Source organism: Adiantum capillus-veneris, chromosome 22 (genome assembly GCF_014529385.1).
Source record: "Adiantum capillus-veneris isolate H3 chromosome 22, ASM1452938v2, whole genome shotgun sequence".
Classification (NCBI taxonomy): domain Eukaryota; kingdom Viridiplantae; phylum Streptophyta; class Polypodiopsida; order Polypodiales; family Pteridaceae; genus Adiantum; species Adiantum capillus-veneris.
The window spans coordinates 135,917,558-135,989,646 of record NC_140952.1 but is presented as its reverse complement, the minus strand read 5'-3'; the positions used below and the strand labels follow the sequence as shown (position 1 = coordinate 135,989,646).

The 72,089-nt window shown below is 41.0% G+C and overlaps 4 pseudogenes; all 4 read left to right on the top strand.

Moving 5' to 3' along the window:
• The first annotated feature begins 5,575 nt into the window (after positions 1–5,575).
• Positions 5,576–5,693, top strand: LOC147430283 (5S ribosomal RNA; annotated as a pseudogene).
• A 35,892-nt stretch (positions 5,694–41,585) lies between these two features.
• On the top strand, positions 41,586–42,958 carry LOC147430282 (25S ribosomal RNA; annotated as a pseudogene).
• Position 42,959: 1 nt separating this feature from the next.
• Positions 42,960–43,957, top strand: LOC147430281 (25S ribosomal RNA; annotated as a pseudogene; the record flags this gene model as incomplete).
• A 19,277-nt stretch (positions 43,958–63,234) lies between these two features.
• LOC147430280 (25S ribosomal RNA) lies at positions 63,235–64,738 on the top strand (annotated as a pseudogene).
• Positions 64,739–72,089: the final 7,351 nt, after the last annotated feature.

Below are 72,089 nucleotides of genomic sequence, written 5' to 3'. Positions count from 1 at the left end.
TGTGAGTTGATGCTTTTTCCACCTTCGGGAGTAGAGGTTTCCATGTAGTGCAAGTGAATGAAAGTAGAAGGAGGAGAATCTTGTTTCATGCTGTAATGGAGGTGAGAGAAGGGAGAGGAGCTGACTTGGTGTGGAACTATGTGGTGGGCAAGGGGAAGAGATGGGGGAGAAGTTTGCTTGGTGCTACAATGGAGATGGGAGAAAGCTAGTAGAGAAATAATGCTGGACTATAGAGGGTGCATGTGGTTGTTGCAGCCATGGAGAGCTTGGAAAAGGGTTTGTAGAGAGAGAAAATCACTTTTTAGCTATAGAATAGGTTTGGAAAGACTTTCGAGGGTGGAAAATGATGTTTTGAATTTTTTTGAAAAAATTTAATTTTTTGGAATTTTTTAGTGCACGTTTTTTACTTTTGGAAGTCAAAAATACTTTTTTGACCATGAAAAAGGTTAGGGGATCTTTTAAGGAGGGAAAACTTGAAATTTGAAATTTTTTGAAAATTTAAAATTTTTAGTGTATTTTTAAATCCGGGCCAAAAAGTGGGAGAAAAAACGTTAAAGTGGTCCCCCCCCTCCCTTTCCCCTAGTCACCTCCCTTACCTTCTCACTAGGTAAGAGGCCATTAAGAGGTGTGAGGCTACCTTGTCCCCCTACTTTTTTGAGGGTATAGAGTGTGTCCACCACCCTCTTCCTATTGGCTGTCCTCTAATTAACCTTAATCCCAAAGGGCCCCTAGAGGGTTCATATTTTTGCTAATGTATACTCAAGATTCAAAAAGTCAGTATAAACTTTAGTTTTTACCCAGTTATTTGTCAGTTTAGTGATCGAAATCTCTTGGGCCTTTACAAAAGTTGTTTGTACACATACAATGAGTCAATGGTATGAACCTTGGCCAATTTAGAGCAGAAAGTTAATAATCGTGATTATTAACTTCAGGCTTGAAATGAGGACTTTTTGCAATTTTTTCAAGGATAGTCTTTATATGATGTATTTTAAGCCTATGAATCAAGTCAAAACTTAATTTGGCGTAAAATGTCAAGAAAAAATAAATAATATGAGTTTTGGCCAACTCTTGAAATTTTTTACCTCGAAGTGTCTTTGAGCTTACCCACTGGTTTATACAACTAATATGCTTACTCTCCAGTCGGATTGAGTGGATTCGAGTCTTTTCAAACTATTTCTAGCCGTAGACCTAAAATTCTGTAACTTCTAATAACAACTCTTACTTGATTTTTCAGAGAGAGCAATGTTCTAAAATCCACCTCGGATCCTACTTACCCTACTCCTAGATTCTCATGCAATTGGGTTGTGAAAAGTGTCCACAAACACTCCTTTTCTTGTGTTTTCTTATGTTTTTCAGAGCCTTGATCTTAAGACTTGTCTCATCTACCAATCATTCTCCAAATCCTAATTTAAATCTACAATCCTACAGTCCTAAAGGTACTTAGTAAGTACGATTACTTCCAAGCTACCTCTACACATCAAAAGACAACAATCTTAAGCTATGTGGTTTCTAAAAGAAAGTTTTGAACTCTAAGCGATCCTAGAGGAAGTTAAAGGACAGCTACACAAGACGCTCGTGTTTTCCCTAGTTTAGGTCTCTTCGATCCCTGGCAGCGGTGCCAAATGTGGGACGCATGTCTAACCTCACCATCAATCTTATTGTAGTATTAGCGAGAACCACGATTAATTTGTCAAACCATGGGACGAAGCTAACTCGAATAGTGCATAGAGGCTACAAGAGGTTGTCAATCTCTCGAAAAACAACTAACAAATCGCATCTAACTCAAGCTACACTCGACTGACTGAAATCACCAAAAGCCAATCGCTCATCGGCAAGCAAATCACATCCGTTATAGCATCAAATGACATCCAAACGTAACGAAACTTCTAGGACAAGTTTACAAGACCTAAGCACACATGCTTATGGTCTCAAACCCCACTTTAGGTCAAGTTTCAAAATTGCAATTATTAACAGCTGTGGATTTTTGACCTAATCGTTTTCATCCCAGAATTCATATAAATGCTTAGCAATGATGCCCCAATACCCCGTCTATGCTTAGTTTTTTATTTAAAAGTGTAAATGCCTAGTTATAATAAAATTAGGCCGCGGTTCGAGGCCGTCGGCGATGTCAAAAACTACGAAATACATGTATGGCTTACGTCAATGCGTAGAGCTCTTACCTACGGTTGCAATGCAACAAACACAACCACAATGTGACAATCGGAGAGGGAGTAGGAAGCGCGAGAAGGAGAGAAGTGAGCATTGTTGGCTCATGCTGTGTATTTCTTATCCAAAACTTATAAAAATCTTACAAAAATTGGCTTTTATGCCTTAGCCAAGGTTTTTGGGTGGTCAAAACTAATAATCTGGAGTTCTACCAAAGCTGGGTGATGACTGACTGATACAATCTGGAAGCTTGTAGCCCCAGCTCATTAATTACAGAGTCTATCCGAGAAAATAGGAGTTACAATATTCTCGATTTATCAAAATAATAAATGTTTTACAAAGAGAACTCCGAAAAATAGTGTCCGTGTTAGCTTGCTACTAACAAGATTAAGGATATGTAAAAAAAATAAAAAGACTAACAAAACACGCTTCAAATAAAAATTTTGTTAGCTACTACCTAACGAAAAAGTATGCTCTTAAAAAAGGCTTTCAAAGTATGGCATGTAGCTTCATAAGGTGGTCTCAAATCTCTCTCAAAGCAACATACAGACATGACAAACATAGTGACACCAACCATGTACTCACACATTGTTACCACCCAAAAACTTGTGACAAAGAAGTACATAATCTGTAGATCATAGTAACAAAATCAAATGTGTGGATCTTCTCAAGACACAAACCTCTCCCTCTTAGCTTGGCACAGGTCCACATACTATGGAAGAAAGACACCGCTCATAGAGTACATCGTTTAACTCTTAACACATGCAATGTCTCAGGTCCTCTGCACTCACCTCCCCAAACCACGACACCATGCAAACACATCTAGGACATACTCGCAATGCTCCGTGAATGTTTCCAACAACCACCTAACCATGTCACCAACATAGAAATAAACACCATGACTCTTGCAAATGGAAACAATGTGTCAAAGTTAATACAAGAACCATTCAAATCAACATCATACAAGATTTGTGACTTACAAAAAAAACATTGGTTCTCTTCGCACCACCTCTAACAATTTCAGCATCAATATCTGTGGGAAAAAACACAATTATCGAATATATAACTACGGTATGCTGGAAACAACCTCTCTGAAATCTTGTCCCACTCTCTTTGTTGTAGCTCAACACAGCTTGACCAACACAATGCAAAAGACACATTGTAAGATCAAGCATCTATTTGGATACGCAAATTGTAAATATGATATTACTAATTTAAATTGATTTCCAGAAAATAAATGAAAAAAAGATTCACCTAAAACATCAGTGACCTTACTGTCTCTCTAGTGACAAGATTTTTATATTCCTTGGAGTCACACATAAACATCCAAGTACGATGAAGCACAAGTCCCACTCTTGATGCATTTGCAAGGAATTCCCCTGTGGGCTCACCTAAGTACATGGGGATCAAGAATCCCTCATCGGCCAAATCTCACAAGTGAGATCCATACAGCCCCTTACCAAACCTGACGAGAATGTATTTCACTTGGGAATAGTCATGCCCTCTAAAAAAAATAAAATGTCAATAGAACAAGTTACTTTCTCATTACCCTTTAAAATCACATAATTTTACTTACCCCACGGGATAAGACCAAGGGCATCCACCAATAAGCCCATAGGAAAATTTACAAATATCAATCGAGCTACCTCTCAACATAGCACTCCATCTTTGCTATAAAGATGCGTCTTTGGAGTGGCAATAAACTTGTTGATACTATTTAAAAAACATTCCATAGTCATATATTGAAAAACAAACTAAATTTAATGTTTCATGGTCATTGAATTTACCTAATTAGAGCAAATCTATCAATCTGGGTCACATCAACAAGTAGAGCATCAACGAAAGTCTGGTACTAGAATCTTGCAACCATTATTTATAGTGGTAACTTTCTAACAATCTTTACATGCAAGAAACTTTAAATTCAAATCCATTTGAGACAATTCACCAACAGAACGAGTCATAGGTCGTCTCTCCCAACTCTGTCGGGATAGAGAGGACTCTGCAACAAAGGATGTAGTGGGTGCTACAGAGTTGTGTATAGTTGTTCTCTTCATACTCCTGCTTCACATCTTTCTAATGTTGTGTTTGTCTCTGATGATTTTACTGCTAATTTTCATGATGTTTATGCAAGTGTCCATTCTGCCATTAAGCATTCATAGGGACTTTACACTAAGAATGCTAATAAGCACCGCAAGACACACTAATTTAAGGAAGGTGATTATGTTATGCTTCGCATTGAAAAACGAAGGATCAAAAGTGTTGATACTAATGTTTTTGTTAAACTTGCTCCTCGTTTTTATGGTCCATTCAAAATTTCTGATATGATCAATGATGTTTCATTTTGTTTAGACTTATTTTCACATTGACACATTCACAATGCATTCCACATTAGCTTTTAAGACCTTTAAAGGAACCCTACCTACACATCACATTTATGAGGATCCACCTTCACTTGTGGACCAAGAATAACAACTCATCCATGCACAAATAGTTGATCACAAGACCACCACCATGCATACTGGCCTGGTTTATAACCGCTATCTTTTGACTTTCAAAGGCCATCCTAGAGAGGATGTCAAATGGATGCCTGAAAAGTTTTTCCGCACCTTCTCAGAGTTTCTCCACAGTTTCCATCGCTCATAGTCCAGTTCATTCTCTATTGAGCAACTGAGGACAGCTCCTATCCTTGGTGGGAGGGATGTTACGAGAATGGGCACCCTCCTGTTGTATGTGGTGAACTGCAATTGGGATAGTTAGCTTAATGGTTTATTATGTGATGTCTATTTGATTTTATTAATAGTGAGTTTATGATGATTTGTAGATTGAAATTTTGGGAGCTGAAAAGGAGGCGCGAACAAATAATAATCCTCTCGATCATTTTACCTTTGGATAGTATTTTAGACTTTTTATTCAATAAGCCACTATGGCTGCTTATAAATAGCTCTAGTGGGAACTCACCCTTAGGAGACATGCAATAAGTGATGTGTTCCACTTAAGTACTAAAGTGGACTAGTTGTAAAAGAGGGGCCTCCAATTTTGGCACCCAAAAATCAAATAATAAATTAAATACCACACTCCACAAGAAGGGGTGTTGTGGAGTTTGGAGCTATGATTTTAGGCCATTCACTTACAAGAGTCTCTTCTCTTCTCTTTCATGCTATGCTAAATCATGTTGTGTACTCTTTAATTATGTCTACATCTCTTACAATATCTTACACTTTGTCCTTGTTAAATCTATTATCTTTGTGTGTGTATGTGTGTATTTGGATTTGGGAGAGAAGGTGACATGCTGATGGTGATGTCTGTGAGGAATTTTTGAATTGTCCAAGCAATCGATTGCCCTAGTCTCCCAACGGGAGGGGGGGGAGGGATATATAGATTAACTAGCAGTGTTCTTCATGTACAAACTTGGTGCATCATACCAGTGCTAATACACGAGATCCCATCAAAACTCTGTAGTTAAGCGCACTTGGACCAGAATAGTACTCGGATGGGTGACCTCTTAAGAAGTCCTAGTGTTGCACCCTTTTGTAATAATAGTCTTTTGCATTCCTTGTCAAGTGGATATATTGTAAGTGACTCCACGTGAGGGATCATAGTTGCCATGCACACTCTTGCACTAACTCACGGATATGACAAGGACTCAAGAAGCGAGTTCCATGCAAAGGGCCCATGTTGATAGTAATTCATGTGTGTGGATGCTAAAAAAATTTCAAGCTAGGCAAGCTCATGCCATAACAATACTGGGATAGGTGACTATCGTGGGAAGTCCTGATGCCAAGAGTAAACATTCATGTTTTTATAACCACCGTCTTTCATTTTGTCATGCTTGCACATTGAGCCAATGTGCTCTCTAGGCGACTTACTTTGTTGCCCAGATCTTGTTCTCTATTCTTTCTCAGTGTGCATAAATTTTATCTCTTAGTCATTTTGTGGCCTCTCTCTAATTGAATTTTTCTCTCTAGGCAATATTCTCTATTTCTTATCTTCAAGCTACTTTTCTCTCTCTAGATTTATTTCTCTTTAGGTCACATGCAAATTTCTCTCTCCTCCCAGTTTTATCTCTCCATACTACTATCTCTCTAGGCCAAATTTTATATTTCTTATCTTCAAGCTAACGTCCTCTCTCTAGGTGATTTATTTCTCTCTCTAAATTTCATTCTCAAACTTCTCTCTCCTCCCAATTTTGTCCCTCCATACTATTTTCTCTCTCAAGGTTCTCTCTCTAGGCTAGTTTCAAGTATTTCTTATCTTCAAGCTACTTTTCTCCCCGTACATTTATTTCTCTCTCTAGATAGCGTGCTCAAAGTTCTCTCTTCTCCAAACTATTCTCTCTCTCTCTCTCTCTAGGCCAATTTATGTATTTCTTATCCTAAAGCTAATTTTCTCTCTCTATATTTGTTTCTCTCCCTAGATTGCATACTCAAACTTCTCTCTCCTCCCAATTCTGTCCCTCCATACTACTTTCTCTCTCTAGAATAATTTTTCTCTTGAGGCCAATTTTTGTATTTCTTATCTTCAAGTTACTTTTCTCTCTCTAGATTTATTTCTCTTTCTAAACTAAGTCTCAAATTTCTCTCTCCTCCTAATTTGTCCCTCTATACTACTTTCTCTCTCTAGAATAATTTCTCTCTACGGCTTATCTTCAAGCTACTTTTCTCTCTCTAGAAGCATTCTCAAACTTCTCTCTTCTCCTGCTTTTGTTCCTCCATACTACTTTCTCTCTCTAGAATAGTTTCTCTCTCTAGGCCAATTTCTCTATTTCTTATCTTCAAGCTACTTTCTCTCTCTAGACCACATTCTCAAGCTTCTTTCTCCTCTCGCTTTTCTCTCCATACTACTCTCTCTAGATTACCGCCCCTTCTGGGGTCACACACACAGAGGAATCTCAAATCTCGAGCGAGATTTGCCGAGAAATCCCTAAACCAAGCAAGAGTGGCCAAGGCACACTATACGAACCAAAAACCAAACAGGATTTTTAAGGTGATTTCAAGCACAAAAAAAAAAAAAACTAAAACAAGACTACACCTAATTTTAATGGTAAAACGACCACAAATTTTTGACAGAAAAAACCCCTTGAACAAGGGTTTGGTAGAATGTTTCTATTGATGGGCCATAAAAATTGGAACTCATACAATGGCATGTTGATATTCCTCTTCTTAAAACTAATTGCCCCAGATATTAAAAGCCCAACCTAATCTCTTGTCGCACCATCATTTTTGGTGTTGCGGCTTGAGTAGGTTTTTCCCAACCCAATTAAGCATACATTGTAAAGAATCGTGGTGTTTGTTGGACTAAGCGAGGCAGGGGAGGGAGAGCACACGCTCCTGCGAGGCAAGAGTTCAGAACTTTTGTTGGAAATGCGTAGAGACAGCAAAAGGAGACCTTTGGACTCCGGAGAGGTGCAATTGCTAAATCGCCCTTCTCTCTCTCTCTCTCAAACTCTCTTAAATAACAAGCCTTGAGTTCAACTCTCCTCGTCGGCTAGATCTTTAAGGTCTCTTGGGATAGTTTCCTACGATGTTAATACTCTCTTCTTCTCGGGTGTGTGTGTTAGCCCATGCTTCAAAAAGCATTGGAGCATGAGGTCGTGGGTTCCAGTCTAAGATCCTCAACCACGCCCCCATTTTTTGGGTAGGCCTGCCTACCTTGAGATGCCCGCCAGACTGCTTTGTCGTCGATCCCCTTACCCGCCCCCTGTGTCACTTAGTGTCGTGGGTTTCGCTGTCTCTTCTCTCCGTCTCTCCCTCACACACACACAAAGCCTTTAGCAGCTTCTGCCACCCTAGCCTCTCTCTCCTCTTCAAAGCGTGCAGTCGTTCCCCTAGACTGGCATATATATATTCACTCAGCCACGACTTTGTCTGCACTCTCTTCGATGTCAGCGCCTTCTCTTCATTAACCATGCACAAAAACATGGTTTCTCATGCGCAGCCTGACGAGCCCTTCGCTACTTTAGTTCGGAATCAAAACTCTACTTTTCCTGCGCATTTTGCAAATGGGTCTACATTATTAAAAGGTATTCCTAATGGCTTCAAAAAAATGAAAAGGCTATAACACTCAAAGATTCTTAATAAGCAAGCTTTTAAAGGTAATAAAAGAAATTGTGATATCCTAAAATTTCAACATCATAACATGCCGCTCACACTTGTGCTGCTTTGAAATTCACAAATGGTAGTTGAAGTTAAGAGTAAAAGGAAAAAACTCCTTGTTTTTTGAGAAAAATAGTATAAAAATGTAAGAGAATAACCATTTGTAAAACTAATAAAAAAGGATCTATAGATCATTTTTTCCGAAGATTGCTTTGATATTGAGGTCCAATGCACGGGAAAAACCTATGTTTAGTGTAATTCTACCAACAAATTTTAAGTTTTACCTCTAAAATATGGAGGTGAGAAAACCTATAGAATGTAAATAAATTTAATGTAGAAACTTTCAAAATTTGTAAAAATGGAAAGACTTTCAAAAGTTATACAAATTTCATGGAGATGCTCGTTCATCTTCAAATAGCTACAACCATATTAGCGCAAATCTATGTGCAAGGCTTGATTATACACTAGATGCAGATGGCATGAGTGAGATCAATGCAAATTTATGTGAAAAGTGGCTCACATATTTGATAACAATATGTAGTAGAGAAAAGTGGCTCATATATGCCTAAAGATATACATGGGCACCATCGTCATGTGCATCCATGACTCTCTTACAATGACTCCAACTTGTGCAATACTTGGCGTCATCTATTTTCAATTGCGCGCATGTCTTCTACTTGCCCAACCTCTATCCATGACCAGCTCTGCAACCTTGAGTCGCAAACTCGTGAGAGTTGAACCCTCTATTGTGCTAGAAATGCTGATAGCAGTGGGCGGATTGGACTTCTTTTGCACGTTTCCTACGCCAACTTGGTCTTCATTTCAGCCGACGGCTTGGCTAATTGCCAAGGTGGAATTTTCCAGATGCTCTTGGAAGTTGATCAAGACCACCATCGTGGGGAGTGTTGTAGAAGAGTTTGTGAGAAGGCCATACAACAATTGGGATCTCTCTCTCTCTCTCTCTCTCTCTCTCTCTCTCTCTCTCTCTCTCTCTCTCTCTCTCTCTCTCTCGTGCACCCTGCCGTGTGTGAGAAGGACGCGTGTGTCTCAAAAGTTGCTGCGTAATCAACAACCAATTATGTGTACTCTACCACAGACCAAGATCGACCTTCCAGGTACTCATGAAAGACCTTCCAGCTTCTTCATAACTCTCCAAAGTTTCAATTTCTCTTTTGCATTCCAATCAACCTAAACTATTACAATAAATATTACATTTTCCAAGATTGGAGAGCCCTACTATGGGTTGCCATTAAAAGAAGTTAAAGAACGTCTTCAATGCAAGTACCTGCAGATTTGCAGCATCGCAGGGCTGCCTCGACAAGCGCTTGTGCCCTCTTAGCAGAGCTATCCCACTGTTGGGCCTGCCTTGCTTATTACCGTTTCCGATGTTTAGGCAAATGGCCGCCCTTATTTTCCTATTGTGAATGCAAATGTAACCTCTGGATCAGACGAGCATGCAGTTTTATTTTCGTTAAACAGCTCGCCTGGCTCTCCTATGTCCGCGCTCTCTTTAGAAGACCTATCAGGTAAATGGGAACGCAGAGGACTGTGTATACGTCGCATTGCTTCAGCTTTTGAGAATCTCTCTCTCTCTATCTCTCTCTCTCTCTCTCTCTCTCTCTCTCAATAAAAAAAACCCTCTGAAAGAGCGCACGCCGGTGCGCCCTCTTTCAGAGGGTGTTTTTTTTAACTGAGAGAGAGAGAGAGAGAGAGAGAGAGAGAGAGAGAGAGAGAGAGAAGATCGTTCATTCCAGTGTTCACAGAAAACTGGCCTTTAGTGTATTTTTAAGGACAAACACGAAAATTCCAGTGTTCACAGAAAACTGGCCTTTAGTGTATTTTTAAGGACAAACTGGCCTTTAGTGTATTTTTAAGGACAAACACGGAATGCTCTGCCGGCCTTTAGTGTATTTTTTAAGGACAAACACGAAAATTCCCGACGAGTTTTGAGGGTTGCCTTGAAGGAAACCGGCTAAATTTTGAGGATTTTAGTGTAAAATAAAAAAAACCGACTAAATTTCTCTAAAAACCGGTATATTTTCAAAGCTTTCCTTTTTTTCCATTGGTTCTTAAAAACGTTTTTGGTGAACACTGGTTCATTCTTACCTCATCAAACTTTCAAATACTTTTTTACTAAGAGAGAGAGAGAGAGGAGAAGTGAGCATTCCATGTTTGTCTGCAGATCGTTTCGAAATGCTTGCCTCATCAAATTTTCAAATAGGTTATCAACAAAGCTAGACGAGGAGTGTGAGTGAATCCAAAGGCTCATCAGACCATGACTTGCACTAGTGGCAAATTGCAATATTCCCCAAATATGCCTTTCCCTCGACATTGAGTTGTCTGCCACTAATCCCCTCACACACTGTGGTAAAAGTGCAAGCAGCTAGCTGCACTCATGAAGACGTTGGCTTAATTACTTGAGGAATTATAACCATCATAAGCTTTTATGCCTTGATGTCCACTTTGACGTTTACTCGTTTCAGTTTTTTGGCCTCCGTCGTCTGCATCGCCACAACAACCTGATAGCATCAACAGAAAAATGTGCTGACAAGTGGGGACTCAAGTACTTGAGCACTAACATTGTCTCGTACAAATGCCTTCTTAAGAGGAGGATCACATAAGATATGCAATTTCTCAGTACTACTGTAGAGCTTGTGAACCTTGATGTAGTCCCATACTCGCTTGAGGGCATCATGCCTTGTGGTCTTCGAGGTTTGCAAGATGGGAGCCGGGATGGAGGAGACCCTATTGACGATCTGAGCGCCACCTTTGGGCTCAGGCTTGGGCTCAGGCTTGGGGTCAGGCTTGGGAGTGGTTTTGAGTTCAGTCTTGGGCACTTTCTTGCTCATCTATTCATCAATTCATGCAAAACACAAGAGTAGGCATACAGTAGACAAGGGTGCCTACTTTCTCCTTTGCCCTATGCTATCTCATATGATGCCTTGGATTGGCTTGTGAAAGATGTTATTCAATAGGACAAACTCACTAAGAAAATGTGCCTCCAAAAGTGTGTTGATCATACCAATGAAGTTTTTGCCAATGATAGTGATATTGTTTCTCATTTGTGTGTGTGTGTGTGTGTGTGTGTGTGTGTGTGTGTGTGTGTGTGTGTGTGTGAGAGAGAGAGAGAGAGAGAGAGAGAGAGAGAGATCTAAGAATCTTCTCTCACTTAGCATTGTTCTTTCTGATGGATACCACCTTATGTGGATACCTCCACAGGGACAACCAATTAGGCCACAAAAATGGTGTGCAATCAAGGGTAAATAGACCAATCATGAAACCCACGAGTGCTACTTCATACCAAAGTATGATGGGAATGTTCAGTACGTGCCCATGAGGCCCCAGGGACAACCCATTTACAGATATCAGCATAATATGGCCCAAGCTCAAAGACCACCAATGGGAGTGGAAAGACCTCAACCTGTGTTGGAACAACAACCTCTATATCCAGGACATAATGCAGTTCCTGTAAAGTACATGCACTCGGGAAAAGTCATAGATGAACAAGCATTAGTGCGTGTTACACCCTATGCAGAGCCTAGTCCATCTACAGTAATGGTAGAGGGAGATTGGTATAGTCCACATCCACCACCAATGGAGGAAACCATGACTTATGCTCCACCAGAGCTCACACCAATGTATTATGTAGCTAATCAAGGTGTCAGACCTCCCATGGGAAGACCCATGATGAAGCCCAGAACAGGAAACTATCATAATTGTGGTGTTGATGACCATTGGAAGAGCAGACACAAGCTCAAAATAAAATGAGTTTGTTGCAAACAAATTAGTATGCAAAGTCACTGAAGTGACCTTCCCTCTTGTTGAAACTATCATTCCAAATTTAAAGAAGGATCTAGTACCACCTTTTAGGGCATGACTGGCTTTGACTTTATAGATTGGAGCCGAATTTGCCTCTTAAAATTGGTGGCCGCATGAATATTTCACATGACCAAAGATGTAAAGCATATTCCGACGATGATGTGCTTATTGTGTGGTGGATTTTATGACCTTCCTAACATCTTCCATATTTTTTCAAACAATGATTCAAAATGGAAAGGAGCATCATCTTCAATCTTTATGAAAGAAGTTGTTCGATTGAAGCTTGAAGTTGTCACATTGTATGGTAAAAAGATCCTCAATATTTTATTTGTTTCCAACTAACTTAATTCAATTATGATGATGTCTTTCTAGAAAATTTTAGACATAGAACTTTATTAATTTTGATTGTTGTTTTTGTAAACTGATTAAAAAAGGCATATATTGGTCAATAAAAGAAAAACATTTTATTGTAACAAAAATAATTTCATATACAATGGTGTTTGTCGGACATGTGTCGTGTAAAAAGGGTGCCCTTGTATGAAGATCACAACATTGTAGTATGGGCAGGGCAAGACGACATGGAAGGGACGATTGTTGTATAAATGAACTAATGAGGTACAATAAATTGCTATCAAATTGATGTGGCTAAGATGAGGAAGGATGCACGTGGTGTCAGAGGAGATTACAATTAGATAAATAGAGATTGAGCCAGAACATAATATTTTCAAATATTATGCTACTTTTTTTAAAAGTAAACTTTGATCTTTTGGAATCTAGGAGGTAGTCTATTCATTGAAAACTCTTTTTGTTGTAGTGCATCAATATATAACAAAAATATATATTTTGTTGATGATTTACTATATTGTGTACAAACACTTGCTCGGGTTTGTCTTTGCTCGGAAAAACTCGCTCGGTGCGTGGTAAGACTCACTCACACACACACACACACACACACACACCTGTTGTCCTAACACATGATGTGACGTGCGCTCGTACCTTCTCCACATTACACGCCCTCGTACCCTTGTCCCCTTCATCGTGCGATGTGTCCCATGCACCCACACTCGGACAACCCTCCCCTATGATGATGCTTTGTGGAGAAGACACCACGTACGCCCGTACCACTCCCACACCATGTGGCCCACCACACCCCCTCCCTTTCCACCATACGACATGACATGCCGCCACCCGATATGACACACCCATGGCAGCCCCTCTCTCTTCGCACAACAAGCGCCCTCTTATACCATGCAACTCGATGTGACTCCCTGTCTAAGGTGACATGCCCCCCCCTCCCAAAAAAACACGCCACGTGCCATAAAAAAGGGTTTTCTATGCAAGGGGTGTGGTGCTTGGGTGGTATGCCGGCCCGTGCTGATTTAATGAACCTATAAGGGTAGTGATGTTCACATGAGGGGGGTGGGAGTGAACTGTGGAGTTGCATGCAAGGCGAGGTGGGGCGAGCAACCCCCACACAGCGTGGTGGCAATGTGGAAATGAGACTCCTCTCTGTCGAGCGGGTGCGGCACTCCTTCCCTCGAGGGGTTTTGTGGCCTTGGGCCGTTTTTGGGTCTCGTGGGGTCAGCGTGCGCATGGTTGTTGCAGCGCCTAGTAGGTGATGGGTTGTGTCTGGAGCGGGTGCCTCGATTTCGATGAGCTACCGTTTGGGACGCAACATGATCAAGGAAGTCGGGTATCGTGGCACATCACAAAAATCTGACTTGTATCGATATGGAAGGTGTTGTACTTGTAGTGCTCGGTGTGAGCCGATGGAGCTATTGGATGTGTAGACGACTGCCTGTGGCCTTGACGTCGACCCAACCTTTGGACATTGCATCCTGTCGAAGGCATCGTGGCGCATCGTGCCCGAGGGGGTTGGCGTGGCCACACTTGTATGGCAAGGAGTCACATTGTCGGTACCCCCGGAGCAAGCATTCCCTATTTTTTTTCAGTTGCAGGCGCACCCATTGGCCTCATCCTTCATGATAGTTTCCATGACTTGGTGTCGTTTTGCTGACCCTTGGCAGTTGTTGAGGACATCTTGCAGCCTTGAGGGCTGTGCCACCCTTTGGGGGTGTTCGGCCCGGGATGCCGCACGATGGCCCTAGTGTCTGTCTTGGTCCAGCCATTCTATCCCTCAACAGGATGTCTTTGCATTGCGCATGGAGGTGTCCTTCCCTCTTGGGCCGCTCGTCCCTTTCGTGTTTGGGTGTTGAACCAACGGATGTGCGTTCCATCCCACATGCTCCGCGTCGAATAGTGCGGAGTCAAAACACATGGCCTATCTCGGGCTGCTCGTGTGACCGAGGATTGCTACCTGGTTGATCCCACCAATAGTCATATGCTTGTCTCAAAGATTAAGCCATGCATGTGTCAATATAAACTCTCTTGTATAGTGGAACTGCGAATGGCTCATTAAATCAATTATAGTTTTCTATGGTACCGAAACTGCGAATGGCTCATTAAATCAATTATAGTTTCTTTAATGGAGCTACCTTGCTACTCAGATAACAGTAGTAATCCTAGAGCTAATACGCGCACAAGCTTTCAACTTATGGAAGGGACACATTTATTAGAAAAAAGACCGATGTAGATTACCTAGTGACGAAGGAAATTTGGAATGGCGGCCTCTACACCAAAACAAACTCCATTGCGCCACAAGGGAAATGAGATGAGGGCACCACCTAGTCTTGGAAGCGTGGACTAGGATCGCTACACAAAGAGAGAGAGAGAGAGAGAGAGAGAGAGAGAGAGAGAGAGAGCACTATGAATGAAGCATTAACCGTGGTGTGTGCACAAGGAATGGATGACTTCAAACACTCCCAACACAAATAGCATATAGATTACCAAACAATCACTCAAGGATTAGCCAAGATCACATCAACCACTCTCACATGCATATAAAACATTTCTCTTAATTAACATAAGTAAGAGGAGGAGAGGTTACTAGCATGAAACAATTTGCACTCTAGGATGTGCAAGAATAGAGTGAATGAATGAGCTTATGGGCTCATGGTGAGTGATACAAAGGCTCAATGGGCTGAGGGAGGCTTGCAATTACAAAGGGGAAGGCCTCTTTATATAGGAAAGAGAGTGATTAGGAGTGAGGTTAAGATACAAGTGTAATTTGTACAAATGAAGCTTGATTAGGGACATTCAACCAATGAAGAAGCTCCTTCCAAGTGATTTGTTGACCAATTAGCTCCATCATCACTTGTGTTGTCTTCACTCCTTCCTGCATAGCTTGAGTCCAAGAGCTTCCTTATTTTAAAATGTAAAGAATCTACATAAAATCAATACATATCTAGTAATAATAGAAAGGGGTTGAATGAGAACTTATGAATTACAACAAGATTAAGCATGACTTGAGAGGTGATTAGAAGAGGAACTTTGATGGGTTTTTGAGCTTGAGAGAGAGGAGGAAGGAGAGGAGGGTGAGAAGACTAATGGCTGATTTTAAAGAAGGTCTCAATGTGGAAAAGGAAGGGTGTGTGTGTGTAAAGATAGGGGGGTGGTCTCCACCACAGTTGAAAAAACTGGCGTCCACCATTTTGGCCATATCTCCTAGACCGTAGATGCAAAAATTATAAAAAAAATATGGCCAGAATCTTCAGCTCGTCAGTTACAACTTTGATGAAGACAACTTTTCTTGGATCGGAGTGGAGGTATTTTTTAAAAATTCAGCAAAATCATGTGCCTGGTTTCTTCCTTTACCAAGTCTTCCACTTGGGTCCCATTTGTTTGAATCATCATATGGCTCCAAAACCATGATGATACGAGCCACTCATGACCCTTGCATCATGGGTGCATGGCTCCACAACCACATCATATCTTTTCTTTTCACATTTACATATTTTCCCTTCCCTTTACCACTAGGTTCTCCCTCTACCTTTCACCTCCGGTGAACTAGTCAAGAAAAAATCATTTTTTTTTAATTTTTCCAAGAGGTTGTTCTCACTCTTTCTTTTATTGTAAACCTCTAGAAGCAAGGAAAACCAACAAAATATGATAACCAAAAATTTGTGATAGGCTCGGATCACTAGCAACGCGGTGAATCATGATAACTTCCCAAATCGCACGGCCCTTGCGTTGGCAATGCTTCATTCAAATTTTTACGCTATCAACTTTCAACGGTAGGATAGAGGCCTACCATGGTGGTGACGGGTGACGAAAAATTAGGGCTCGATTTCAGAGAAAGAGTCGGAGAAACGGTCACAACATCCAAAGAAGATAGTAGGCGAGCAAATTACCCAATCACAACACAAGCATGTAGTGACAATAAATAACAATACAGGGCTTTTCTAAGTCTAGTAATTAGAATGAGAACAATCTAAATCCCTTAAAGAGGATCCATTGGAGGGCAACGCTGGTGCCTGGAGGCGTGATAATTCCAATCCAATCATGTATGTTTAGGTTGTTACAATTAAAAAGATTGTAGTTGGATCTCAGGGAGGGGCAAGCGGTCCACCTCTTTTGGTGTGCATTGGTTGCTCCGCCTTTCTGTCTGAGATGCGCTCTTGGCCTTAACTAGCTAGGATGCGGATTTGGCAATGTTACTCTAAAAAAATTGGAGTGATTAATGCAAGCCTATGCTCTGAATACATTAACATGGGATAACATGATAGGACTTTGGTCCTATTGTGTTGGTCTTTGGGATAGGAGTAATGATTAAAAAGGAAAGTTGGGGGCGATGGTATTTCATTTTCAAAGGTGAAATCCTCAGATTTATGAAAGACGAACAACTGCAAAATCATTTTCCAAGGATGTTCTCATTAATCAAGAGCAAAAGTTGGGGGCTTGAAGAGACGATCAAATAGTGTCCTAGTCTCAACCATAAACGACGTTGACTAAGGAATGGTAGATGCCACTTAAATGACTCTGGTTTAGGGTCCCTAAGCCCTATGTGTGAAAGCCGCTATCAAGAAATCATATAAAGATCCTTAAATTTTTTTGTGAAGAACGGAAATGAGCTCCTAAGGGGGAAAATGAAGAAGTACTTCACCCACCTCAAGAAAATAGTTGGGAAGGGACAAGGAACAATTGTCAACCAACCTTTGAACGCAAATGGTGAACTAGTGCCAGATCCTCTAAAGCAAATTACAAGTATGGGAGGGTCACTACTCGAACGTGTTTGCAGGTGAAAACAAGACCAAAAAGGATCTGCTTGCTTGGTATGAAAAACACATCCACCTCTGGCCTGGTATGCCGGAGATTTGTGACCCGTTGAACTAGTACGCGGTGTAAGATGCTTGTCTGTGGTTGAAGAGGCACAGGGGAACATGCGGGGATGGGTTACCGCTTGATTTTTTCAAACTGCTTGTAAAAGATAAGGGACTTCAAACGAATCCAAGTAAGCCACAAGCGGAAATGGGCAAGGCTTACTTGTACATGATCAAGGAGATTTATGATATTAGAGATATCTCAAACGATGCTAGCAAATGCAATGATTTGGTCAATATTGCGGGATCACCTTGATCTCGGTGGCCATAAAAATTTTCATTATGATTGTGATTAGGTGGATTACTAAGATACTAGAAAAGAGGAACTTTTTCAACCCCGTCCAAGTAGGATTTTGCACTAGAGAGGAATGCATAGGGCCACAATTGCATGCCTGAAGAAGATTGAGAAACTTTGTGATAAGGAAGAAAAAGTGACCTATGCAGCATACATTGATTTCAAGAAGGCATACAATACAGTACTGCACGAGGTGTTTTTCCTGAAGCTCATTGCGGCTAGCTTGCAAAATCAAGTGCTTAGATTTTTCCAAGAGCTCTATAGGTCCACATATGTTAAAATCCAACATATGTATTAGCCATTGGATTTAATACTGATGCAGTAGGGAGTCCACCAAGGTAGCCCAACATCGTTATGTCTATTTAACATTTATATCAACAATATATTAGACGTGGATGAGGAAGCATGGGGCCTATAAATACCTAACTTCCTCCAAAGGATTAAGGGACTCCTTTTTGCTAATCGCCTAGTTTTGCTTGCTGACACACCTAAAAGCCTATAGACGAGCCTTAACAAGGTAAGTGAATGGGCCAAGACCTAGAATATGAAGTTTGGAATTGAGAAATGCATGGTCATGGTGTTCCACGGGGCCCTGCAAGAACTCTCCATGAGGATCTTTCTTCTAGGGGATGAGATGGTTTCACTTGGTGAGACGTACAAGTACCTTGGTATCAATGTAGACTCTACCTTCTCCATTGAATGTATCGTTAAGGAACAAGTGGAAAAATGTAGAAAGAGCCTATTTCCATGCCAACATCTACTCTCTAACCGTGGCATTCCCATCTGGTCTTGACAAATTGTATTTAAGGCGTGCGTGTACCCAGTGATTCGTTATGGCACGGAGATGGTGGGGGCCTACGAGCAACATGTGCTCCATTCTTTGCAGTGAAATGTTGATTGGAAAAGAGTGAGGTTGACCTTCGTGGGGACGATGACCCTCCATCAAGAATTTAGCATCCCTCCCATACCTACCTTTTGTGGGGGACAACGATCTAGAGCTTTTGACAAGTACCACTTGGTTTCATCCAGCTTGATAGGCTCCTTGGTAAACAAGAAGCCTAAGAACTAACCATTCAAGAAATGGACTAGGATGACCCGAGCTAGGATTTGGATGAATAAGTATATCCTTGTAGTTAACTTTGATTTAGTCATCAGAAGATTTTGGAGGTCATTTGGAGGGCCTTTTAAGAAATTCTATTTCTCTCTCTAGAAAATCTTCTTAAAATGACTTTGCACTTATTGAGTACGGCTAAAAGGACAACTTGATACTTTGAAAAGTAAACCTAACTTTTTGGAAATTTTTGAAAACGGACACCTTTTCATTAAATGTGATTGTCATTTTCACGAGGTCGGTGCCGCTCATTCAATACGGCTTTCTACATCGTTCAAATTTAAAAAAAAATACAAAATTGTCGAATAATGTCAAAATTTCAAGATTTGGATACCGCCAATGTGTTTGGAATGCCCAATTACCTAAAAGTCGATTGTCTACTTGTCCTCTTCTGACACCCGGAGAGGGAGAAAATGTCAAAAAACCTCTAAAAGGGGTTGTAGCAGAATGGTGCACGAGGGGCACTCTAAATTTTTGTGAAATGACCTCTGCGCGTCGTTTTGCTACTTCTCCCTTTTATTGGTTTATATATATATATATAACAAACTATATATACTTTAAACTATATATATATATATACTTCTTAATATATATATATATATATGTAGAGAATAAGAAGTATATATATATATAGATATATAACAAACTATATATACTTTAAACTATATATATATATACTTCTTAATATATATATATATGTAGAGAATAAGAAGTATATATATATATATATATATATTATAAAGGGATTTTAGCTGAATGGCACGTTCATGTGAAATGACCTCTGCGCGTCGTTAAGCTACTTCTCTATTTTATGGGTTTATATATATATATAGATATAGATATAGATATATACACATACTTCTTACTCTCTCTGTAACATTTAATGGCCGAATAACTTATGAGTAGCGGAAATTAGCATGAACATAGTGGGCATTTCATTAGAATAGATTCCTAATGAGAATTACAAGAGTGCTTGGGTGGAGAGAGCAACAAAAAGCATAACACCTAGTTAGATAGCATCGACAATACTTTCAAAAGAGAGAGAAATTAAGCTATTGACAATAGTTGAGGACCGGATTTTCATGGAGCCGGTCCCCCCTCCAAAAGGCTTCGTATTATGGTTTCTCCCATCAAGAGAGACATTGTACAATACAATTCTTTGTGTTCCTTCAAGACTAGCTAGTGCAATGAAGATGGAAACTTCATGCACTAAGCAAAACACTTAACAAACACAACTTGAATTATCCCCGTTCTCAGACCCCCGTTCTTTGACCCAAGACCTCACACACCTTCGAAGATGGTGAGAGCTAGCAGGGTATGAGAGTAGATTGAGAGGAAGCAGGAGTATCTTACGAGAAAGATGTACATCTCCTCACATAATCACTCATATGTAGCATAGCTTAGCTTGGTAGAGGAGATGAGCATGCATTGAAGCTTGGCTCTTGGTTGGATTTGCATCCACATGCCAAGAGAGTGTTCATGTAGGCTTCTATCTCACAAGCTTGGAGTAGGTGATGAGTTCTCCATTAAAGCTTGGGAAGAGATAGTCTTCTCTTTCTTCACACATGAGCTGGTGTGAGTGTGTGTGTGATGATGCCTTGCAAAAATCAGCCCCCTCTCTCTCTTGGGCGAGCCCTCTTGCTAATTGCTCTTGCTGAAGCCTCATTGGCCCTCCCCAAGTCAAGCCAATTACAATTAAGCAGCATAAGTGATAGCCTTCTGACATGTGTCCCCCTTTCCCCTTTTGTGAGAGCTTTAGGTAATTAAATAATTAAACTAAACTCTCATTGGACCCCTTTGCCTCCTGGCCAATAGGAATCGGGCAAGCCATGGGGCTCCTGAATGCTCATTGGACCCCTTGGGAGACTGCCCAATAGTCTTCTAGGAGACTAAATTCTCATTCGTTTCTTTTATTAAATGTTTTTAAATTAATTAAACTAGATTTACTCTAGCTTAATTCTCATTGGTCCACTTCAAGGGTCATCGGCCAATAGAAATTGGGCACACCTTGTCGGCATCTGCTGACATGTGTCCCTCATTCCCTTTGTGTAAAGCGAGCCTGTGTGTGTGTGTGTGTGTGTGGCTTTCTCTCTCATCCCCTACCTTTAGGGCTCGCCCCCTCCCATGTAGGGATGTGCAGAGACTTTTAGGGCACACACAAAGCATCCAATTTTCCCTAGGGTTGACCTTTGGACACAACCTTTGAATTTTGAAACCTTAGCATTTTTGAAGTCTTAATGGGCTGAGCCTTAGGGTCTTTTTAGCCCATTGTTGCACATGGCTCTTTTGCAGATGCCCCTCCTTTGGATCCCTATTTTCCCTCCTTTGGATCCTTATTTTCCCTCCTTTGGATCCCTACTTTCCCTCCTTTGGATCCCTACTGTGGCCGGTCTGCTAGCTTAACCAATATTCTAGCTTTTTCTCCCCTGGCCTTCCCCACATTAAATGATTAGTTTAATATGAGAAAATCATTTAGGAGAATTAGATATTGATTATTATGACATTAGCTCTCTCTTGAAATCATAGTCGTCCTCGACTATGGTGTAGAGAAGATAAAGAATATTCATGAGTCCTTTCCTTAGCGGGTAGAGGATCCCTATGTTACCCTACGACATCATTCCACAATGGATGACTAGCATATTTGGCGCTTGAGAGCCTGAGGATGCCGCAAGCATGTCTGCACATTAGTCCTATCATTCTTCCATAGTAGAGTGACAAGCTCTACTTGGTGTTTGGGAGACGTCGTCTCCGCAAACTTGATCTAAGCATGCATACTACTTCAATTTTGTGCACAATAAAAAAAAAAGAGTCTTATAAGACAAAAAAACTTTGTTCATTTTTAACATTTTGTACATTTGCTTACTCTTGGGAAACATTGTAAGCATTGACAAGGTTTAGGTTATCCTTTAATTGTATGCCTTGCATCCATCTAGCATCTTCAAAAGGATAATTCTTAAACTTAATAAGATATCCTCGGATAGTCTTACCGCCTCTTAATACCTTGTCTTCATGTCGGAGAATGGACTCGGGCTGCAGCACCTCCTCTTGGTCCTCGATCTTCGGTGGGTCTTCAATAGTTGGTTCTTGAGGTGGCTCTCCTTTGTAAGGCTTTAATAGGCTCACATGGAAAGCATTGTATATGAGCCAATGATTGGGCAACTTGAGTTGATAGGCCATGTCATTGATTGGCCTAAGAATCTGGAAGGGACCATAGTACCTTTTTGCTAGTTTAGCATAGTACTTTTGGTGGCCCGTAGGATTCTTGCCCGTCGTGTGCCTTAATTAAGCCTTGGGAAACTTTAACAAGACCCAATCGTTTTCTTTAAAGGCTTGGGCTCTTCTGTGCTTGTGAGCAGCAACCTTTTGCCTTTGCTGTGAGATAGAGATAGCATCCTTAATCTTTTGAAAAGATTCTTGTAGGTCTCGGCTATACTCATCTGCACCGCGAAGATCTTTCCATGTACCTTAAGTAGCAAGGGACTTTTTGATCTTCCCTCAATTACCTCGAAAGGTGCTTTTCCTGTGGAAGTATGTACAGTGTTATTGTAAGCATACTCTACTAAGGGTAAGTACTTCTCCCATTGGGATCTTTGATCTACTTCCGTTACATAGGCTTTTAGTAGATCGAGAATGGTTAGGTTAGCTATTTCACTTTGGCCATCAGTTTGTGGATGATAGTCCGAAGAGAAGTTTAGCCTTGCTCCTAAATTCTCAAAGAGACCCTTCCAGAAATTACTAGTCATTCTAGGATCTCTATCCGACACTATGGACATGGGCAAGCCATGGTACTTGAAAATTTGTGAAATAAAGAGGGTTGCCATTTGATGGGCTTTGATAGTCTTTTTGATAGGTATAAAATGAGCTTGTTTACTAAACCTGTCTACTATCGTCCATATTCCTGTATTCCCATGGATAGACTTAGGCAATCCAAAGATAAAATCCATGGATATGCTCTCCCATGGTGAATTAGGGATTGGCAAGGGTTGAAGCAATCCAAGTTGCTTCCCTCTATCAAATTATGTCTTTTGGCATACCACACATTTGGAAACATACTCTTGTATGTTCACTTTCATGGTAGGCCAATAGAAATATGTTTCAATTCCTTTTAAGGTAGACTGAATCCCTCTATGCCCCGCATAAGGTGGAGCATGAGATTCATACATTACTTTCTCACGTAGTGAGTTAGTAACGCATAGTCTATTGCCATAGAGAAGATAACCATCTTGTAAAGTAAATGGTTCTTCTTTCTTCCCTAATGCAAGGGCTAAAATCACATCTCTAAAATCGGGATCAATAGCATACTCATCTATCATTGAAGATAGATCATTGTGAGTTGCTATGGAAACCGCATTCACTCTCGGCCGTCTTGAGAGTGCATCAGGTACTTGATTATGCTTGCCAGCAATGTGGGCAATATGAAAATGAAATTGCGAAAGGAAATTTGACCACCTCATTTGTTTGTCGGAGAGCTTGGTCTGTGTCATGAAGTACTTAAGACTTTGGTGATCCGTTCGCAGAATGAAAGGAGTCCCCAATAAATAGTGCTTCCATGAGTCTAAGGCATGTAGAACTGCAAGGAGTTCCTTTTTCGTATATGCCTAGAGCTTGGTCAAGAGGGTCGAGCCTTCGACTTTCATAGCCTATGGCGTGCCCTTCTTGGAGCAAAACAGCTCCAAGCCAATCACCACAAGCATCGCATTGGACCTCAAGTGGTTTTGAGAGATCCGGTAGTGTAAGCACAGGTTGAGAGATAAGCTTTTCTTTAAGATTTTGGAAAGCATTGTTCTCCTTAGGAGACCATGTATACCTAACGCTTTTCTTTGTTAGGTCATGTAATGGTCCCGCAATTTGTGAGAACTTTTCTATCAAGTGTCTATAGTATGCACACATACCTATGAAGCTTCTTAGTTCATGAAGATTCCTTGGTTTAGGCCATGCTTTTATTACCTCTAGCTTGGATGGATCCATTTGGATGCCATCTTGAGAGATAATGTGACCTAAATACTGAATCTCTTGCAAGAAAAATTCACTTTTCTTTCGATTAACATAAAGTTTATTCTCTCTTAAAACTTGAAATATTACCTGGAGGTGTTGCTTGTGTTCCTCCAATGAATTAGAGTAGATAATAATATCATCAAAGAACACTCCAGTGAAGGTTCGATGAGGCCTGAACAGCTTCTCCATCAAGCGGTTGAATGTGGCTGGTGCATTGGTCAAGCCAAAAGGCATGATAATGTATTCGTGAAGACCAAATGTAGTACGAAATGCGGTCTTTACAATGTCTTGATCAACTATCCTTATTTGATGATAGCCACTTTTTAGGTCAACCCTACTGAAGTAGGTCGATCCTTGTAACTTATCAAATACGTCTTCTACCCGTGGAACGGGAAACCTATTCTTGATAGTGATCCTATTTAGTGCTCTATAGCCGACACACATACGATATGTGCCGTCTTTCTTTTGCACTAATAGCACAGGTGAGCAAAATGGAGATGAGCTTGGCCTACTAACCATACCCTTCTCAACTAACTCATGCACTTGCCGCATAATCTCCTCTTGTTGAGCTTGAGAAACTCTATAAGGAGGTTTATTAGGCAGTGAACTTCCTGGAAGAAGTTCAATTGCATGGTCATCATTACCTCGTTTAGGAGGTAGCTCACAAGGGATGTCATCAATAAAAACATCTTGAAACCCCTTGAGAAAATTGGATAACTCTGATTCCTTTTGGTTGCTTTTATTTTCTTTTGCTAAAGCATTAGGTTCATTTTGAGAGTCTTTAACAAAAATCATGTACACGGAAATAGAGCTCTTTATTGACTTGTTGAAAGCTGGTGTATGTACAATGGGGATGGTGTTATCCATTTCCTTAGCATCTATATACATGTCTTTTTCCCTGAACTTAAAGGAGATTCTGCTTTCAGGAAATTTAACATCGGCAGCCAGGCGGTCAAACCTTGGTGCCCCTAGGATTACATCCTCATGCTTGAGAGGAGAGATAAAGAAGTCCTCTTTGTCCACATAGCCTTGGACATGAAGCCTCAATTTCCCGATTAAGAGAGTGACTGAAGCTTCTTGCCCCTTGAAGGCACTGTCTGCGGGTAGGACATCTCCCATCTCGTAGGATTGTATTCCTAGCTTGGTGGCCAACTCTATAGATATAAAATTGTGAGTAGAACTAGGGTCAAAGAGAATAAAAGCATCATGTTCTCTTACCTTTCCCCAAGCATGGCATAGAGGAGATCCTTTGTGGTGAGTTTGGTGAGTCTCCTCCTCTTGGATTTCAACCAAGGCATCTCTAGGAGGATCTTGGCGGTTGTTCTTTTGGGGACAAGCGTGGTACCCATGCCCTCGTTCGCCGCACTTGAAACACCGGTTATCCTTACGATAACGCTCAAGCTCTTCAGGAGAGAGTTTATTCTTACCTTTGTAAACTCCCTTCTCTTTAGCTTTGTTGGAGTTGCCCTTAGGAGACTTTTGGACATTGTCCTTCCCCTTAGGCTCATCGGAACCCTTGTTTTCCGGGGGCATATTATTTCTTTTAGCCCCCGTTTGGAAATTGATTCGAGAGGCGACCATAGTGTGGTGTATTACCGCCGATATGGTACGTGGTCTTTGGGAGTTGACATACTCCGCCATTTCTTCGGTTAAGCCTGCACAAAATTGTTGCTTTTGCTCTCCAAAATCCAACTTTTTGAAGACAGTGGCTTTGAGTTGTAGGTCCCAAAACTTGTCTACATATTTGTGGATAGATTCATTGGGAGAGAGCTTTAAGCTTCGCCATTCGGTGAGTACTTTGTCTTTGGCATCGGTGGCCAAAAACTGCTTCATAATGGAAGCTCTTAAAGCTTTTCATGTTCATGGAGCTTTAGAGTTGGATCGTAGGCTGGATCGTAGGCTAGACCCCCTTTTTTGGCGGACTTTTGAAAGTGCATAGCTACATGGCGTAGCTTAGAGGACTCTGTGAAGCCCTCATCTCCAAACGCCGCATTGAATTGTTGGATAAAGCCAAGACTTTGTCCGTAGCACCAAAGGTACCATCATAGGTAAGGAAAGAGATGCTCTTCCCTCCCTCTTTGAATTTCTTCAACTTGGACGACCTCTTCCATGCGGCATAGGATTTCCTATGGCCTCTTCTTTTTGATGGTTCAAAGGTTGTACCATCACTTTCTTCAGAAGGTGAAGAATTTGAAGAAGGTGGAGAAGAGGGTGACCTCTTTCTCGCCTTTTTCTTGTCTTGATCTTTGTCATCTTCACCATAGCTTTCATAAGAGGAAGGGGATTAAGAAGATGGAGAAGAGGGTGTCCTCTTTCTCACCTTTTTCTTCTCTTGGTTTTTATCATCCCTCTTTGAATTATGGCGTGGAGAAGAGTGTGATGGTCTTCTCCGCTTTGGTGGTGATGGAGAGCATTTAGCCCGCCGTCTTCGTGGAGCCATCTCCGCCGAGGTGGCGGGAGACTCGCTTCTTTCTTGTTCCTTCAGTGGAGGCTCTTGAGTTCTCCTTTGGGAAGGAGATGCATCATCAAGAAGTAAATTCTTGAGCCCTTCATATGGATTCTCTTCTTCTTCCCGAATCGGAGAGAGACCTCTTTTGGGAGTCTCCCAAGGAGGCTTCCTAGGTGTTCTCTCGTCATGGTGATGAGCTTGGAGAATCCCGTGAGCACGGAGCTGCCGTTGCAATTCACTTTGGAGAGATGGATTGCCCATGGCTTGTTGAAGCCTAGAAACAAGATAGTTAACAAGCATTGAAGCATCATTAGTAGCTTGCTTATGAGCAAAATCAAAGTTATCAACATTAGTTTCACTCTCTTTACTATTGTCAGCCATTCTAACAACTTTTAGGTGTAAACTTTTTAGGTGTACTTTGGCACTTCAAGCCCTAGTTGCTACTCCTCTTTACCCCTTTAGAAAAAGCACTCAAGCTACTGTACCCGCGGCTGGAATACCATTAATTGCAAGGAATAGAAGAGAGGGTCTTTCGACACCAAAACAACAGCGGCTCCTGTCAAGCTTCTAATATCTCAATAGTGGTTATGCAAGCCCCGTAGGACTCCACTATTAAGACCATAGCTCTCGACGGTGATGCCCCGTTAACTGCACGAAGGCAGGCGCACTGCAAGGCTGAAGAATCCCTATTCTACTTACTCACAGGCAATTAATAATACCAACCATTTGTAGCTAGCTTGAGGACCTCCCTTCTTGAGCAAGAAAAGAGAAACCTTGAGCTCTGATACCAATGTAACATTTAATGGCCTAATAACTTATGAGTAGCGGAAATTAGCATGAACATAGTGGGCATTTCATTAGAATAGATTCCTAATGAGAATTACAAGAGTGCTTGGGTGGAGAGAGCAACAAAAAGCATAACACCTAGTTAGATAGCATCAACAATACTTTCAAAAGAGAGAGAAATTAAGCTATTGACAACAGTTGAGGACCGGATTTGCATGGAGCCGGTCCCCCCTCCAAAAGGCTTTGTATTATGGTTTCTCCCATCAAGAGAGACATTGTACAATACAATTCTTTGTGTTCCTTCAAGACTAGCTAGTGCATTGAAGATGAAAACTTCATGCACTAAGCAAAACACTTAACAAACACAACTTGAATTATCCCCGTTCTCAGACCCAAGACCTCACACACATTCGAAGATGGTGAGAGCTAGCAGGGTATGAGAGTAGATTGAGAGGAAGAAGGAGTATCTTACGAGAAAGATGTACATCTCCTCACATAATCACTCATATGTAGCATAGCTTAGCTTAGTAATTAGCTTGGTAGAGGAGATGAGCATGCATTGAAGCTTGGCTCTTGGTTGGATTTGCATCCACATGCCAAGAGAGTGTTGATGTAGGCTTCTATCTCGCAAGCTTGGAGTAGGTGATGAGTTCTCCATTAAAGCTTGGGAAGAGATAGTCTTCTCTTTCTTCACACATGATCTTGTGTGAGTGTGTGTGTTATAATGCCTTGCAAAAATCAGCCCCCTCTCTCTCTTGGGGGAGCCCTCTTGCTAATTGCTCTTGCTGAAGCCTCATTGGCCCTCCCCAAGTCAAGCCAATTACAATTAAGCAGCATAAGTGATAGCCTTCTGACATGTGTCCCACTTTCCCCTTTTGTGAGAGCTTTAGGTAATTAAATAATTAAACTAAACTCTCATTGGACCCCTTTGCCTCCTGGCCAATAGGAATCGGGCAAGCCATGGGGCTCCTGAATGCTCATTGGACCCCTTGGGAGACTGCCAAATAGTCTTCTAGGAGATTTAATTCTCATTGGTTTCTTTTATTAAATATTTTTAAATTAAATAAAATTCACTCTAGCTTAATTCTCATTGGTCCACTTCAAGGGTCATCCAATAGAAATTGGGCACACCTTGTGGGCATCTGGCCTAGGGAGCTGACATGTGTCCCTCATTCCCTTTGTATAAAGGGAGCCTGTGTGTGTGTGTGTGGCTTTCTCTCGCATCCCCTACCTTTAGGGCTCGCCCCCTCCCATGTAGGGATGTGCAAAGACTTTTAGGGCACACACAAAGCATCCAATTTTCCCTAGGGTTGACCTTTGGACACAACCTTTGAATTTTGGAACCTTAGCATTTTGGAAGTCTTAATGGGCTGAACCTTAGGGTCTTTTTAGCCCATTGCTGCACATGGATCTTTTGCAGATGGCCCCCTCTTTGGATCCCTATTTTCCCTCCTTTGGATCCCTACTGTGGCCGGTCTGCTAGCTTAACCAATATTCTAGCTTTTTCTCCCCTGGCCTTCCCCACATTAAATGATCAGTTTAATATGAGAAAATCATTTAGGAGAATTAGATATTGATTATTATGACTCTCTCTCTCTCTCTCTCTCTCTATATATATATATATATATATATATGTAGTAAGAAGTATATATATATATATACATATATAGTTTAAAGTATATATATACCTCTGTCTATATATATAAACCCATAAAACAAAGAAGTAGTAAAAAGGCGCGCAGAGACCATTTCACAGAAATTTAGTGTGCTCCTCGTGCGCCATTCTGCTACAACCCCCTTTTAGAGGTTTTCAGGCATTTTCTCCCTCTCCGAGTGTCAGAACAGGGCAAGTAGACAGTTGATATTTAGGTATTTGGGCGTCCAATCACATTGGCGGTGTCCAAATCTTCAAATTCTGGCATTATCTGATTATTTTGTATTTTTTTAAATTTGAATGATGTAGAAAGCCATATTGAATGAACGCAGACGATCTCGTGAAAAAGACAATCACATTTAATGAAAAGGTGACCTTTTTCAAGGATCGTTGGCTCATTGAATGGACGGTGATACTTTTTTCATATATTTGTTAATATCAACCTATTTTTCTACATAACGTTGGCCCTTCTCTCATTGGAGGAGCTCTTTTTTCTCTCTCTACTAAAAGGCCCTCTAAAAGACCTCCGAAGTTTTCTAATGACACTACCACACATGGAAAAAGTGGAACGAGGCAGTTGTGCCTTGTGCTGGAACCCTATAAGATGATCGGCTATGAGCAGACACATGTTGTAGCTCAATAGGAGCATTATAGTCGATCGGGGAGAGGAAAGAGCGCTTGCAATGATAGGTGGGATCAAACTGGGAAATAGTTGGACGTACAGACACTATGTTTGTCCATTGTGCTCCCAGTTAAAGGGTAGATTGTTTTCTCATTTGATGATGAATTGTTGTGGTCCTAGGGGGTGATAACTAAACCAATTTAACTCCACCTTCAACGATATCGACTTGCCGTTCGTGGACTCAAATGAGATGAACGTTATCCTCCTTGGTGGGTGTCATAAAAACTAATATCTAATTCTGCCAAATGATTTTCTCATGTTAAAGTGATCATTTAATATGGGGAAGTGTCAGAGGAGTAAAAACTAGATCATTTAATATGGGGAAGTGTCAGAGGAGTAAAAACTAGAATATTGGTAAGGCTGCCAGATCATTTAATATGGGGAAGTGTCAGAGGAGTAAAAACTAGAATATTGGTAAGGCTGCCAGACCGGTCTCAGCAAGGATCCAAAGGAGGAAAAATAGGGATCCAAAGGGGGGGCAGTCTGTAAAAGAGCAATGTGCATCAATGGAGAGGTTAAAAGACCTAACAGCTCCATTAAGACTTCCATAAGCTAAGATTCCAAAAATTAACTAATAAGTCCAATGGCCAAAGGTGGAAAATATTGGATGATTATGGGAAGACTAAAAAGTCTTCCCACATTCCTAGGAAGGAGGGGGAAAGTCCTAATGGTAGGAGATGAGAGAGAGAGAGAGAGAGAGAGAGAGAGAGAGAGAGAGAGAGAGAGAGAGAGAGAGAGACAGAGAGAGAGAGAGAGAGAGAGAGAGAGAGAGAGAGAGAGAGAGAGAGAGAGAGAGAGAGAGAGAGAGAGAGAGAGAGAGAGAGAGAGAGAGAGAGAGAGAGAGAGAGAGAGAGAGAGAGAGAGAGAGAGAGACGCACACACTCCCAAGATCTCCCCAAAGGGAAGAAGGGACACTGGCAGGCTCCTAGCCCAGTTGCCCCCAATCTCTCCTCAAATCCTATTGGATGGCCATAGAGGTGGACCAATGAGAATTAGCTAGAGTAAAATTAGTCTAATCAATTTAAAAATTCTTGATAAAAGAATCAATAGAATTTAAGCTCCCTAAAAGACTATTGGACAGTCTAACAAGGGGTCCAATGAGCATCCAACAGCCCAATGGCTTGCTTGATTCCTATTGGCTAGAAGACTAAAAGGTCCAATGAGAGTTTAAATAATTAATTACCTAAAGCTCTCACAAAAGGGGAAAGGGGGACACATCACAAGGCTATCAATTATGCTTCTTATTTGTTATTGGCTAAGCCCTACAAGAACCAATGGGAAGCCAACAAGAGCAAAAACCAAGAGGGGTCAACCAAGTAGAGAGAGAGTTGGCATTTTTGGTCTAACTCACTTTGCTACACACACACACACACACACACACACACACACACCACTTATGTGTTGAGCAAGAACTCCATCTCCTTCTCCAAGAATTGAGAAGTAGAGGCCTACACCAACAACTCTTGGCTATGGAATGCAAATCCAACCAAGAGCCAAGCTTCAATGGCATGCTCATCTCCTCTACCATGCTAATTACTAAGCTAAGCTATGCTATTGGAGTGATTATGTGAGGAGAAAATACTTCTTTCTCATAAGATACATATTCTTCCTCTCAATTTTTCCTCATTCCCTACTAGCTCTCACCATTGTTGAAGGTGTGTGAGGTCTTGGACCTAAGTCCAGGGACACTAGGTGTGTTTTTCAAGCATAATTTGGTGCATGAAGCTTCCATCTTCATTGCACCAACGAGTTTGTCAAGGAACACAAAGATTGTATTGTACAACAGTCTCCTTTGATGGGAGAGGCTATAATACAAAGCCTCTTTAGAGGGGGGACCGGCTCCATGTAAATTTGGTCCTCAAGTGTTGTCAATTATTCTATTTCTCTCTCTTTTCAAGTATTGTCTATGCTAAACTAGCTAGGTGTAAATTGCTTTGTTGCTTTCTCAAATTAAGTACTCTCTCTATGCTCATTAGGAACTTGTTCTTAATGAAATGCTCACTACATTATCAATTTCTGCTACACACAAGTTACTAGTGCATTGAATGTTACAGTTGAGTGGCTTGTAGTAAGTGGATATCCTCATGGGTACATCGTGATTTGCACTTGAGGAATGGAACTGCAGGGCATGTCTCTGTAGCAAAGTTCCTTGGTGAGGTTGTGCCCTGGTACTCTAGTGCTCTGCATAGGCAGATGGAGGGGTAATTCCCTTCCTATGCTTAAAAGTTTTACTCCAATCTCTCTCAAGGAAAAAGACATTATTCTCCCAATGCGATGATAGATGAGTGCTCAAAGACATTCAAGTACTTTGGGGGGGGGGGGGGGGGGGGGGGGGGGGGGGATGATGGACTCGCCAAAAAGGGATGGGGAGGTGGAAGGGAGGCACCATCAATCCCAATAGACACCACCTATGAGACAATGCCCTTCCAAGTGGTTATGGCATTTTCTTTGGGAAAACCATTGAATTTCAAGGGCAATTCAGCATGGTGAGAGATAAGCTACCTAGCAAAGGAAACTCCAAAGGGAAGGCGAAGCAAGTCTTGTAGTACCTCGGCCTCTAATCTGAGGTACTTGGTTGCTCTCACGCCCATAAATTTTAGCAATGTGGGTCTCTCAAAGGCTTTTCTCTAAGAGATTAGATAAGCATGGCCTCTTGGGGAGACAAGTCCTCATGTAGTCCGAGGGAAACTAGTGACAAAAGAGTCGACGCCCTTCCAAGCGGGTATGGCATTTCCATTGGGAAACCATCGAGTATCAAGGGAAGTTTAGCTTAGTGAGCGGCGATAAGCTACTTGGCGGAGACGAGTCCTCATGTAGTCCAGGGGAAACTAGTGAAAAAAGCATTTGCCCTAGGAATATGGGTGCAATTGAATTATTTGTCGTCTCTTTTCCTTTTGTTTTAATTTTTATAAATCTTTTTTTGGTTTGTTTTGGGGAGACAACAAAGGGTAACCATCCCTGACTCGTATATAAAACAAAACAAAAAATGCCAGCACCTTATATAGTTGCAAGGCTAAAACTTAAAGGAGTTGACGGAAGAGCACCACCACAAGTGGAGCTTGCGGCTTGATTTGACTCAACATGGAGAAACTTATCGAGTCCAGACATAGTAAGGATTAACAGATTGTGAGCTCTTTTTTGATTCTGTGGGTGGTGGTGGATGTCCATTCTTAGTTGGTGGAGTGATTTGTTTGGTTAATTCCATTAATGAATGAGACCTCAACCAGCTAACTAGTTACACGAAGGATCTCCTTGGTGGCCAACTTCTCAAGAGGGACAATGGCCATCTAGGCCATGGAAGTTTGAGGCAATAACACATCTATGATGCCCTTAGATATTATGGGCCGCATGCACAGTGCACTGATGAATTCAACTAGTTTACCATCTAGGCTAATTGGCCCATGTAATCTTTTAAAATTTCATCTTGATGGGGATAGATCACTGCAATTATTTATATTCAACAACTAAGCTCGAGTTATCACCTCACGTTCACTATGTCCCTACCCTTTGTACACACGGTCAATTGCTCCTAGCGATTGAATGGTCCGGCAAAGTTTTCAAACTGCGACGATGCTAGCAATTTACCATCGATGACATTGTGAGAAGTTCATTAAGACTTATCATTCAAAGGAAGGAGACATCGTAACAAGATTTCCATAGGTAAACCTGTGGAAGAATCATTGACACATCCATCTAGCAGTGTGAACCATGAACTGCCACGAGGGATCATGTCCCATACCGCGCCGACTAGGAATGTAACATTTAATGGTCTAAAAACTTATGTGTAGCGGAAATTAGCATGAACATAGTGGTCATTTCATTAGAATAGATTCCTAATGAGAATTACAAGAGTGCTTGGGTGGAGAGAGCAACAAAAAGCATAACACCTAGTTAGATAGCATCAACAATACTTTCAAAAGAGAGAGAAATTAAGCTATTGACAACAGTTGAGGACCGGATTTGCATGGAGCCGGTCCCCCCTCCAAAAGGCTTTGTATTATGGTTTCTCCCATCAAGAGAGACATTGGACAATACAATTCTTTGTGTTCCTTCAAGACTAGCTAGTGCAATGAAGATGAAAGATTCATGCACTAAGCAAAACACTTAGTAAACACAACTTTAATTATCCCCGTTCTCAGACCCAAGACCTCACACACCTTCGGAGATGGTGAGAGCTAGCATGGTATGAGAGTAGATTGAGAGGAAGAAGGAGTATCTTACGAGAAAGATGTACATCTCCTCACATAATCACTCATATTAGCATATCTTTAGCTTAGTAATTAGCTTGGTAGAGGAGATGAGCATGCATTGAAGCTTGGCTCTTGGTTGGATTTGCATCCACAAGCCAAGAGTGTGTCGATGTAGGCTTATATCTCACAAGCTTGGAGTAGGTGATGAGCTCTCCATTAAAGCTCGGGAAGAGATAGTCTTGTCTTTCTTCACACATGAGATTTTGTGAGTGTGTGTGTGATAATGCCTTGCAAAAATCAGCCCCCTCTCTCTCTTGGGAGAGCCCCCTTGCTATTTGCTCTTGCAGGCTCCCTATTGGACAATGCCAAGCTCAGCCAATGGCTATTAAGTAGCATAAGTGATAGCCTTCTGACATGTGTCCCCCTTTCCCCTTTTGTGAGAGCTTAATCAATTAAACTTAATTGATTTACGTGAATTAAATCCCCATTGGACCTTTCCCCATTCTGACCAATAGGAATTAAGTAGCCCATTGGGCTGCTCAATTCCTATTGGACCCCTTCTCAGGCTGTCCAATAATCATCCAGGAGACATAATTTTCATTGGTTCTTTTTATTAAGTGTTATAAAATTAATTAGGCTAAATTTATTCTAGCCTAATTCTCATTGGTCCACCTCAAGGGTCATCCAATAGGAATTGAGCACATTTTGGGAGCAACTAGCTTAGGCATCTGACATGTGTCCTTCATTCCCTTTGTGTAAAGGGGGCTTGTGTGTGTGTGTGTGGCTTTCTCTCTCATCCCCTACCTTTAGGGCTCGCCCCCTCATGTGTAGGGATGTGTGTTGACTTTGGAGAGCACACAAACCACCCAATTCATCCTAAGCTTTAACCCTTTGGACACAACCTTTGAATTTTGGAAGTCTTAATGGGCTGAACCTTAGGGTCTTTTTAGCCCATTGTTGCACATGGATCTTTTGCAAATGGCCCCCCCTTTTGGATCCCTATTTTCCATCCTTTGGATCCCTACTGTGGCCGGCGGTCTGCTAGCTTAACCAATATTCTAGCTTTTTCTCCCCTGGCACTTCCCCACATTAAATGATTAGTTTAATATGAGAAAATCATTTAGGAGAATTAGATATTGATTATTATGACATTAGCTCTCTCTTGAAATCATAGTCGTCCTCGCCTATGGTGTAGAGAAGATAAAGAATATTCATGAGTCCTTTTCTTAGCGGGTAGAGGATCCCTATGTTACCCTACGACATCATTCCACAATGGATGACTAGCATATTTGGCGCTTGAGAGCCTGAGGATGCCGCAAGCATGTCTGCACATTAGTCCTATCATTCTTCCATAGTAGAGTGACAAGCTCTACTTGGTGTTTGGGAGACGTCGTCTCCGCAAACTTGATCTAAGCATGCATACTACTTCAATTTTGTGCACAATAAAAAAAAAAGAGTCTTATAAGACAAAAAAAACTTTGTTCATTTTTAACATTTTGTACATTTGCTTACTCTTGGGAAACATTGTAAGCATTGACAAGGTTTAGGTTATCCTTTAATTGTATGCCTTGCATCCATCTAGCATCTTCAAAAGGATAATTCTTAAACTTAATAAGATATCTCGGATAGTCTTACCGCCTCTTAATACCTTGTCTTCATGTCGGAGAATGGACTCGGGCTGCAGCACCTCCTCTTGGTCCTCGATCTTCGGTGGGTCTTCAATAGTTGGTTCTTGAGGTGGCTCTCCTTTGTAAGGCTTTAATAGGCTCACATGGAAAGCATTGTATATGAGCCAATGATTGGGCAACTTGAGTTGATAGGCCATGTCATTGATTGGCCTAAGAATCTGGAAGGGACCATAGTACCTTTTTGCTAGTTTAGCATAGTACTTTTGGTGGCCCGTAGGATTCTTGCCCGTCGTGTGCCTTAATCAAGCCTTGGGAAACTTTAACAAGACCCAATCGTTTTCTTTAAAGGCTTGGGCTCTTCTGTGCTTGTGAGCAGCAACCTTTTGCCTTTGCTGTGAGATAGAGATAGCATCCTTAATCTTTTGAAAAGATTCTTGTAGGTCTCGGCTATACTCATCTGCACCGCGAAGATCTTTCCATGTACCTTAAGTAGCAAGGGACTTTTTGATCTTCCCTCAATTACCTCAAAAGGTTCTTTTCCCATGGAAGTATGTACAGTGTTATTGTAAGCATACTCCACTAAGGGTAAGTACTTCTCCCATTGGGATCTTTGATCTACTTCCGTTACATAGGCTTTTAGTAGATTGAGAATGGTTAGGTTAGCTATTTCACTTTGGCCATCCGGTTGTGGATGATAGGCCGAAGAGAAGTTTAGCCTTGTCCCTAAATTCTCAAAGAGACCCTTCCAGAAATTACTGGTCATTCTAGGATCTCTATCCGACACTATGGACATTGGCAAGCCATGGTAGTTGAAATTTGTGAAATGAAGAGGGTTGCCATTTGATGGGCTTTGATCGTCTTATTGACACGTATAAAATGAGCTTGTTTACTAAGCCTGTCTACTATCATCCATATTCCCGTATTCCCACGGATAGACTTAGGCAATCCAAAGATAAAATCCATGGATATGCTCTCCTATGGTGAATTAGGGATTGGCAAGGGTTGAAGCAATCCAAGTTGCTTCCCTCTATCAAATTATGTCTTTTGGCATACCACACATTTGGAAACATACTCTTGTATGTTCACTTTCATGGTAGGCCAATAGAAATATGTTTCAATTCCTTTTAAGGTAGACTGAATCCCTCTATGCCCCGCATAAGGTGGAGCATGAGATTCATACATTACTTTCTCACGTAGTGAGTTAGTAACGCATAGTCTATTGCCATAGAGAAGATAACCATCTTGTAAAGTAAATGGTTCTTCTTTCTTCCCTAATGCAAGGGCTGAAATCACATGTCTAAAATCGGGATCAATAGCATACTCATCTATCATTGAAGATAGATCATTGTGAGTTGCTATGGAAACCGCATTCACTCTCGGCCGTCTTGAGAGTGCATCAGGTACTTGATTATGCTTGCCAGCAATGTGAGCAATATGAAAATGAAATAGCGAAAGGAAATTTTCCCACCTCATTTGTTTGTCGGAGAGCTTGGTCTGCGTCATGAAGTACTTAAGACTTTGGTGATCCATTCGCAGAATGAAAGGAGTCCCCAATAAATAGTGCTTCCATGAGTCTAAGGCATGTAGAACTGGAAGGAGTTCCTTTTCATATATGCCTAGAGCTTGCTCAACAGGGTCGATCCTTCGACTCTCATAGCCTATGGCGTGCCCTTCTTGGAGAAAAACAGCTCCAAGGCAATCACCACAAGCATCACATTGGACCTGAAATGGTTTTGAGAGATCCGGTAGTGTAAGCACAGGTTGAGAGACAAGATTTTCTTTAAGATTTTTGAAAGAATTGTTCTCCTTAGCAGACCATGTATACCTAACGCTTTTCTTTGTTAGGTCATGTAATGGTCCCGCAATTTGTGAGAACTTTTCTATGAAGCGTCTATAGTATGCACACATGCTATAAAGCTTCTTAGTTCATGAAGATTCCTTGGTTTAGGCCATCCTTTTATTACCTCTAACTTTGATGGATCCATTTGGATGCCATCTTGAGAGATAATGTGAAGATTCCTTGGTTTAGGCCATCCTTTTATTACCTCTAACTTTGATGGATCCATTTGGATGCCATCTTGAGAGATAATGTGACCTAAATACTGAATCTCTTGCAAGAAAAATTCACTTTTCTTTCGATTAACATAAAGTTTATTCTCTCTCAAAACTTGAAATATTACCTGGAGGTGTTGCTTGTGTTCGTCTAATGAATTAGAGTAGATGATAATATCATCAAAGAACACTCCAGTGAAGGTTCGATGAGGCCTAAACAGCTTCTCCATCAAGCGGTTGAATGTGGCTGGTGCATTGGTCAAGCCAAAAGGCATGACAATGTATTCGTAAAGACCAAATGTGGTGCGAAATGCGGTCTTTACAATATCTTGATCAACTATCCTTATCTGATGATAGCCATTTTTTAGGTCAATCCTACTGAAGTAGGTCGATCCTTGTAGCTTATCAAATAGGTCTTCTACCCGTGGAACGGGAAACCTATTCTTGATTGTGATCCTATTTAGTGCTCTATAGTTGACACACATACGATATATGCCGTCTTTCTTTTGCACTAATAGCACCGATGTGCAAAATGGAGATGAGCTAGGCCTAACCATGCCATTCTCAACTAACTCATGCACTTGCCGCATAATCTTCTCTTGTTGAGCTTGAGAAACTCTATAAGGAGGTTTGTTAGGCGGTGAAATTCATGGAAGAAGTTCAATTGCATGGTCATCATTACCTTGTTTAGGAGGTAGCTCACAAGGGATGTCGTCAATAAAAACATCTTGAAACCCCTTGAGAAAATTGGATAACTCTGATTCCTTTTGGTTGCTTTTATTTTCTTTTGCTAAAGCATTAGGTTCATTTTGAGAATCTTTAACAAAAATCATGTACACAGAAATAGAGCTCTTTATTGACTTGTTGAAAGCTGTTGTATGTACAATGGGGATAGTGTTACCCATTTCCTTAGCATCTATATGCATGTCTTTTTCCCTGAACTTAAAGGAGATTCTCCTTTCAGGAAATTTAACATCGGCAGCCAAGCGGTCAAACCATGGTGCCCCTAGGATTACATCCTCATGCTTGAGAGGAGAGATAAAGAAGTCCTCTTTGTCCACATAGCCTTGGACATGAAGCCTCAATTTCCCGATTAAGGGAGTGACTGAAGCTTCTTGCCCCTTGAAGGCACTGTCTGCAGGTAGGACATCTCCCATCTCGTAGGATTGTATGCCTAGCTTGGTGGCTAACTCTATAGATATCAAATTGTGAGTAGAACGAGGGTCAAAGAGAATAAAAGCATCATGTTCTCTTACCTTTCCCCAAGCATGGCATAGAGGAGATCCTTTGTGATGAGTTTGGTGAGTCTCCTCCTCTTGGATTTCAACCAAGGAAGCTCTAGGAGGATCTTGGCGGTTGTTCTTTTGGGGACAAGCGCGGTACGCATGCGCTTGTTGGCCGCACTTGAAACACCAGTTATCCTTGCGATAACGCTCAAGCTCTTCAGAAGAGAGTTTGTTCTTACCTTTGTAAACTTCCTTCTCTTTAGCTTTGTTGGAGTTGCCCTTAGGAGACTTTTGGACATTGTCCTTCCCCTTAAGCTCATTGGAACCCTTGTTTTCGGGGGGTTTATTATTTCTTTTAGCCCCCGTTTGGAAATTGATTCGTGAGGCCACCATAGTATGGTGTATTACCGTCGATATGGTACGTGGCCTTTGAGAGTTGACATACTCCGCCATTTCTTCGGTTAAGCCCGCACAAAATTGTTCCTTTTGCTCTCCAAAATCCAAGTTTTTAAAGACAGTGGCTTTGAGTTGTAGGTCCCAAAACTTGTCTACATATTTGTGAATGGATTCATTGGGAGAGAGCTTTAAGCTTCGCCATTCGGTGAGTACTTTGTCTTTGGCATCGGTGGCCAAAAATTGCTTCATAATGGAAGCTCTTAAAGCTTTCCATTTTCGTGGAGCTTCACCATTGGCTCGTAGGCTAGACCACCATCGCCTGGCAGACTTTTGAAAGTGCATAGCTACATGGCGTAGCTTAGAGGACTCCGTGAAGCCCTCATCTCCAAACATCGCATCAAATTGCTGGATAAAGGCCAAGACTTTGTCTATAGCACCAAAGGTGCCATCATAGGTAAGGAAAGAGATGCTCTTTCCTCCCTCTTTGAACTTCTTCAGCTTGGATGGCCTCTTCTTTTTCATGGTTCAAAGGTTGCACCATCACTTTCTTCAGAATGTGAAGAATTTGAAGAAGGTGGAGAAGAGGGTGACCTCTTTCTTGCCTTTTTATTGTCTCTATCTTCGTTGTCTTCACCATCACTTTCATAAGAGGAAGAGGATGAAGAAGATGGAGAAGAGGGTGTCCTCTTTCTCGCCTTTTTCTTCTCTTGCTTTTTATCATCCCTCTTTGAATTATTGCGTGGAGAAGAGTGTGATGGTCTTCTCCACTTTCGGTGGTGATGGAGAGCGTTTAGCCCGCCGTCTTCATGGAGCCATCTCCGCCAAGGTGGCGGGAGACTCACTTCTTTCTCGTTCCTTTGGTGGAGGCTCTTCAGTTCTCCTTTGGGAAGGAGATGCATCATCAAGAAGTAAATTCTTGAGCCCTTCATATGCATTCTCTTCTTCGTCCCGAATTGGAGAGAGACCTCTTTTGGGAGTCTCACAAGGAGGCTTCCTAGGTGTTCTCTCGTCATGGTGATCAGCTTGGAGAATCCCGTGAGCACGGAGCTGCCGTTGCACTTCACTTTGGAGAGATGGATTGCCCATGGCTTGTTGAAGCCAAGAAACAAGATAGTTAACAAGCATTGAAGCATCATTAGTAGCTTGCTCATGAGCAAAATCAAAGTTATCAACATTAGTTTCACTCTCTTTACTATTGTCAGCCATTCTAACAACTTTTAGGTGTAAACTTTTTAGGTGTACTTTGGCACTTCAAGCCCTAGTTGCTACTCCTCTTTACCCCTTTAGAAAAAGCACTCAAGCTACTATACGCGCGGCTGGAATACCATTAATTGCAAGGAATAGAAGAGAGGGTCTTTCGACACCAAAACAGCACCGGCTCCTGTCAAGCTTCTAATAGCTCAATAGTGGTTAAGCCGTAGGCAAGCCCCATAGGACTCCACTATTAAGACCATAGCTCTCGACGGTGATGCCCCGTTATCTGCACGAAGGCAGGCGCACTGCAAGGCTGAAAAATCCCTATTCTACTTACTCACAGGCAATTAATAATACCAACCATTTGTAGCTAGCTTCAGGACCTCCCTTCTTGAGCAAGAAAAGAGAAACCTTGAGCTCTGATACCAATGTAACATTTAATGGCCTAATAACTTATGAGTAGCGGAAATTAGCATGAACATAGTGGGCATTTCATTAGAATAGATTCCTAATGAGAATTACAAGATTGCTTGGGTGGAGAGAGCAACAAAAAACATAACACCTAGTTAGATAGCATCAACAATACTTTCAAAAGAGAGAGAAATTAAGCTATTGACAACAGTTGAGGACCGGATTTGCATGGAGCCGGTCCCCCCTCCAAAAGGCTTTGTATTATGGTTTCTCCCATCAAGAGAGACATTGGACAATACAATTCTTTGTGTTCCTTCAAGACTAGCTAGTGCATTGAAGATGAAAGCTTCATGCACTAAGGAAAACACTTAAGTAAACACAACTTTAATTATGCCCGTTCTCAGACCCAAGACCCCACACACCTTCGAAGATGGTGAGAGCTAGCAGGGTATGAGAGTAGATTGAGAGGAAGAAGGAGTATCTTACGAAAAAGATGTACATCTCCTCACATAATCACTCATATTAGCATAGCTTTAGCTTAGTAATTAGCTTGGTAGAGGAGATGAGCATGCATTGAAGCTTGGCTCTTGGTTGGATTTGCATCCACAAGCCAAGAGTGTGTCAATGTAGGCTTCTATCTCACAAGCTTGGAGTAGGTGATGAGCTCTCCATTAAAGCTTGGGAAGAGATAGTCTTCTCTTTCTTCACACATGAGATTGTGTGAGTGTGTGTGTGATAATGCCTTGCAAAAATCAGCCCCCTTTCTCTCTTGGGCGAGCCCCCTTGCTATTTGCTCTTGTAGGCTCCCTATTGGACAATGCCAAGCTCAGCGAATTACAATTAAGCAGCATAAGTGATAGCCTTCTGACATGTGTCCCCCTTTCCCCTTTTGTGAGAGCTTAATCAATTAAACTTAATTGATTTAAGTGAATTAAATCCCCATTGGACCTCTCCCCATTATGACCAATAGGAATTAAGTAGCCCATTGGGTTGCTCAATTCCTATTGGACCCCTTCTCAGGCTGTCCAATAATCATCCAGGAGACTTAATTTTCATTGGTTCTTTTTGTCAGCATGGGTTGGCAAAGCGGAACAAGAGCAAGGATGCCATCATGTTGGCCAAGGAATGAAGCATGCACCACTTGTGGCAGAATTCTGGGCACCTACGTGCTTGAGATGTTGGCATTCTAAGCTCTCCATTTGTTTCGTCTTAAAACATGGACCAAGGAGTCTAACATGTACATGAGTCGGTGGGTGGAAAACCCACGAAGGCACAAGTAACTTGACAGATGGAATCCTCATCGTGGGGTGCACCATTGACTAATTGTGATCTTATGTGAAAGAATTGAGTGGGAGCATACTTACTTAGACCCGAAAGATTGTGAACTATGCTTGAGCAAGGTGAAGCCAAAGGAAACTCTGGTGGAGGCTAGTAGCTCGGGTATAGCTTTGTCAGACTTGGGTATAGGGGTGAAAGACTAATTGAACTATCTAGTAACTAGTTCCCTTCAAAGTTTCCCTTAGGATAGTTGGAGTTGTATGTAATTTTATCAAGTGAAGCGAATGATTAGAGGCATTTGGGGGCGAAACACCCTCAACCAATTCTCAAACTTTAACAACGTTGCTCTATTGAGCCACAGTGAAGAATGCAAGCTCAAACTGGGCCATTTTTGGTAAGAAAAATTGGCTATGCGGGATGAATCAAAATCCGGGTTATGGTGATAAATTGTGTGCTAACCTAGATCTCATGAAGGGTGTTGACTTTTTAAGATAACAAGATGATGGTCATGGAAGTCAAAATCAGCCACCAAGGATTGTGTCACAACTCACCTGCCGAATCGACTAGCCTTGAAAATGGATGCACTCAAGTATGCAATCTATACCTACCCATCGAGGCGAGTGAAAGGCCATGATGAGTAGGAGGGCATGGGGTTGTGGTGCAGCTTTGGGTGCAAGCTCGAGTGAAACAACCCCTAGTGCAGATCTTGGTGGTATTAGAAAATATTAAATGAAAACTCTGAAGACCAAAGTGGAGAAAGTTTCCATGTGACCAACAATTGTATCTGGTTTAGTCGATCCTAAGAGATGGAGTAGTCATGTGTCAAGGGTGCAATGCACGCCATGAATCAAAAGGGAATTGGGTGGCCATGGATGGAAACACGACCGTAACTAGAGACGGCGATAGGGCCCCTTAGAAAAGATCTCTTTTCTTTTTAACAGCCCACCCACCCTGAAATCAGATCACCCAAAGATAGGGTCTAGTGGTTGGTAAATCACCCGGGGCGGTCACTTTTTAGAATGTGTATGATATCACGTGAGTTAACTGGAGAGGATTATTAAAAGACCAAAATGTATAAAAATGTATACATATAGAGGGGGGTGGGGGTTTTTTAAATAGGTCACAGTGTAAGTATAGTATGTATATTGGGGTATTATTAATTATGTCTTGAACGTACGTGATATAGGGGTCTTTTGATAAGTGACTGCTGCCCGTGTGCCCCTAGTGGCCCGTGAAAATTTGGAGGAGTGAATACCGATCACGCTTGGTCATACTCACAAATGCATCAAGTATCCAAGGTGAGCAACCTCTAGTTAACAGAAATATGTAGGCAAGGGAAGTCGGTAAAACAGATCCGTAACTTTAAGAAAAGGATTGGCTCTAAGGGTTGGGTCTAGGGGTCTATAGTTTGATAGAGCAAAGGTTGTCAAGGGTCTTCTCGCGCTGCCCTAGTGGCAAGGGCGAGGGTGACGGCTATAGAATGTTGCCCCTTGCGAGGCGGCCCTCCCTAGGCAGTGAATAACCATCTTAGAACGGGTATAGAGAAGGGGAATCTGATTGTATGATTAAAACAAAGCATTGCAATGGTCCCCATGGATATTGACACAATGTGATTTCTACTCAGCTCTTTGAATGTCAAAGTGAAGAAATTCTACTAACTGCAGGTAAACACTGGAAGTAACTATGACACTCTTAAGGTAGCCAAATGCCTCATCATCTAATTAGTGTTGCACATGAATGGATTAATGAGATTCTCGCTCTCTATGTACTATCTAGCAAAACCATAGCCAAGGGAACCGGGTTGAAAAAATCAGCAGGGAAATAAGACCCTGTTGAGCTCTGACTCTAGTCCCAACTTTGTGAAATGACTTGAGAGGTGTAGAATAAGTTTGGGAGCATTTGGCACAAGCAAAAAACCACTACTTTTAGTGTTGTTTTACTTACTCCATGAGGTGGGGGTGGGGATATACCTCTATTTCTAGTCTTAAGGTGCAATGACACACCGATCAAGGCAGAAGACATTTTTGGATGGGGAGTTTGGGTTGGGCGACACATTTGTTGAAAGATAATCCAGGTGTCCTAAGGTGAGCTCAATGAGAACATAAATCTCATGTGTAAAAAACAAGGTAAAATATCAATTGATTTTGATTTTCAATAATTAAAAAAAGTGTAAAAGCATGGCCTATCCATCGTTTAGAATTTTGAAATTTGAAGGTAGAGGTGTCACAAAAGTTAAAACATGGATAGCTGGTGATCCGAGCCTATCACAAATTTTTGTTTATCATATTTTGTTGGTTTTCCTTGCTTCTAGAGGTTTACAATAAAAGAAAGAGTGAGAACAACCTCTTGGAAAAATTTTAAAAAAATGATTTTTTCTTGACTAGTTCATCAGAGGTGAAAGGTAGAGGGAGAACCTAGTGGTAAAGGGAAGGGAAAATATGTAAATGTGAAAAGAAAAGATATGATGTGGTTGTGGAGCCATGCACCCATGATTCAAGGGTCATGAGTGGCTCATATCATCATGGCTTTAGAGCCATATGATGATTCAAACAAATGGGACCCAAGTGGAAGACTTGGTAAAGGAAGAAACCAGGCACATGATTTTGTTGAATTTTTAAAAATTACTTCCACTCCGATCCAAGAAAAGTTGTCTTCATCAAAGTTGTAACTGACAAGCTGAAGATTCTGGCCATATTTTTTTTATAATTTTTGCATCTACGGTCTAGGAGATATGGCCAAAATGGTGGACGCCAGTTTTTTCAACTGTGGTGGAGACCACCCCCCTACCTTTACACACACACACCCTTCCTTTTCCACATTGAGACCTTGTTTAAAATCAGCCATTAGTCTTCTCACCCTCCTCTCCTTCCTCCTCTCTCTCAAGCTCAAAAACCCATCAAAGTTCCTTTTCTAATCACCTCTCAAGTCATGCTTAATCTTGTTGTAATTCATAAGTTCTCATTCAACCCCTTTCTATTATTACTAAATATGTATTGATTTTATGTAGATTCTTTACATTTTAAAATAAGGAAGCTCTTGGACTCAAGCTATAGAGGAAGGAGTGAAGACAACACAAGTGATGATGGAGCTAATTGGTCAACAAATCACTTGGAAGGAGCTTCTTCATTGGTTGAATGTCCCTAATCAAGCTTCATTTGTACAAATTACACTTGTATCTTAACCTCACTCCTAATCACTCTCTTTCCTATATAAAGAGGCCTTCCCCTTTGTAATTTCAAGCCTCCCTCAGCCCATTGAGCCTTTGTATCACTCACCATGAGTCCATAAGCTCATTCATTCACTTTATTCTTGCACATCCTAGAAGTGCAAATTGTTTCATGCTAGTAACCTCTCCTCCTCTTACTTATGTTAATTAAGAGAAATGTTTTATATGCGTGTGAGAGTGCTTGATGTGATCTTGGCTAATCCTTGAGTGATTGTTTGGTAATCTATATGCTATTTTTGTTGAGAGTGTTTGAAGTCATCCATTCCTTGTACACACACCACGGTTAATGCTTCATTCATAGTGATCTCTCTCTCTCTCTCTCTCTCTCTCTCTCTCTCTCTCTCTCTCTCTCTCTCTCTCTCTCTGTGTAGCGGTCCTAGTTCACACTTCCAAGACTAGGTGGTGCCCTCATCTCATTTCCCTTGTGGCGCAATGGAGTTTGTTTTGGTGTAGAGGCCGCCATTCCAAATTTCCTTCGTCATAAATTGGTGCCCCCACTGAGGAGTTCTCAAGCAGCGCTCTATCAATCCTATGAAGGAAGATCCATCAAATTCTCCGAGACTTCCACTATGGTCTCCCCAAGAAGCTCGAGAAAAGAAGCGTTTTTATCGACAAACGGCACGTATGCGGGTAAAGAGAGTTAACTACACACACCCTTCTTTGCTTCAAGGAAAATCCTGTAGTCATCAAGTCCCTAGGTCAAAAAATTGTGTTGAGTGCTTTGTGGCTAGTGTGAAGACACTTCCTTTGAAGCCTCGACTTCAGGTGGTGAAAGCACTCTCAAACTCGGGTATTAACAAGTTTTTGGAGGGGGAGCTACACATCAATGGGGTGCGGTATTGGCAAGAGGCTACATATGGTGATGCACTCCAACTACTACTAGCAAGAAGGCTCAAGGTGGTTGAGAGGGTAGCCATCGAACCCTATGAACTCTACAAAGCTGAAGATGGTCACACCAAAGCTAGGCTAATCACTGGTGAGCAAATTCTTCGCATCTCTCAAATGGTGGGATCCAAGAGAGCTCAACTTCAATGAAGTGCTTCATGGAAGTTTGTAATTAATGCACCAATGAATAATCCCATTTTCTACAACTTTCAATCAGTTCAGAATATTAGGGTGAATGTGCGCATTGATAGAAAGATTTTTTTCCAACAAAGATTGGTCTTCTATTTTGGAGCTGAGAGGTTGAGAGAGATATTGCTGTCCCCTAACCCTATAATATTTCCTATGTTGGAGTATAATGTATCTTTTGATGTTCACATCTTCATCTTGCTTTAAGCATACTCCATGAATCATAGGGATTTATATGGACCTTTCCAACCTCTTGCTAGACAAACTGTGCATATAATAGCTAGCACAAAGCTTAGGTTCCAAAACATCATAAGGGACTTACTAGGCCCTCGTCGTCTAGCTGAGATTAATGCATCTATCAATCCATTTATTCTACCCTTAATAAGGTATGATTTGGGCCTAGACGTTTTCATCTTTGTGCTGTATTGAGAGGAAGGCAACCCACTTTTATGATGGCTTTCCCAAATTTTTTTGGGCGTAGTGGGAAAAATGCTGGGGATTTTTTGGATAACTTGGAGATGGCTTTCCTTGTCTCCGGGAGGGATGACGAAGCATTGAAATTGAGAGCTTTTCCTTTGGTGCTCAAAGAAGAAGCTAGGGTATGGTTCCAGGCTCTAGATCCAACCCAAAGAATTGATTGGGAGGGATTGAAGGTGGCTTTCCTACGAAGATTTCAACGAGCCAATTCGGCAGAAGAACTATGGCAACAACTTCTGTCCCTTCATCAAGTTGACCCTCATGGTTATGCAACCTATGAGGAAGGTTTTCTGAAACTTTGGGGGCAATGGTCAGACTCACTAAACCCTGGTGAGCGAGCTCCCAATTGCCTCCAAAAGGATCGATTTATCTCAGGTTTGTACCCCTTGCTAAGGGAGAAGGTAAAGGGCAAATTTCCAAATGCTTTTGAAGATGCCTTAAGAATTGCTAGGGAAAAGAATAGAAAGATTCTCATCAAAGCTAGCTTTGGGAGGCAATATCACAACTATGGAAGCTTCTCACATACCTCCAAATGTGCCTAATGCACCAGACCTCAATAGAGGTCAACAAGAAGATATGCTCCAACAAATAAACAATCTCACAAACCAGCTAGAGGGGTTGAGAGTAAATCTTGTGCAGGGTGCAAGAAGGCCTATTGAGGGAAATGGTGGGAATCGGCCACCAATGCGACGTCAAGCAAGGGAAATGTTGTGTTACAATTGTGGGGAAATTGGCCACGGCATGTATAATTGCCCTCATCCCAGAAGATATGACTACCCTGTCAGAGGTCCTCGACAACAAGTAAGTCCACCCCGTGCTAGAGCTCAAACCGCAACCTCAAATTTTGCAGCCACCTCGTGCTCAAGCTCAAGCCCCTGCTACTCAACCAAATGTGAGCATCATAAGGATGGAGGAGGTCCTCAAGGGCAGAAGCAACCAGGAAGAAATAGCTAAAGGGAAGATGAAGATAGATGAAGTGGCTACAATGCCTATCAAACGTGTGCGTGTCCAAGATGAAGTAGGTAAAGAAACAAGCAAGGATGCAAGCAATGAAGCAAGTACATCTCGGGAAACTAAAGATGAAGCCAAGAAGAGAAAGACCCGTACTAGGTCTCAAATTGACATCTCTGATTTCCCTATGGGATCTCGGACACAACCTTATGACTTGACAGCTGATGTGAGTTCTCAAGGACCAAAGATTACTTGGCCACAACTACTTCATATCTCCCCAAAGCTTCGACGAAAATGGTCAAAAATGGTGAGCACGAGGGCAAAGCAAAGTAAGCTAGTAAGTGTAATCAAAGCATATGGTCTCAAGGATATAGTGCCTTTGGTGGAGGCTCAAATCAAGGGACAACGGATTCCAAAAACTTACATTGACAGTGGAGCAGAGGTTTGTGTCATGACAGAAAAGCTAATGCATCAATTGGGTTTAGAGGTAATGGAATCATCAAACTTTAGGGCAAAAATGGCCAATAATGTCTCTGTCACTTGTGTGGGTGTAGTGAAAGCTTTGAGAGTTTATGTTTTTGGAATCACTACAGAGGTTGATGCTTATGTGATGCCAGTAAAGGGAGAAGGATACCCCCTTATTTTAGGACGACCTTGGCTCATGGGTATAGGAGCTAGGCAAGATTGGGAAACAGGAGACTTGGAGTTGAGGCCTCGCATGGGTGGCCATAGTCAGAAGGTGGTTTATAACCTAAAGAATGGGCGACAAGAGAACCTTGAACTAGAGACGTCAGCTGATGAGTGGAGCTCAAGTGGATGCTCCTCATCCATGGACGAGGAAGAGAGTTCAAGTGAAGAGAGTGATAGCACTCTCGAAGTCATGGGCGTCACCATAAAGGAAACTACCTCATCAGAAGACAACCCAAGGATCCAAATGGAGAATGTGTGGGATGCCAGCCTAGAGGAGATGTTATCCAAGGATATAAAGGAAGAAGAAAAGGAGGGTTATGTAAATGTTCTCAAGAAGCATGCATCATTGTTTATTTTTGATTACACTCACATTACAGGTGTCACGGCAGTGAAGCATCATATCCATCTAAAAGAAGGGAGCAAGCCAGTAGTACAAAAACTAAGAAGATTAGGAGTTGTGCAACAAAATGCACTGTTGTCTGAGGTGAAGAGACTCTTAGAAGCAGGATTCATATACCCAGTAGAAGATTCAGAATGGGTCTCCCCAGTAGTGGTGAGGCCAAAGAAGAATGGTAAATGGCGAGTGTGCGTGGATTACAAGCCACTAAATGCTGCAACAAAGAGGGACCACTTCCCTCTCCCATTTCAAGATGAGATTCTAAATGAAGTAGCAGGCTATGAGAGATACACAGTGTGTGATGGCTACTCTGGCTACTTTCAAATACGCATTGCAAAGGAGGACCAGAAAAAGACTACTTTCATCACACCATGGGGATGTTTTGCATTTCGAGTCATGCCTTTTGGTCTCACCAACGCTCCAGCCACCTTTCAACGATTCATGAACATGGTCTTCCAACCTTACTTTGGTAAGTCCATAAGGGTTTTCATAGATGACTTTTGTATTTACAGCTCCAAAAGTATGCATCTTGGCAAGATTGATGAAGGATTTACTCGTTTAGCTAAGCTGGGTGGACAACTAAACAAGGACAAATGTCACATTGGGGAAAGCAAGGTTACACTATTAGGGCATGTAGTGTCCATTGATGGAATCGAGGTAGATCCTGAAAAGATAGAAACATTGCTAAATCTACCTTCCCCAACTTCCATCAAACAATTAATCTCCTTCTTGCAAAAGCTAAGATATTTGAGTAGATTCATACACTTACTCTCCCAAGTGATATTTCCTCTACAACAACTGACTCGTCAAGAGACGCTTGTTTGGAGTGAAGAAAGTGAAGGTCATTTTAGAGAGATTAAAAAAATGTTAGGGTCACTCCCTGTAATCCTCCAACCTTGTTGGGAAGAAACATTCTTTGTAAACCCTAGTGTGGGAGAAGAAGCCATTGGTGCTGCCCTCCTACAAAAAGATCCAAAAACCTCCTTTATGAGGCCTATGTATTTTGCTAGCCGCCTCATGGAAAACACAGAGAAGGCCTACACCCTAATGGAACAGCTAGTGTTAGCTCTCATGTTTGCGGTAACCAAATTTCGGCCATACTTGCTGCCGAAGAGGTTTGTAATTATCACTGTGGAGGATATGTTTCCCTATGCACTACAACATATGGAAATCTCTGACAAAATAGCAAAGTGGGTGGTGCGACTTCAAGAGTTTGATTATACAATACAGGTTGAAAGAACAACTCGAGCATGCTTAGCTGACATTTTAACAAACAAGTGCTATGAAAAAGTTTGCCATTTGAAGAGAAAGGAACTTCCACCACCTCCAGCTCTAGAGGCTTTGGTCAATGCTTATAGCCTCTACTTTGATGGAGCATACAAGAGAACCAAGGATAAGGCAGCTGCAGGCATCGTGGTCTTATCCCCATTGGGAGAGAGGATCCATGGTGAAGGGATCACTCTAGAAGATGTCCACTCCAACAATGAAGCAGAATATCATGCTCTAATTCATGGCCTTTGTTGGTGCCTCGATAATTCAATTAAGAGATTAAACGCTTTTGGTGACTCCATGCTTTTGGTAAGGCAAATGCAAGGTACATGGGCTTGCAAAAATGCCCGTCTCTCTACTAAAATGAGAGAAGCAAAAGCTCTTATGAGGAGATTTAGGGAGGCACAAGTACATCATGTACCAAGAGACCAGAACAAGGATGCAGACCACCTAGCATCATCAAAGTTAAATGAGTCAATAGTGGGAGCAGTGGCCATCAAACTTCCACTTCAGCAAGGCAAGGAGGACTTGGAAGATATTATGCACATTCTGGAGCAAGGAGAGGCTCCTAAACACTTGAATGCAGGGGAAAGGCGATGGTTAGCTAGGAAGGCTACCAGGTATCGCATAGTAAATGATGACTTGTATTGTCTTGGTAAGGATAGTGTGCTTAGGAGAGTTCCTTTGAAGAGTGAAATTGAAGAGATTTTAAAAGCTTGTCACGATGATATGTGCGGAGGACACTTTGCACACGACGTCACTAGTAGAAAGGTTCTACAAGCTGGGTTTACTTGGCCAAGTCTTCATCGTGATGTCAAATATTGGTGTCAAACATGTGATGAATGTCAGAAAGCAGGACCACGACGGCTCATAGCTGAACCTCAAAACCCAATAAAGGTATATGGGCCCTTTGAGAAGTGGGGAATTGATGCCATAGGGCCTCTACCACGCACTCAGTCAGGTAAAGAGTACATCATCATGGGAGTAGACTACATGACTAGATGGACTGAGGCTATGCCGACCAATAGAATTACTGCTAAGGATGTGAGTCAGTTCATCTTTGACCACATCTGTTGCCGGTTTGGCACCCCTCTTGAAATACTATCTGATAGAGGACCAGGGTTTAGAGCAGACTTGGTAGGAGAACTCATGAAGAAGCTAAATATTCAGCATCAACACTCTACTCCTTACTACCCTCAGTGCAATGGTTTGGTGGAAAAGGTAAATGGAATCATTTGCAAAATTCTCACCAAACAGGTACATGCCAGGTGCCAAGATTGGGACAAACACCTGAATGGAGCTCTATGGGCCTATAGAACCTCCTTCAAAACCACATTAGGGTACACACCCTTTCATTTGGTTTATGGAAAGGAGGCGCTTTTGCCCATTGAAGTGAAGTTAACAAGTCTTCGAATATTGGGTAGCCACGTAGGCTCTCAAAAGGAGAAAGTACATCAAAGGATCATGGATTTAGAGAGGCTGCAATTGGATCGTGAAGAAGCCATCAACCACTATTCTCAAGAAGCAGAGAAGCGCAGAGAAAAGTTCAACAAAAAGCTAGCATCCAAAGACATAAAAAAGGGATCTCTGGTGCTTCGATATGACAATCGCTTCGACACTCGTAAGGATGGAAAGTTTCTTTTCCGATGGGAAGGCCCGTTCTTGGTCACCAAAAAGTTCAAAAATGGCTCTTACAGACTTCAAGACATTGATGGTAAAGTGCACAAGACCAGGACAAATGGATGGCGTCTAAAGCCTTATCACATCAGGATAAGGTCAGCTCAAGATCAAAGAAAGTAGGCTAGAGGCATAAATACCCCTAGCCAGGTTTGGGGGGGCTATGATCCGAGCCTATCACAAATTTTTGTTTATCCTATTTTGTTGGTTTTCCTTGCTTCTAGAGGTTTACAATAAAAGAAAGAGTGAGAACAACCTCTTGGAAAAATTTTTAAAAAATGATTTTTTCTTGACTAGTTCACCGGAGGTGAAAGGTAGAGGGAGAACCTAGTGGTAAAGGGAAGGGAAAATATGTAAATGTGAAAAGAAAAGATATGATGTGGTTGTGGAGCCATGCACCCATGATTCAAGGGTCATGAGTGGCTCATATCATCATGGCTTTAGAGCCATATGATGATTCAAACAAATGGGACCCAAGTGGAAGACTTGGTAAAGGAAGAAACCAGGCACATGATTTTGTTGAATTTTTAAAAAATACTTCCACTCCGATCCAAGAAAAGTTGTCTTCATCAAAGTTGTAACTGACAAGCTGAAGATTCTGGCCATATTTTTTTTATAATTTTTACATCTACGGTCTAGGAGATATGGCCAAAATGGTGGACGCCAGTTTTTTCAACTGTGGTGGAGACCACCCCCCTACCTTTACACACACACACCCTTCCTTTTCCACATTGAGACCTTCTTTAAAATCAGCCATTAGTCTTCTCACCCTCCTCTCCTTCCTCCTCTCTCTCAAGCTCAAAAACCCATCAAAGTTCCTTTTCTAATCACCTCTCAAGTCATGCTTAATCTTGTTGTAATTCATAAGTTCTCATTCAACCCCTTTCTATTATTACTAGATATGTGTTGATTTTATGTAGATTCTTTACATTTTAAAATAAGGAAGCTCTTGGACTCAAGCTATGGAGGAAGGAGTGAAGACAACACAAGTGATGATGGAGCTAATTGGTCAACAAATCACTTGGAAGGAGCTTCTTCATTGGTTGAATGTCCCTAATCAAGCTTCATTTGTACAAATTACACTTGTATCTTAACCTCACTCCTAATCACTCTCTTTCCTATATAAAGAGGCCTTCCCCTTTGTAATTTCAAGCCTCCCTCAGCCCATTGAGCCTTTGTATCACTCACCATGAGTCCATAAGCTCATTCATTCACTTTATTCTTGCACATCCTAGAAGTGCAAATTGTTTCATGCTAGTAACCTCTCCTCCTCTTACTTATGTTAATTAAGAGAAATGTTTTATATGCCTGTGAGAGTGCTTGATGTGATCTTGGCTAATCCTTGAGTGATTGTTTGGTAATCTATATGCTATTTTTGTTGGGAGTGTTTGAAGTCATCCATTCCTTGTACACACACCACGGTTAATGCTTCATTCATAGTGATCTCTCTCTCTCTCTCTCTCTCTCTCTCTCTCTCTCTCTCTCTCTGTGTGTGTGTGTGTGTGTGTGTGTGTGTGTGTAGCGGTCCTAGTTCACGCTTCCAAGACTAGGTGGTGCCCTCATCTCATTTCCCTTGTGGCGCAATGGAGTTTGTTTTGGTGTAGAGGCCGCCATTCCAAATTTCCTTCGTCACTGGCTTGTGGCAACCAAGCGTTCATAATGACGTTGCTTTTTTATCCTTCAATGTTAGCTCTTCTTATCATTGAGAAGCATAATTTTCCAAGTGTTGGATTGTTCACCCACTAGTAAGGAATGTGAGCTAGGTTTAGACCGTCGTGAGACAAGTTAGGTTTACCCTATTGATAATTGATGTCGCAGTAGTAATTCAACTTAGTATGAGAGGAATCATTGATTCACATAATTGATCATTATGCTTGGTTGAAACGCTAGTGGCACAAAGCTACCATGCGAAGGATTATGATTAAATGTCTCTAAGTCAGAATCCATGCTAGATGTGGCACTCTCTACCTTCCCGATTGTTACCTGACTAATAGTAAGGGTGCTCATGCATCCTCGAGAGCATGTGTCAAGAGTCTCCCCTGAGGTGGCCAAAGTAGCCACCTTGCGGGCTTTGAATGGAAATTCTAGATGATTGCATAGATGAATCCTTTACTTTACAAACGGCTTAAATATATCGCCAGCTATTGTAAGTGGTAGAGTGGCCTTGCTGCTATGATCGATTGAGATTCAGCGTGCCATCACACTAATTTGTCCCCTTCCATATGCCATCGTGGGGTTCCTAGCCCCAAACTCAATATTGAAATGACTAAGTGTTTGACCAGAGACCTTGACCAGAGACCAGAGACCACATCGTATTTCTCATCTCCATATCCATGATGGGGTGTGCACTATTACTAGTCATGAGGGAGGGGCATGATATTGTGTTTGTGTTTTTCCCATGAGGTGGTGGTGGTGTTGGGGGTTTGGGTGGGGGGGGGGGGGGGGGGGGGGGGGGGGGGGGGGGGGGGGGGGGGGGGGGATGCCCTTGCGTCATGGCACAATCTTAGACCATGAATATGAGGCAAGAGGATGTGTGTGTGTGTGTGTGTGTGTATTGAGGGTGGGGAAGGAGGGTAGGTGTTTCCTTCACCCCTTAGAGGCAAAAGTCTTGTTGTGTTATTTTATGTTGTTTGTCTTGGTAGCTACTTAGATAGACACATGCTGATTGTGCATCGAGAAGTTGAGCTATGGCACAGAATCCTCAACCACATTGATAGTCTTTGGATCACTTGAGGTGCTAGGAGGTTCTATAATCCCTTTACCTTTCTTGTCCCGAATGTTAACAAAAGAGGTAGAAGTAGCTCTAGTGGTTGTTTGAGTAGTCCGCACATTGGACTCTATGTCTTGGACAGCTTTTGCGGCATCCTTACTAGCTTCAATCTCCGCACTCCCTTCGTTTGTTTGATGCTCCATAGACGAGGGCATAGTAAGTGCGTCCATGTCTCTACTACTATGGGTTTCTTGCTTGAATCCTACAAGCATCATTGTTTCTATCATCATATGCATGGGTTCAAAATTATTTTATACATTCATGAATTAATCTTTCACATGGTTTTGAGAACTTACTCTCCCATACTGCTGCTTTGTTGTGTGAACAAGGCCTGAATGCTCAAATATAGAATCAATGGGAAGGGATTTAAAGACAACGAAAACGGGTTCATCATTGAAAGAGGGTATAGTATAGGGTGGATGCAAAAATAAAACTTAATGAAGTTGGGAGTGAGGACCTTGGTGTCCAAGGGTGGTGTGGTACATGGGAGCAGGGGCTAGCAGACCCAAAGGTAGTTTATGGGGTGGATTTTAGTCTGTCAAGCGAGTCTAGAAGGTCAAAAGCAATAAGTGCATGAAAACCCTTTGATCGGTGGGTTGAGTGACTTGTTAAAAGTGTAGCTAGATGGCCAGTGGGTTGCAAAGTGCTCCATCATCCAACGTCCAAAAGGCCTTGGACTTTATTGGATGGGGGACCCACATTCGGTAGAGGCTTTCCCAAGTGCATTAAAGGGCCGTTTTGGTTTCTAGGACACACACCCTCACACATTCAAAGGGAATACACACACACACATACACACTCATTTAGTAATGTATACACACACAAAGAGTCACTCACATACACACAATCAAAACAATAAAGAGAAAAATACATGGAGAAATCAAGCACAAAAACATGAAGATTAATCAAGACACCATTGTTTGATGCTTTGATCAAATGGGGCATAGGTGCACTCATTTGAAAGCTCTTGATGGAAATTTCATATGCATATGAACATTTCAAGGTGAATATTGCGCAAGGATCACACAATCTAATACTTGATCTAATCATCACTAATCATTGGCTAGGGTAGTGACCATATAGACCTGCCCAAAGACTGCCCAAAGACCAATGCTAGAGAAAATTTTGAATTGAGTAGCAATCGGTCTAAACTTTAAAGTGCTTTGAATCAACTTAGTGCTTAGAGAGAGAAAGAGCACTAAGTTTAGCATAGAGATCTAACCAATGTAATTAGAAAATACTAATTACATTGTAGCTTTGATACCACATGTAAGAGCTACGTTGGATAATCAATTGTGGCATTCATCATTGTGTAGACACCAAGCAATAGAGAAGAGCTAAATTAGATAGAGTGTACTCAATACACAACGGAATGGAAACTTTGCCATGCACATTTTGCTATTTCAGATGCAAAAGTTTGCCATGCACATTTTGGGTATTTGAATTTTGCCAATTTTGCTATGGTTCAAAATTTTGGGTTTGGTTTCTTCTTTGCTGTTATGAAGTACCTTCAAAGAATGGTTGTGAAGGCTGTATTTTGGAGAAGATGAAGTGTTCAAAGTTTTCAAAAAATGGTTCAGTAAGGGCTACATGCAGGCTACAACTTGTGCACAGTGATGTTTGTGGGCCTATGCAAAATCCATCCTTGGGTAACTACTTATACTTTGTGACTTTCATTGATGATTACTCAAAGAATGCATGGGTGTATCCAGTTAAATCTAAGTTGGAAGTTTTCGTGTGCTTCAAACAATTTCTAATTATCACCAAAATTATCTCCAAATATACTATAGGCATTAATGCATTTTGGCTACTCATGGGATAAAACACCAATATATAATTCCGTATATGCCTTAGCAAAATGGTGTTTCTCAAAGAAAAAATAGCTATCTTGTGAAGATGGAATGATGTATGTTCAATAGTCAAGTTGTTGCGGGAGCAAATCACACCACCTATAAAGTGGATGCAACACAACCTAGATCAACATAATGTATCTAGGACACAGATGACACAATAGGCACACAAAGAAAATCTCGTTAGCTTGTTAGGCTGAGACCATCCTACACATACAACACTCTGGAAGGCCAACTAAACCACAATCTACAGTCTAACTGCTCTCAACTACACCACCTAATCCACATACACATAATGGAAGGAAACTCACTAAACCGTACCAAAATCGTATGGAACTCAAGGAACACCATCCCCTCACTAGGATACACCTGTCCCTAAGCCTCTACATTCAAAATCCTAGTTGGAAACCCATCTGCAAAAAACACGTATGAAGATAGAGTAGTATTTTGAAAGTGTCCAAAACTGAAATCTACAAGTTGTGTGTAGCTTATGTCGCTACGATTCTAACGACTACTTGCAGGTAGAAAACGGACATTGTTTTTTATACTTACAGCTGCAAATAGCTCATAGATGCACGAGCATGTATGCTCCATTCTGCGAGGAATGCTTGGCATTGATCCGTAGCTCTTACCAAGGCTAGCACAATGGTGTAGTTGGATCTACAATGTGATGACAAGTGGAGAGTAGCGCGAGGATGAAGCTTGCGCTCTCTCTCTCTCTCTTTCTCTCTCGCAAACAGACGACGACAACTTAAAACTTGATTATGATAAAAAGTTCTTTGTCCTTATAAAGATGACCTAGGCACCTTATATACTAATGTCACCTTAGGTTAACCTAAAATAGAGTTTGAGGGGTGTTAGCAGTGGCTAATACATGTTACACCCAATATGCATCAAGTGGGAGATTTGCTATGGTTGTGCATAATATATCCAACTCACTTTGTATAAGTCTTTGGCTCACTTGGAGTTTCAAACTTATATGTGGTAGCTAGAGGGCTCAAACTTAAACCCATAGTAGAAGGGATTGTGGTGAAAGCCTTTAAAAGGAAGCCTTTATGGAAAGAGGCTTCATTCTTGAGTATCCACTCTTGAGGATCCACTTTTGAGAGCTCTCTGTCTCTTGAGTGTTCACTCTATGGCCTAGCCTTGAGCTTAATGTCCATGCTTAAGAGGCTAGGACTAATCCATTGTAATTAGAGTAAGCTCTTCTTGATTAATCTAATTCCTATTTTCTCATTAGTCTTATCTTCTCTACATTTGATTATGTCATGCATTAGTATTACACTCTGATTATTCTAGATTTTAGAGAGGTATGTACTTCTTGCTATTAACCACTCCTATTCTTCTACAAGCATTCAATTTGTGATATTTAACATTACTAATTAGGTTGATTAAGTTGGGTCTTAATCTTGTAATTAGTGTGTGTGCCCTATTGTTTGCTTGTGTGTAGATAGCTTTTATGAAACTCTAGCACCATTCACCTCGTGTGTGTAGCTATTGATGAAGTGTCGTGATTGACATGTGGTAATTAGTGTGTGCTTATCATTAGTGTGCTTGGGGTTTCTAGTTTATGGTAAGTTGGACTTAGGTGGACTTGATGTGTGTAGGAGTTGTATGATTAGTGATTAGAGTATGTTTAGAGTTAGTCTTGCCATGGCTAATCTCTACTTGCATTGGAGAGGTGATCTCTTGAATCCTCTAGTTCTATTCATCCGATGCTCGTGCTTCCATGCCCTAGCCGGGTTGCGGATCCATGGATTTGAATTTTGTGTGGGTTGCGATTAGGTTGTTGCTACATCGCCTCCCAACATTTGGCGCAGTTGCCGGGGATCGATAACCTAAGCTAATGAGTGTAGGATGTTTAGAATAGAGTAATTTCACTACTAAATTCTCTATTTTTGAGTGTGTGTAACTCAATTTTGGTGTGATTTGATGATGTTTGTGCAAGTAATTGATCTAAATGTTGAATTATGAATATCCCAAATGCCCAATTCCACCCTCAATTTCACTAATTTCATACTAACCCTTGCTAATTTCTCTTTATGTCCATGCTGATTGTACTAATTCCATGCTAGTTTTTACTAATTTTGACTAACCTTGCTAGACTAACCATTAACATTTGAAGTGTAAAGTATGTTAAATCCCCTTGTAAGAAGTGGAATCATCACTCTAATCAAGTTAATTGTGCTAATTTATGCCTAATTTGATGATTTGAGTGTTTGATTTTTTGCCTACAAATGGTCAATTTTGGAGCCGATTTTATGGTGCACACACTTGTGTGTGCAATGATGCATCTTTGCGTGGAGCAAAGGAATAGCTTGGAGTGTGATTACAATGTAAGTGTCCTCACTTGCTCATGTCAATTCTTGATTGATTAATGTGGTTCAATGTGTGCTAATTATTTGCTAAAATTAATTGACCTACACTTTGCACCTAATTTGATTCACTTGGAATGAAATTGATAGTAAAATTTTGACTAATGAACTTTGTGTGTATCTAGATAATGCTTAATTCTCATCAAGAATTCATGTGTGTGCATAAAAATCGTTGTGTGTGCATGCACCAAAGAGGGGAAAAAATTGTCAAAAAATTCAAGTGCACCTAATCTTGAGTGTGTGCATCCATATAAAGTGATGGAATTAATGATATATGAGTATGAAATCATGTAATTGATGTGTATGCTAGGTTAATTCAATCATTCTATGAGCCTAATTGCCAAAAAATTGGGCAAAGATTGAGTGTGTGTGCCCATCCAAGGCCACTTGATTTTCTATGATTGATGGTCAATTTGGGCACCTAAATGATTTTTTATTGTGAAATGCTCATAAAAAGTGTGTGCAATCAAGCCTAAATGCATTGCCAATTGAGCCAAATTTGATCTTTTGTGCTTAATTTTTGAGTGTGTGCATTGCTTGATTGGCTCAAAATAGTGTTAATTTTTTAGTGTGTGCATTGCTTGATTGGCTCAAAATAGTGTTAATTTTTTAGAAATTAAGCATGCATGCATTCACTTATGCTTGATTGAGCTTGCAATTTGAGCATTGCAATGTGGAATTGATGTAATTTTTGCATACAATTTTGGCATAAATTTGGGTGTGTGTACCTACTCTATGGCATGTGCAATCTGGTGCTTGAATGAATAATTGGTATTTTTTACCAATTATGATGATTAATTTGGCCAAATAATTGTTGTGTGTGCCTACTCAATGGCATTCAATGTCCAAATTGGCAATGAATAATTGATAGCAATTATCAGTTATGATGATTATTACTTTTAGGGTGTATGATTGACTTGAGATGATTCAATTGACGCAATTGAAAGTGATTTTATGAATTACTATTGCTATGTATGTCAATGGGGTATGGTAATTGGTGGATGCCATATGAATAAAAATTGTGTAGCAATGTGATGACAAACCAACTAGGATTTGGATGATTAAGACTTCCAGATATGAGCAAATAATGTTACCATGAGAATTTGAAATTGGAATGACCAAAAAATTGAATGTATGGATTTTTGATTGATAGTATGTAATTTAACATTGGCGTATAAAAATTAAAATATAAATATAAAAAAATCCAATTCAATGAGCATCGTCTACAATTGGAAGCAATAAGAACGAAAGAAGGGACTTGTATTGAGCACAAAAGGAGGGGGAACTTTTTTTGATAAGCAATTGTCTTGTGGTAATGAAAGAAAAGGATGTGATGCCATCGATGATAATGTCTTGTTGAACAAGTGTGGTTTAATGCTTATTTATAAATGGGCATTGAGGATTAATTGTGATTCCTTAAACTTGATAGAGGAACCTTCTTGTAATAAGACCAAAAGTTTATGGGTAATTCACAAAGTGATGCTAAACCACAAGGCTTGGAGCTCGAATATATTTCATTTTCTTGTGTTCGCGAGAATGTCCTCCTAAAAGGCTATTAATAAGAAGAAACAAAATAATATGTTTTGGGCTCACCTAGAGTTGTGCTCCTTTTGGCTCTACTCACACAACAACACACGCATCCACTTGCCCTGCTTGGCGCATCCGACCCGAACACACACACACACACACACATTCACTTTCGCATATCAAAGGCCCCGATGCCATTTGTTTTTTAGCTGCTTGCAGTAAAGAAAAAATCAATAAGAGAAACTGCTTCACATTGGCAAGTCTTCATTCAGTGCAACAAGCGTACACACACAAACTGCATTCCCCACCAAGCCTTCAATGAGCGCTCCCAGCACATGCCTGCTGACGCTCTTGTCGACCATGCTCTAGCAAGCCGTAGCCCTGGCCCCTACTGTTACGCCGGATCTTGAGTCAAAAAGTCCTCACTTTGCTGTATTTGCCTCACAAAGGCGCCCGCCCACACACCCCATAAACTCTCCCTCTCGACCCTCAACTTGACTACGCCTACACCTGAGGCCACAGACGGTACTACGCACATTAATGCCTACACCCACACAATCTCGCCATCTGTACCTCACACACCTGCTTGCTGGTCACCGTTTTAAAAAAAAATTGGATAAAACTAAAAGACATGGTTTAAAATGGCTTCCCACCAATGCCTCCTTCTGGAGGCTGATATACATGAAAAAGAAGGTGCGTTGAATGAACTTATGATGGCAATTGGTTATCAAAATAGAAATAATTCTCAGCTTAACATTGGGCCGAAAGAGAAATTCAAGGATACTAGAAAGCAGGATCAACAAATGAAGAGGGTGTCTACATGGTTGAGCTTGTGTTTGATTTCACTGCCAAAATGCTTCAATGCACTAATTTCTATTTTGAAAATGTGATTTGTAGGCTTGATTTTTTATTAAATGAGGGGGAGATTCATCATTTGACTATGCAGAGCCAATATATCGTATCATCATAGCTAACAATTATTGATTATGTATGTTAGCCTTGAAGGATTACTCAAGAAGGCATTAAAAATGAAGATCCCTTTCTGTGATGACGATCTCATTTTTGTTTTGTGTGTTAGAGGAGGCATGAGAGTACGATCAACTGATCTTTGTATACGGCCATTGACCAATACCATTTCTCTCCTTCTTCTTGCTTCATATGTCAAAATTGCTACATAAGAGCATTAAGTGCTTTGATTGTGTGACAATTTCTATGCACAAATGATTGTATTATGCATTAATGGTTGGCTTGTGCAAAACAGGGTTTAGTGCTTGGCTTGATTGACATTATCATTGCACTGAATAAAAAAAAATCCATGTGACATGCATGCAAGATTCGTTTAAGAGTTACATTGATGATACATTCATGCTTGGTCCAGAGTAAAAAATTAAACTTGGCTTGCTACATTTTTAGTGCATAATTTGGATGAAAAAATCACAGCATAGCACTAACCATTGAGCTTGTTCAAAGGGCCATAAGATACCATTTTGAATTTATGATTGAACTCAATATTTTTTGGTGCTTGATGTGCATGTACAAATGCTTTGGCAATAACAATTGAGATTCATTGTAAAGAGTGATTGGCAAATAGGGATTCCATTGCAGATACGGGATGTCGGCATTGCAATGTATTGCAAAACTTGGCTATTTAGAGCCATTCCAATTGTTTGGATTAAAAGTTGTATATATGCTAGCTCATAGCTTGGTCAAAAGTTAATTTTTTTCATTTTGAGCTAATGTGTACCCAACTTTTTTGAGAGCTTTCAAGTACAAAATTTGATTATTAAGAGCCATTGATTTTTATTTCATGAAGTTGCAGTCAGCTCTAGCTCATAGCGTTCTCTAAAATTGTAGAATTTCATGAGCTAGTTGTTAGCCAACTTTTTGAACATATTTAAATTATAAAATTTGGCTATCTAGAGCCACTTCATTTCAACAAAGTTGTATTATTTTCAGCTCTTGGCTTGTTTTTAACTCCATATTCCATTGAGCTAGAAACTAATCAACTTTGAATCATGCATGAGAGGTTGTAAAAATTGTAAAATTTGCTTATGTAGAAGCTCATTCTCTCTCATTGTTGATATGTATGCATAAATTTGCTACAAAGAGCATCATGTGCATAACCAAAGGCACTCTTTTCCCTAGGGTTTTTTCCCTTTGTCAAATTTGGGTATGCAAGACCTTAGCTTTAGGATTTCATTAATGTTTTCTTGTGTGCTTTTGGATTTTAATAAATGGATTTTGTAGCTTGTGTTTACACATAGCTTCAAGAAGCTTGGATTGTAATAAAAAGATCAAAAGACTTCTCTACACAAAGGATGCTTGCCCAAGGATGCTCAAAAGAGCATGAATAGGTGTAATCCCTCGATGATTTTTCTCTTTTGTTCATCTCTCCATTCTCTATGCTTGGCTTAATTAATTTTTGCTTCTAAGCTATGGTTCTTTCATGTTCAAAAGCTAGGCATATTAAACTTTCAACACTTTGCTTTGTGAATATTAACTCATCAAAAATTAGGTTTTATGTGTGCTAATCATAGGTAATTGGCCTTAACCTTAAGTTAATGTAGGTTCATTTCTCATTAGTTCTAGACTCTTAGTGATAGTCTTAATACTCCATTCATTTTTAACATGACCTAGGGCTATGATTAGGCTTTAGTCCTTTAGTCTGATTTCCATAAGCATCTCATAAATATTAAATGAAAACTTTGAAGACCAAAGTGGAGAAAGTTTCCATGTGAGCAACAATTGTATATGGTTAGTCGATCCTAAGAGATGGAGTAGTCATGTGTCAAGGGTGCAATGCACGCCATGAATCAAAAGGGAATTGGGTGGCCATGGATGGCAACACGACCGTAACTAGAGACGGCGATAGGGCCCCTTAGAAAAGATCTCTTTTCTTTTTAACAGCCCACCCACCCTGAAATCAGATCACCCAAAGATAGGGTCTAGTGGTTGGTAAATCACCCGAGGCAGTCACTTTTTAGAATGTGTATGATATCACGTGAGTTAACTGGAGAGGATTATTAAAAGACCAAAATGTATAAAAATGTATACATACAGAGGGGGGTGGGGGTTTTTTAAATAGGTCACAGTGTAAGTATAGTATGTATATTGGGGTATTATTAATTACGTCTTGAACTCACGTGATATAGGGGTCTTTTGATAAGTGACTGCCCTGGGGTAAATCACCACAAGTCTTGCGATGTTCGGTGTGCCCCTAGTGGCCCGTGAAAATTTGGAGGAGTGAATACCGATCACGCTTGGTCATACTCACAAATGCATCAAGTATCCAAGGTGAGCAACCTCTAGTTAAGAGAAAAATGTAGGCAAGGGAAGTCAGTAAAACAGATCCGTAACTTTAAGAAAAGGATTGGCTCTAAGGGTTGGGTCTAGGGGTCTATAGTTTGATAGAGCAAAGGTTGTCAAGGGTCTTCTCGCGCTGCCCTAGTGGCAAGGGCGAGGGTGATGGCTATAGAATGTTACCCCTTGCGAGGCAGCCCTCCCTAGGCAGTGAATAACCATCTTAGAACGGGTATAGAGAAGGGGAATCTGATTGTATGATTAAAACAAAGCATTGCAATGGTCCCCATGGATATTGACGCAATGTGATTTCTACTCAGTTCTTTGAATGTCAAAGTGAAGAAATTCTACTAACTGCAGGTAAACACTGGAAGTAACTATGACACTCTTAAGGTAGCCAAATGCCTCATCATCTAATTAGTGTTGCACATGAATGGATTAATGAGATTCTCGCTCTCTATGTACTATCTAGCAAAACCATAGCCAAGGGAACCGGGTTGAAAAAATCAGCAGGGAAATAAGACCCTGTTGAGCTTGACTCTAGTCCCAACTTTGTGAAATGACTTGAGAGGTGTAGAATAAGTGGGAGCATTTGGCACAAGCAAAATACCACTACTTTTAGTGTTGTTTTACTTACTCCATAAGGTGGGGATGGGGATATACCTCTATTTCTAGTCTTAAGGTGCAATGACACACCGATCAAGGCAGAAGACATTTTTGGATGGGGAGTTTGGGTTGGGCGACACATTTGTTGAAAGATAATCCAGGTGTCCTCAGGTGAGCTCAATGAGAACATAAATCTCATGTGTAAAAAACAAGGTAAAATATCAATTGATTTTGATTTTCAATAATTAAAAAAAGTGTAAAAGCATGGCATATCCATCCTTTAGAATTTTCAAATTTGAAGGTAGAGGTGTCACAAAAGTTAAAACATGGATAGCTGGCTTGTGGCAGCCAAGCGTTCATAATGACGTTGCTTTTTTATCCTTCAATGTTAGCTCTTCTTATCATTGAGAAGCATAATTTTCCAAGTGTTGGATTGTTCACCCACTAGTAAGGAATGTGAGCTAGGTTTAGACCGTCGTGAGACAAGTTAGGTTTACCCTACTGATAATTGATGTCGCAATAGTAATTCAACTTAGTATGAGAGGAATCATTGATTCACATAATTGATCATTATGCTTGGTTGAAACGCTAGTGGCACAAAGCTACCATGCGAAGGATTATGATTAAATGTCTCTAAGTCAGAATCCATGCTAGATGTGGCACTCTCTACCTTCCCGATTGTTACCTGACTAATAGTAAGGGTGCTCATGCATCCTCGAGAGCATGTGTCAAGAGTCTCCCCTGAGGTGGCCAAAGTAGCCACCTTGCAGGCTTTGAATGGAAATTCTAGATGATTGCATAGATGAATCCTTTACTTTACAAACGGCTTAAATATATCGCCGGCTATTGTAAGTGGTAGAGTGGCCTTGCTGCTATGATCGATTGAGATTCAGCGTGCCATCACACTAATTTGTCCCCTTCCATATGCCATCGTGGGGTTCCTAGCCCCAAACTCAATATTGAAATGACTAAGTGTTTGACCAGAGACCATTGACCAGAGACCAGAGACCACATCGTATTTCTCATCTCCATATCCATGATGGGGTGTTCACTATTACTAGTCATGAGGGAGGGGCATGATATTGTGTTTGTGTTTTTCCCACAAGGTGGTGGTGGTGTTGGGGGTTTGGGTGGGTGGGGGGGGGGGGGGGGGGGGGGATGGCCTTGCGTCATGGCACAATCTTAGACCATGAATATGAGGCAAGAGGATGTGTGTGTGTGTGTGTGTGTGTGTCTGTATTGAGGGTGGGGAAGGAGGGTAGGTGTTTCCTTCACCCCTTAGAGGCAAAAGTCTTGTTGTGTTATTTTATGTTGTTTGTCTTGGTAGCTACTTAGATAGAGACATGCTGATTGTGCATCGAGAAGTTGAGCTATGGCACAGAATCCTCAACCACATTGATAGTCTTTGGATCACTTGAGGTGCTAGGAGGTTCTATAATCCCTTTACCTTTCTTGTCCCGAATGTTAACAAAAGAGGTAGAAGTAGCTCTAGTGGTTGTTTGAGTAGTCCGCACATTGGACTCTATGTCTTGGACAGCTTTTGTGGCATCCTTACTAGCTTCAATCTCCGCACTCCCTTCGTTTGTTTGATGCTCCATAGACGAGGGCATAGTAAGTGCGTCCATGTCTCTACTACTATGGGTTTCTTGCTTGAATCCTACAAGCATCATTGTTTCTATCATCATATGCATGGGTTCAAAATTATTTTATACATTCATAAATTAATCTTTCACATGGTTTTGAGAACTTACTCTCCCATACTGCTGCTTTGTTGTGTGAACAAGGCCTGAATGCTCAAATATAGAATCAATGGGAAGGGATTTAAAGCCAACGAAAACGGGTTCATCATTGAAAGAGGGTATAGTATAGGGTGGATGCAAAAATAAAACTTAATGAAGTTGGGAGTGAGGACCTTGGTGTCCAAGGGTGGTGTGGTACATGGGAGCAGGGGCTAGCAGACCCAAAGGTAGTTTATGGGGTGGATTTTAGTCTGTCAAGCGAGTCTAGAAGGTCAAAAGCAATAAGTGCATGAAAACCCTTTGATCGGTGGGTTGAGTGACTTGTTAAAAGTGTAGCTAGATGGCCAGTGGGTTGCAAAGTGCTCCATCATCCAACGTCCAAAAGGCCTTGGACTTTATTGGATGGGGGACCCACATTCGGTAGAGGCTTTCCCAAGTGCATTAAAGGGCCGTTTTGGTTTCTAGGACACACACCCTCACACATTCAAAGGGAATACACACACACACATACACACTCATTTAGTAATGTATACACACACAAAGAGTCACTCACATACACACAATCAAAACAATAAAGAGAAAAATACATGGAGAAATCAAGCACAAAAACATGAAGATTAATCAAGACACCATTGTTTGATGCTTTGATCAAATGGGGCATAGGTGCACTCATTTGAAAGCTCTTGATGGAAATTTCATATGCATATGAACATTTCAAGGTGAATATTGCGCAAGGATCACACAATGAGAAGAAAAATCACACAATCTAATACTTGATCTAATCATCACTAATCATTGGCTAGGGTAGTGACCATATAGACCTGCCCAAAGACCAATGCTAGAGAAAATTTTGAATTGAGTAGCAATCGGTCTAAACTTTAAAGTGCTATGAATCAACTTAGTGCTTAGAGAGAGAAAGAGCACTAAGTTTAGCATAGAGATCTAACCAATGTAATTAGAAAATACTAATTACATTGTAGCTTTGATACCACATGTAAGAGCTACGTTGGATAATCAATTGTGGCATTCATCATTGTGTAGACACCAAGCAATAGAGAAGAGCTAAATTAGATAGAGTGTACTCAATACACAACGGAATGGAAACTTGCTTGATTGATCAAAGACTAAGAGGGATAGATACAAGACTTTTATGGTGGCTTTATAGGCTCGATATGAAAGGTGCTAATTAAGGTGAGATGCACCACATATGGTAGAGACCAAGTAAGAAGTGGGATACAAAAAGTAGCATGAGGGTAACGATGTATACCTTGTGTGCATAGCATAAGTAGATTGTGCTAGGGAGTTCTATGTAGGAGGCTGTATCCATGCACATAGAAGTGCATGCATGTATGCTTGGCTTTAGGGATTGGTCACATAAGAGTGTAAGCTAAAGGCTTACCCCAACACTAAGACATGGTTATAGATTTTAGAGCATTTGAAGTTACTAAAATGAAAAACAAATTGTGAAGCTTATTAGTTTGGGAACATCAAAAAGCATCCTTTCATCATGATAAGAATGTATTGAAATTAGTACATATAGATGTATGGATTTCAACAAAGACTATATCTAGGGGTGTATGCAGATGTTATGTGAGATTAATTGATGAGCGTATAAGAAAGATATGGGTCTATTTCATGAGAGCAAAAAAGTGAGGTGCTTATGTGCTTTCAGAATTCCAAAGCTATGATTGAAAAACAGACTAGGAAACATGTAAATTGCTTGAAGTCAGATGGAGGGAGAGAATAATTTTCAAATGAGTTCAATAGTTTTTTTATAAATCATGAAATTAAAAGGTAGTTTTCATGCAGGTATACTTTGCAGCAAAACAATGTTGTAGAGCAAAATAACAAGCACATAGCAAAATTTAATAGAGCTATCCTCACATCATTGGGCTGAGGCTATTGCTACACGTGTTTACATTATGAACATGACCCTAGTGTGGCAGTGCATGATATGACACTTGAAGAGATTTTTAGTGGTGAAAAACCAAATGTGCTAGATTTCAAAGTGTTTTCTTGTATTGCTTATGTGAATGTGCCATATGGTTTGATTTATTTACCCATCTCAAGGCTATCCCTTATGGCAAGATGATCACTTGTGCCAACAATGCCTCTTGAGTCTTATCCAGTCAAGAGAGTTGGAAATACTGTGCTAACTACTACAAATGGTTATTTTACACTTGTTGATACACTTTATGTACCATGGGATAAAAAGTAAACCTTTTTTTATATCTACACTTGCAAGACTTGGTCTTCTTGTCAAATTTGCGAATGACAGATGTAAAATTTATGATCTCTATTCTGGTGATGAAATTATTGTATCTTAAAATTTGTGACATGGGCTTTATAAGATTGCTTTGTATGAAAAGTGTAGCCAAATTATTGCAAATGCAATTGTGGATTCAAAGGCTATTTCAGATGCAAAACTTTGCCATGCACATTTTGGGTATTTGAATTTTGCCAATTTTGCTATGGTTGAAAATTTTGGGTTTGGTTTCTTCTTTGCTGTTATGAAGTACCTTCAAAGAATGGTTGTGAAGGCTGTATTTTGGAGAAGATGAAGTGTTCAAATTTTTCAAAAAATGGTTCAGTAAGGGCTACATGCAGGCTACAACTTGTGCACAGTGATGTTTGTAGGCCTATGCAAAATCCATCCTTGGGTAACTACTTATACTTTGTGACTTTCATTGATGATTACTCAAAGAATGCATGGGTGTATCCAGTTAAATCTAAGTTGGAAGTTTTCGTGTGCTTCAAACAATTTCTAATTATCACCAAAATTATCTCCAAATGTACTATAGGCATTAAAACACATGGGATAAAACACCAATATATAATTCCGTATATGCCTTAGCAAAATGGTGTTTCTCAAAGAAAAAATAGCTATCTTGTGAAGATGGAATTAATGCATTTTGGCTACTCATGGGATAAAACACCAATATATAATTCCGTATATGCCTTAGCAAAATGGTGTTTCTCAAAGAAAAAATAGCTATCTTGTGAAGATGGAATGATGTATGTTCAAGAGTCAAGTTGTTGCGGGAGCAAATCACACCACCTATAAAGTGGATGCAACACAACCTAGATCAACATAATGTATCTAGGACACAGATGACACAATAGGCACACAAAGAAAATCTCGTTAGCTTGTTAGGCTGAGACCATCCTACACATACAACACTCTGGAAGGCCAACTAAACCACAATCTACAGTCTAACTGCTCTCAACTACACCACCTAATCCACATACACATAATAGAAGGAAACTCACTAAACCGTACCAAAATCGTATGAAACTCAAGGAACACCATCCCCTCACTAGGATACACCTGTCCCTAAGCCTCTACATTCAAAATCCTAGTTGGAAACCCATCTACAAAAAACACGTATGAAGATAGAGTAGTATTTTGAAAGTGTCCAAAATTGAAATCTACAAGTTCCTATGTGTAGCTTATGTCGCTACGATTCTAACGACTACTTGCAGGTAAAAAACGGACATTGTTTTTTATACTTACAACTGCAAATAGCTCATAGATGCACGAGCATGTATGCTCCATTCTGCGAGGAATGCTTGGCATTGATCCGTAGCTCTTACCAAGGCTAGCACAATGGTGTAGTTGGATCTACAATGTGATGACAGGTGGAGAGTAGCGCGAGGATGAAACTTGCGCTCTCTCTCTCTCTTTCTCTCTCGCAAACAGACGACCACAACTTAAAACTTGATTATGATAAAAGCCTACCTAAAAATTGATAGAAATCCAAGTTTGTCCTTATTTTCATCGGTTAGGGAAAATGTATTTTTCTAGTCCATCTCTCTCTCTCTCTCTCTCCTTCTTTAGTAAAAAAGAATCTTCTTCAAAGGGTGTGTCTCCAGGCGTGCACGTAGACCTTCTTTTGTAGTTTTTTTAATAAAAATTTTCAAAGGGTGTGTGTCGACGTGCACACATAGACCTTTTGAGGGGAAAAAAAAAAAAAAACACAAATCAAAGAGCTTTAAAAAAGAAGAGTGTTTTACATTCAGTACACACACACACAAAGTAAATAGAAGGCTCTATCCACACTATGGTCTATTAAAAAAGAAGAGTGTATTCACTTTTACATTCAGTACACACACACACACACACACACAAAGTAAATAGAAGGCTCTATCCACACTATGGTCTATTTTCAAACAAAGCTATCTATTTGTCATATTCAATTCCAAAAGGAATCTCTCTAGTGGAAGGAAAAGCACCTACAACCGATTCCCACGTTGCCTTTGCATCCCCACGCTTCTTCCTCACCCTCCACCATTTGTGTCTTGCATGTCCAAATCTCGCTACAACTCCCTTATACTATGCTCAACTCCCTTGTGGCTCATGCATGCCATCCCACATCGCATATTGAGTCAAGAAACAAACACAAGGTTTGAGAGGGAGCCTTGCAATACACCCTCGCATGGGAAAGAGATAAAAATGTGCATTTCTTACTTCTTGCATTATGTGACAATGCTATTCATTCTGTTCGTAGAGAGGCTGCAACACACCTTCATGAGGGCGACGCAAACAAAAAACATCTTTTTTGCCTCATGTTGGTTGTTGGTACAACAAAAATCTCCCTCTCTTTGTATGGAGATCCCAACGCATGGCATTGCTCCCTCTCTCTCTCTCTCCCCCCTTCGTGTGGCACCTGCCTGTATATCCCTCAAACTCATGAAATCAACCTAAGCATTCACTTTCCCTTCAAATGCATCTCGAAGCAAAACTTTACTTTCCGTTTGTCATTAATAATAATCTAGTGGGAATCTTGATTGATTCTCCCAAATAAGTTTCGGTCTATCCACTTCTATTATCCAGAATCTTTCCTAATTTTTTTCAAATTTCTCTCTCTCAACTTACGTAATGATAAAACCACCATGAAATCTTACGTTCATACTTGAATGTATACCCATATTTGTTATTGGCGTTGTGTACTAACCAATCCTCCATGTTTTCTTCGTTGACAGAGTTGTGACCCCTCTGTAATATAAAAAAAAGAATCACCTTGTGCTCACATAGCACCTCCCAAACTTGCCTTGCACCCTTGCGCACCGCCGACAAGCCCCTATTCTATTTCTCTAGAGGACCTTTTCCCTGCTCTTTCACCCGCCACCTTTGTGGTGAATGCACTGCCAACTGGCCTTCCTTCTTGTTGCATCCCTTCTTGTTGCATCCTTTTTTATTTTTGAATTCTAGCTTTTCACTTCCCCCCATGCACACGTGCATCTCCTTGCCTTGGTATGCATCCAGCAAGCAGCCATGCCCTTTCATTCGTTGAGGTATCTTTTCATTTTATCCAACTCAAATCCTTTTCACCTTATCAAAGATAAAGTCAAAGCCTTTTGACCTTATCCAACTCAAATTGATCCGAAATAAACTTTTTCACCACATACTCACAAAATCCTTACTTAGTGGGTCTAAATTTCACTTCATTAATTGATTATATGAGAAGATTCCTCATGATCCCTATAATTACAAAGCTTAAGTACCTTCGTCCCCGCTCCCATGCAAGGTCTCCACCCTCATTCGCTTGCCCCGCTGTACACAGTTGCTCCTCCCCCTCCATGCCTTCTCACCTACATCTTCGTCCCTCGCTGTCCACCTTGCCCTGCTCACACCCACCCGCCTTGTCCAGCTTCTCCTGATCTACGTTCATTTACCACATGCTGGCACCGTGTGTGCCATTACACACACAGGCTATCAAAGCGACAAACGAGAGACATACTCCTCTTGGATATCCTCCATGGCACTAGGAGTTGCCACCACAATTTTCATGTTTTACAAAACACCATTGCACAGCTCATAGTTTACACGCATCAAAGATTGAACTCCTTGCACATGTTGCCATTAAAGGCGTGCTCTTACCTGGCATGCGCAATCGTGCTCCACCACCTCACATTTCCCTTTGTCTTTTCCTCTATCCTTGCCCTTGCAAGCCACGCTAAGTGAAACCATCACCTCTCCTTTCTTTCATGCTTTGTGCAACCTGTCTTACTGTCGCATCAAGCCCTCCCTGACCTGGCTTCATCCCCGACTCAGCTGACTGGCCATGCTACGATCAACAACGCTTCAACAGTCTAACAAACGGACAATTCCCACAAAGATGTAGATAGAGAGAGAGAGAGACTCTGTGCAATATCTACCACACATCAACACCCTAGCTCAAGGGACACATCTGCTCCTTGTGCTCGGCCTGGTCCTGCTACTCCTTATTGGCGAGTGAGACAATAAGAGAGAGAGAGAGAGAGAGAGAGAGAGAGAGAGAGGCAAAATCAACAATGGCCCTGTAGCATCCCATTTCCTCAGCCCCCATCTTACGCTCGTCTATCTGCCAAAATGTCTTATCTCTTTGGCATCGGCTCCATCATCTCGCTCCAACTTTCTTCTTCGCGTACGCGGGTAGATTTTTTGCCTCAAAAAAAGACGTGGCTTCCAGCGAAGCAAAGAAAATTTTTTCCCAAAGAATCTCAAATTTTGTCTCTCCTCTATGTGCCTTCCTCCCCCT